Source organism: Aquila chrysaetos, chromosome 17 (assembly GCF_900496995.4).
Source record: "Aquila chrysaetos chrysaetos chromosome 17, bAquChr1.4, whole genome shotgun sequence".
NCBI lineage: Eukaryota > Metazoa > Chordata > Aves > Accipitriformes > Accipitridae > Aquila > Aquila chrysaetos.
Window position 1 is genome coordinate 28505694 of NC_044020.1, and position 60948 is coordinate 28566641.

At 41.0% G+C, this 60948-nt stretch overlaps 1 protein-coding gene and 1 long non-coding RNA gene across 7 annotated transcripts; one reads left to right on the top strand and one right to left on the bottom strand.

Moving 5' to 3' along the window:
- Positions 1–9212: 9212 nt before the first annotated feature.
- LOC115352624 lies at positions 9213–29322 on the bottom strand. Of its 4 annotated transcripts, XR_003927205.1 has the most exons (5): positions 28467–28547; positions 28100–28195; positions 12788–12930; positions 11639–11678; positions 9213–10638 (listed from the first exon to the last, which is right to left on the bottom strand). It is a non-coding gene; the product is annotated as an uncharacterized LOC115352624 (long non-coding RNA). The 4 variants fall into 4 exon arrangements; XR_003927206.1 differs by lacking the exons at positions 28100–28195; positions 28467–28547 and adding an exon at positions 29164–29322 and having other exon boundaries at positions 9213–10587; XR_003927203.1 differs by lacking the exons at positions 28100–28195; positions 28467–28547 and adding an exon at positions 29164–29322.
- A 35-nt stretch (positions 29323–29357) lies between these two features.
- SULT4A1 (sulfotransferase family 4A member 1) lies at positions 29358–60155 on the top strand. 3 transcript variants are annotated; one of them, XM_041129628.1, is made up of 7 exons: positions 29358–29766; positions 46942–47072; positions 48494–48574; positions 48697–48823; positions 52163–52257; positions 53737–53875; positions 56683–56812. In XM_041129628.1, exons 1-7 carry the CDS (start codon positions 29484–29486, stop codon positions 56688–56690), a joined length of 864 nt encoding a protein of 287 aa, XP_040985562.1. In that variant the 5' UTR covers positions 29358–29483; the 3' UTR covers positions 56691–56812. The 3 variants fall into 3 exon arrangements, with proteins under 3 accessions (XP_040985562.1, XP_029896949.1, XP_029896950.1); XM_030041089.2 differs by lacking the exon at positions 56683–56812 and adding an exon at positions 58464–60155 and having other exon boundaries at positions 29362–29766; XM_030041090.2 differs by lacking the exon at positions 56683–56812 and adding an exon at positions 58464–60155 and having other exon boundaries at positions 29556–29809.
- The last annotated feature ends 793 nt before the right edge of the window (positions 60156–60948 follow it).

Sequence of the window (60948 nt, forward strand, 5' to 3'; positions counted from 1 at the left end):
CCACCCGTGGCCTCGCCATGGACAAGCTTCCTTGCTGCTTGCGACCAGTAAGCCAGGTGACCTGGGGAAAGGCACTCACTGGCACGTAACAGAGGGTGAGGGGAGCTGAGAGGGCAGGCAGCCTGGATAGGGGTGATGTACACTGCATGCTGCACAGTGTTTAGGGACCTTTCTCTTCAGATCAGCTATACTGGAGATTTGAGGGACTTAATGAAAGTTATCCCTGTGTTGTGAAGATGTTGGACAACCGGCTGGTGCCCGTTGTGGCCGGTCACACTAAATTAATTCTGTAGCCTCTAGGCTTCCTGAAGATCGGGAGGAAAGAAAGAGGAGACAATTTAGGGATTCTGCCTTTTCCCAAAAGGTCTCCGAGGACCCTGTTTGTGGAGCTGGAAGTTTGGAGCAGCTATTCCAGAACATGGCTAGAGAAGAGTGGCTGAAACCATCAGAGCTGGCTACAGCTTCATCTATGGGCCAAGCAGCTATGTTATAGAAGTTGTCGTAAGTGACCTTCCTCAGCCTGGACCTCTGTTTTAATCGTTAAATTATAGTGCAAGGAGGAGGACTTGGAGAAGGCTCTTTGTCCTATAGCTCTGCTTTAACAGGAATAGAGAGCTTTTTTGTTTGTTTATAGAGGAAGGATGTAATTTAAGGTCAGTGAGGAAGGCATCTAAGCTATGCATCACTCATTGGCTTAAACACCTGTCCTCATCATCCTCCTGTCAGTTTTTTTAAGCAGCTAACTGTGCAAGGCCCTGGCTGTTGTGAGTCCCATTTTGAAGAATTCACCATTCTTCCCAAGTGTTGCACAGGGTTATGTAGGCACAGCCTTAACTCTAGGCTGTAAATTTTATCCCAGGGGATCAAGTGTTTCAAGAGAGCCGATGAAATGGCGAATATAACAATACCTAATTCCTTTTGTTGGTCTAATTACCATTTCATTTTCATCTAGATGGCACTAGATACGATCTAATTGTTTAGTAGGCCAATAATCTATACAGCAGAAAATGAGAACCTGCTACGCTCCCAACTTAATCAGGAATCCTACAGAAGTTCACAATCAGCAAGAATATTACTGTAGACTTCCAGTGTCACCAGTTGTTTAAATGCCATTACAAATCAACAACTCCCTATCCATTGGTATTAGGATTTAAAAATAAATGCCAGGTCCAGATCTTCAATTGCTGCAAATCGTTGTATTCACATTTCAAATCTGCTGGTGAATTTGCATTTACTTTTAGAAAACAGTAAACTGCTCTGCTTGAATAACACTTTCACTCTGAGTAGTTCCTCTTACTTCAGTGATGCTTTTCAGTGAGAAAAATAGTATAAAATTTGTACCAGAAAGACAAAGTATTGTTCTATACCCATAAAATAGGACAGCAGTGATGACCTGAAAGGAGACATGCCACCTATGTGGTATGGCTGCTTGAACTTCAGTTGAGGAGCAGGTATAACTAGAAGAGAGGCTGCATGTAGTTGTGGTATGCTTTGAGGTGAGGAGGGAGCTATGATCCTGAGTAAACATGCTACCCTGGGTGGTGAATGACAGTATGGGGACCGCTGCGATTCTCTTCTCCTGCTAAAGCATGTCCAGAGAAGGGAGCTCTAACTCCACCTTCAATTGAAGAAAACAGCAAAGAGGAGGAACAAAGGTAGGGGCAGACAGCAAGCACAGAAATTAAGCACCTCTATGCAGTCACATTAGTTGTCTTCTACACGTACAACCCTGAGAAGCTGCCCAGTGTCCCCAGTCAATGATTAGTATGCTCAGACCAATGCAACTCCTTCTCAGTTTTGAAACAGTTGTATGAAAAGGAATTTCTTATAGAACAACCATCTCTCTACAAAAGTAAGCATTTGTCAGGACTTACCACTTCTCTTACTATTGTGCAACAATCTTATAAGCAACTCAGCAGAACAAATTAATGAGGGATTTGAGGACACATAAGATGACAATTGAAAGATAGATTCCCCACCCCGCTCCAGCCATTAATGTTTATAATTAAAATGTACCTAGGGTTACTTCTTCAGCTAGAGACAATTTGCATAAGCAACATTAACATCACAGTCTGCATCCTTCAAGAAACTTCTATTGGCCTCCACAGGAAGAGATTGAAGGCATTTAAAACACTGTGGTGACCAGAGTTGTCTAAATTGCAGCGCATCCCAAGATTCATCTTCTAAAATACAAGCATCTCATTTCCCTGTTATAATTGAATTATTCTGAAACTAACTCATGTAGCTCATCCAGGAATTTGACGTTTTAAGTAGAGTGAGTTCATTTTAGAGTTATTTTTATAGGTCAGTGCTGACTGCTACAGAGTTTTTTGTTGTGGTTTCTCAAGAAAAAATTCCATGCACGTTCTCATTGTACATTTCCTGTTTTTCTACTTCTGAGTCAATCAGTTCAGTCAAATTCATACTACAGGGCTCATTGTCTAGTGTTAAATGAATAGCCCATAGCATTACACATTTTATAATACAGATTTTACTTTGATAAGCATATATGTTCAGAATTTGTCATTAGAGAAATAAACTAATACAAAGAGTTTTGACCAAATTGTTGAAGACTGAAGCAGATCTCCCAAACAAGCACTGTCAGTTCATACACTGTGCTGATGCTCTGCTAAATTTTTGTTTCACTGCAGCATCTGGTCTTCATTTAAATATTTGCTACAATTTGATAGGAACATTTCCCTAGCATGTTTTTCCTCTTGACCTGATATTCATATCTGATAAATCCTATTCTTGCATCAGCAAAAAAGAAGCTGAAAAACAAGAACAGAATCAATACATCCTCTTGTAGCTGTTTTGCGCTCCATTTTTTATGATTTTACAGCTCGCTTCCTCTGAGAAAGTCTAGTATTTTCAACTCTTATTACATTCTGATTTAGAATTTAAATCCAGACTACTTTTCTTTTGCTATGAAGAAGAAAATAAATGGTTATTTGGAAATATTTCAGTGTGAAAATTCAAATATTTCCTTTGAACAAGTGGTTTTGGTAATGTTAAATTATATAAACCAAATTAATATTAATATGGATCTAAACCAAAATGAGTTTAAATATTTTACCTTACTGGAAGTAAATTGGTTATTAAACTTAAATATAAGAGTTGAAGCAGTTCTTTTATCATTGAAAATTGCTGAAACTGTCACATTGCTGTGGTTTATTATTTCCAAGAGATTGAGTTTTCTGAAGGAAGAATCTGTTCTATGTTGTTTGTCTGTAATTGAGTTGGAACTGATATAAAACTCTATTTTTACCTATTCATCCTTTGGCCAAACTTTAAATCACAAAAGTTTGAATAATCCTCCTCTTTGATCTTCACTTGTGCTTATAGACAAGGCCAGTGACAATTAAACTGAGGGCCACATCTAGGACATGACAGCCTCAATTCACCTTAAACCAACTGTCCTTTCCTCACTCTAATAATAGCTGTTGGCATCTACAGACGCCCATTGTTTTCACAATAGAAATACGTGAATGTATTCTTAGGACATATAGGTGGTTGCTTATCACTTCTTGGTCCCTTTTCTGTAATAGTTACTTTGTCTATTTTCTCAGTCAGATTTGCTCAAACCCCTCATGTAGAAGCACACCCTGTGCTCTGGGACCTTCCTTGCTCTTTTATCCTTATTTGTAAGATTTCTTCTCCTGAAATACGTAATTATGCAGCTTATGGTGGGTGTTTCTTTGGACCAGGAGTACTGACATCTTTCCCAGCTCTGCTCTACTGCAAGACCAAGGACTCTTCACGTCCCGATACTTCCATATTTCACCCTTTGCCCCTTGTCCGCTCCCGATTTCTCTGTTCCTTCCTCCTCTGCTTCCATGTTTGTATGCCCTCATCTTCCTTTCCTTCTCCTGCCACTTCTCTGATCCTAGGCTTAGCCAAGTCAATTAGGTAAATTCAAAAAGACAAAAGCGAATAGTTTGCTGGGTTAGAAAGCTGAATTGGCTTAGCAAGGAGCAGCTAAGCAAGTACCGGGGGCAGTCCTCCCCTCCTTGGCAGGAGCCAGCTGGTGGATCGGCTCTGCCCGTAGCATAACTTCACCGTAAGGTGGGGGTCGGCGCAGCGAGGCTGCGGGTGCTGAGGCACATTTCTAATCATCTCCTGACTTGTGGGCAGACCCTGCTTCCCTCCCTCGGCTGCGTGAGGGAGAGGGCACAGCGCGGTGCCAGCCAAAGCTGGTTAGCGCGTCAGTCAGCTGCCGCTGGCGTGGGGAGAGACGGACCTTCATCTCTTCTGCCCTCTGCCATTCCCCCCAAAAAACATGCCGTGGAAACCAGACTGCTGCTGTATCTGCCTTTAGTTCTTTCAGAAGTCTAGTCTTTCGCAGTTTCTGTCTCTGCTGTGACAAAAGTGTGACAAAAGGGTGGGGGTTTTTTTGGTCTGTCCTCACCCCCGCCCGCCCAAATCTGCTCTCTGTATACCCCAGGCACATACAGATGCCCCCCAATGTACTTCTGATGTCTGTAGGTGTGCCTTCTGAGAAATGCTGCAGTAGACCACGCTGTTTACATTTTTAACCACCTTGAGTTGTGTACAAAACAGTAATTGTCACCTTCTCGTGCCTTAAGTTCTTGTCCACTTACTGGGAAGGCACAAAATCCCTTTCTTCCCTTCCCTAATCCATTCTAATTTACTAATCTAGGCCACTGTGTCACACCACCACCCCATGCTCACCACTCCCCCCCGCCCTTCTTTCACAGCTGCCAAATGTTGGCTTGCTGTAGGGAATTTGGCTGTGGAGCGATATGTCAGTTATGTTGTGAAACAACCAGACTGATCTTAATTCCCAGCTGGTACATTCAGAGAAAGTCTTAATTTCAACTTTACCCACAGTGATAGATCTGGCCCTGACTTGTCATGTGGAATGAATTATATTACTCCAAAAATACGGAGGAAATACAACGATTTTCCTTTCCCTAACTAAATATTGACTTTGGTCAACCCAAGAAACAAGGTTTGTTTCCTCCAGTCAATTTCAAAAGCAAAGAATGAAGTTTAATCTCACTAGAGTCAAGTTCTGAATAAGAAAATTCCCTATTTCTATCCACCCCTCTTCCAGGGAACGCTGTCACTCTCTGCCCACTGATTTCCCACTCAGCCCCCCCTCGGTACGTACACACACCTAGGCAAAGCGCAGTCCCAAACCCATTACATCTAGCTGAACTGTGTTCCTCATTTCAGCAAAAGATGATGTTCGGAATAAGACACTGCAGTCCTGATAGCCACAGACCAACCCCTTCTCTGCCACCTCTAGAAGGGGAAAATACATACCTCACTGCACAAGAGATGAGGCTAATACTGATTATTCCCAGGAAATACAGCAAGGCCACAGGAAGCTCATAAGGACTGCAACACGTGCCAGGCAGAGGATTCACTCTTCTATAGCAAGCTCTTACTTTTTTTTTTTTCTCTGAACACAACAACAGGTTTTTTCCTACCACAGCAAAAGTGTTCCATCATTTCTGGATGCTCCATGGAAGGGGGGAGGTAATTCTGGACTAGCTCAGAAGAAACACCACTGCTTTTTTTCTCCCGCCCCAGGCATGCAGCAGCGTAAGTGAAGATTAACTGGGAGACTAGGAGGAAGAAAGAGTACAGGTAGTTGGGATAAGCAATCTTATCTTTAGATGACCTCTTTTAATCTCATTCGTTGCCCAGATCAACATAAGCACAAGTTCTGCATATTCAGAAAACAAAAAGACAATGCACTTAGTAGCTTCAATCTTTATCTTGCATTAAATTCGCCAAGTGGAACTAGAGGCTTAGCATAATTTCACATGCGCGTTTCAAAGTTCAGCTAGATAATCATGCCTTATGCACAGTGTATAATCGGGGTAAGCTGTTTTTCTGGCATAATTTAAGGCACATATTTTGATATCTCTACTCAGAGAAGACTTCGATGTGGCTTTGCCTACCTCCACTGTACCACGAAAAATAATACATAGATCTACAAAACAACTAACAGCATAAGCACTGAAATACAATTTTATGTCTTTCGCTGCATCATAGGTTTATAAACTGAGGTGTTATTCTATCACAAACTATTAGCATAAATGGTTTAACTACATAGACACATATATGCTTATAGACACACTTTCTAACCTTGGTGTCTGCTTGCATTTTTCCGCCTTTTTATGAGTACCAAGAAAATGCTGTTCTTTGTGGGGCCATGGAAACCCTGGCTCCAAAGAGCAGGGTGCAGTCTCTGGAAAAACCAAGATTCAGTCATGATTACCTGCCACAAAGGTGGATACAACTTGTCTCAGTCTGTGCCCATTGGCTGTTACTGGGCTGTTCATTCCATTTTGGCAAGTCTCAGACCACAGCCTTGCTATAAACAGCATATAGACCATACTGCAGCCTACAGCAAGTGTTTCCATATCCAAAGCTCTCCAGGCATCTGTTTAATGGCTGCATTTGACATCTAACAGTTACTGAGATTGAGGTATGTCTAGTAACATAATTAAGATTATAATAGGGAACAGTGGAGGTAGAGGTTCCCCTTTCTATTTGCTATCCAGACATGATGAAAGGTTATTTCTTAAAGAGGCACTTGACAGCTGTGTGCTCTAAAGTCAGAGAGGTAAGGCATATAGTGGTGCAGTAGGGAGCAAGGAAGCTGGCCTAGGGGCATGTCTAGCTAGACAAAGCTAGACAAGGGACAGGGTGAAGGTCAGAAAGACAAAAAGATCAGTCTTGGGAGCACTTTTTATGTAGACGCTTGGCTCTGCCCTCTAGGCGTAGGAAGCCTGTTCCTGTAAAGCAGGGTGACTCCTCATGACCCCAGGTAGCTGTACAAGCTGCAGCACCTGCTCAGGAGTCATCAGCTGCTCTTTTCGGTGACTCATTACAATAACTGCTAGAAGAGAAGGTGACACCAGCTGGGTTTACATTACCAGAACTACCATCTTCCTGGCATTAGGACTGCTACCTCTTGTGCTTCTGCCTGTCCTTGAATGTCCTTCTTCCTTGCTCTTTTCCTTTGCCTTTTAGCCTTTGTAGGCAGCAGATTCCTTGCTCTGTTGTCGTAACACTGGGCAGCACTCCAGCCTTCCTCCGGCACGTGCTGCAGCTCTGTCCCCATTAATCCAGCCAAAACACTTTTCAAAGTGGAAACATTGATAAACAAGAGACTTTCTCCTGTTGTCAGGTGCAAGCAATCTGTTCTCTTCATAGAAAATATCTATTAGCAGTGGGTAAGCTGTGAAAGCCAGCCCTTGACAACAATACTTCGAGGGCTGTCTGCCCGATGGGAAGTTAAAAATCCAGAAAAAAAAACTTTTCATGGATGCCATCTTAAAGAGGCATTAAGAGGTTTATTGAGTCTACAGCTAAAAATATTTTCATGTAGGTCACGCCTGATGGGTCAATTGAGATTAGTTATAATTCTCTAATTCTTTCAAGGAGCATGTAGAGACAAACCAGCCTTCCCAGATCAGTTTCTAAATTGGTGGGGTAGGGGTGTAGCTAGTTTGAAAGGGTCTTTAGACAAGTCTAAAGTTACCAGTCACTTTGTAAAATGCAGTTTCGTATAATCTACATTCAAATCCAATGTCCAACAGAAAGAGCATGTGGGAATTTTATTTCCCCCATAGTTTGATGGGAAGGTCCAGCTAGAAGCTCTTGGCTGTCCAGCTGTTAATTACTCACCAATGAATCCTAGAAGTACAAAGGGTCCGATGTCAGATGGAGGCCTATTGTACACAGCTTGCCCTGTACATATCCCAAACTGCTCACGAGCACTTTATTCATCCTGAGTTGTAGACACCTCAGTCAGCTCTCAGCTCAAGACCTCAAAAAGCATTTCAAAATGCAACCAACACTGATAAAACACATTTCTTCAACTCCTGATCTTGTGCGTTGGCTGCGATGTCCCCTACTGAGGGGATGCATCCATTCCCTTCCTTGTTATCTGTTGCTAGCTTTAGTGAATCCAGAACTTCAGCTCCAGTCTTCTGCTTAAACCAACACCATTATTCCTTTTCCCTTCCTGAGAAATCAAACCCGACCAAAGCTGTCCTCAAAATATACCAAGTCTCCTGAATGAAGCCATAACATACTGCTTCCTAGCTCTGAAGAAAGTGTGCATAATTCCAATTTAGTTGCCTAAGAAACTCCCAGAGAAAATGTGGAAAAAAGAAAGTTTTCCCCACATCTCATTGTGATCTTCCAGTTGCAGCTAAGTGACTAATTCCTCAGATCCCCACATCACCTTTTAAAAGAGCAAGAGATAACTCAATGACCACTTAACTGTTTTCCAAATAAACCTAAGGAAATTTGCTCAGTATTGCCATCCTGGTCACCATGTACTACCAATTAAATACTAGATTATAAAATCTTTTTATTTTCCCAGAATGGAGTGGGATTGTTTCCATTTCTGCCAAGATTTCTCTGTTCTCTTTCATGTACTGTGGCCCGTCAGTAGGGCACAGACTCTAGGTCAAAGAAACAGTGCCCTGCAGTACCAATAGGGAATAGTTCTATGTTGTATTGTTCCTAATACGTATATATTTCTGGTTTTCTTCTAAAGAAAAATCTTACTCTGTATAAATTCTGTATTTCATTCACTGATATTCTGCCAACCAGAAGCCCGACTCCCTAATGGAAAATCATTTGCAGTTAAGTACTTACTGTCAACACCCTCACACCTTTTATTTCCTCCTCCCAATAAAAACTCTGAACTTACAGAAGACTGCAGCTTATCCTCTCTCATCATGGTCTGTTTTGCAAGGTGAATGAGCAGCCACAGCAGCAGTCAAAATAATGCAACTGAGAAGCTGGCACAGAAGCAAATAAGCAAGAATGAACAGCTGAGGCTGGGGAAAAGGAGGAGATGGGGAAGTAACTGATCAAGAGAAAGTGTGGTAGAACAGCAGCCTGAAACTGTTCTTTAATATGCCAAGCTTTTTGTGGGATCAGGGATATGTGCTGTCATTGCTTCACAACAGGAATGGTTAAGTTTAATGCACACAAAATAGCTGCTTTAATTCAGTTTAAGACGCAGTTCTAATTCTATTTAAAGATTTTATCTTTTGTTAAAAAACATTCCTGATGTCAAGTAGGCTTGATTAATTTGTAGTTTCCTGGAATGACAAAATAAATTAGATCCTCAAAGCAATGCTGCAAAGAATGACAATGCAACCAAGCTTGTCAAATGTTTATTTCACAATTAGAAAAGAGTACAATATAGAGAAAGAAAAACTTTTAAATCTTGAAACAACTCTTAAACATATCATAAAGGAGATTATAGAGCAGAGGAAAATATTGCATTGCAGAAATGTAATTTTCATAAGTTCTTTGAGGCATATATATCAAGCATATATGAAACTGCAAGTAAAATCTACATAGTAATAAAAAAAACCAAAACCTTGCTGCAGCTCATAAGATCCAGTTAAAATCTCTGAATGTTGTTTGACTTACAGTCCATTTTCTGTATTTCAGTAGTTTGATTTCTCTATGTAACAGCAGATTCAAAGGACCACAGAATGTTACCTCTGTATTCATTATTATTAGTGCAACACCATGTGTAGAAGATATAACTTCTATTTTTCTCATTCTAACTCTTCTGCCCTCCTTGACAGAGAAGGAACAAAAACCAGATCTAAGACCTAACTGCTCACCCACTTCTTGCAAACCACAGGGAATCATATATAAAAACCAGACCTTTTTTGGTTGAGGCTTTGCACTTAAAACTAAGATTTGTTATGACCTAATGGGCAATGTATCACTAGACATTTACAGGAGGAAAAACATAGCACTCAAGTATTTAGCTGATATAAATTGTCAAAGAGCAAAAAGTGAGTGGTGTTACAGTATTTACAAGTAAATATGCGACCAGTAGTCCAGTAACTATTATTTTGCTTAATCCTATGGCTTTTCCTTTGTAATGCCAACAGCAGTAATCTAGAAAGATTAATGCAGTCCTATTCCCAACACGGAGTTTACAGTCTCAGTAGCTGGAAGGCACATACACAGGCAATGGGGGTTCTGGTTTCTCAACTCCAAAGCCAGACCTATTAAGCCAAATTTTTCTTTCTTATTAATTTTCTCCAGTTTCATTTGTGTGTAACAGCATGGAATGTAATATAAATCAAGTGAGGGAAAAGCTAGGTACAAGAGAACTAGAAATTGATTTAGTTTGTTGTGCAAGAAAGAACACTTCCCTTCAAGTCAGATTTTCAAAATCTGGCAGGCTGAATTTCTTGCTAAATTCTGGCAGCCCCATTCGACACGTGCCTGGCTTTTGCAAATGCAACAGTATAATTAAAGGATAGTTTAACCAAGAGTTACAAAGGTTAGGTCATGCAGTACCTAGAACTGGGGAGGAAAACAGACTCCTTATTACAGCTAAAGTGCCATTTGCTTTCTCCTTGCATATATTGTTTACTTAGGCTATGAGGTGTCCTTTTTTAACCAAAATCCATTTAAATCCATATTTAAATCCAAGACTGCTTCATCCCTGTGACAGAGGAGTGATGAAAAGCAATGCAGTTTATGCTCAATATGTCCCTAGTGTTGAGGGATGACATCTGGTAGTCACAGCTGTAGCCCTCAGTTGGAAACCACCCCCTTGAAAGAGAAAGAAGCATCTGAAGCTGCATCAGTCACTGCAGTTTCAGTCTGTGAATGCAAATTGCATTGTCTGAAATTGCAGTGTAGGAAATTGTACACTTTTTTTGAAATTGCCTGGAATTATACTGCTGTTAAGTGTATTCTCTAGCACTGGAAATATTGCCAGATGAAACATGAGTAGTGGATACTTCCTCCTTATTTTTCATAATAAAAAAAGTATTCATTTCGAAACACAGCAATTCTGACTCAGCTAATGACTATTGCAGTACAAACCAAAAGCAACAGAATCACTGAAGACCAAGGATGCTCTATTTAATTTGTCAAACATGAGCTTGGCCACAAGTTCATGCTGTATATCTATGGAGCAGTTGTGTCTTGTTTGTCTCTCTGCTACTCCTTCCTAGAGATCGCTGGTTCCCACAGCAATGTTGGTAAAAGCCATGGAGCATACATTATTTGCTTCAATGCAAAGTCATTCCTTTTAGTTTTATTTGCTATAGAAATGCAAGAGTGACTGAGCTAGCCTGGACGACCTAGTAGTAAAGCAGATCAGAGGAGCGCTCACACAATGAGTGTACATTGCTAGTGCAGGACTCTGGCTGGGGGAGCAGGGACACCCATCCAAAACACAGCAACTTCCCATCACTTGAAAACGATGGCCCTTTCTTCAGGTGAAGGTCACATCAGGAATGAGTAAACAGTGATTCTGGTCAAAGATAGTGCTCCATTTGAAAACCAAATTTGACAAGAACAATGCAGGCTACTTGTTCAGCACAGCCTGTAGCGAACGTATAGTGGTGCTTTGGAGAACCTCTACAGGCTATCTCCAGTTTCAGTGCAATTCACAATGTAAATACCCAAGTAGTTTAGGAAACATTAATGTTTTTTGAACATATGGCCCTCCATTATGAATAAGAAGTTGAAGCTCGATAATGGATTTGGGTCTATGTGTGAAAGGCAGAGCAGACCTACCCAAAGAGCATTTCCTGCCCAAATGTACCACCACAGCTGAAGCCTTTACATCCCTTGTTATAAAGGAAAGCCTTACCTTCAGCAGCAATCCAGCGTATCACCCTCAGCTTGAGCTTCTGAGAAAAAAAAAAAAAAAAAATCAAGCTGTGCTTTGGAAGACTATAGGCAAGCAAGACAATAGTAAGGACTTGAACAATTTCACTGTTGTTAAAGTTTAGAGAGTGCCCCTGTACATTTTCCTTTTCCTAGTGACTCTTTCAAAAATCAAACTTAACTGTTGTAAAGCATAAGATGTTTGGCACATCACTGCCAGTTGTACCTCACTACCTAATAGCAATGTGAATATCACAGCTGCACCATGAAAAGTTAAGGCACTCTGGCATGGTATTTAGAGACTTATAGGACAGATTTCTCCACAGCATGCTAGCTTGAGTAACTGGGATTTAGAAGCTCTTTTCATATTCTCCTGTTTCTCTGCTTCTGACAGACTCCTAAGTACATAGGACCCTTGGAATTGCTTTTGCCATTGAAGTAAACCTCTCTCCAAATCACCTCCATGATGAAAGTACTTTTCTTGCCACAGCCTTTCAGAACACCCATCACTGATTTAGTAGCTACTGGCTTGGAGTTAAATTGTCCAGGAGGCTTTTATCTGTACTAACAGCGGTTGAAAACCTTTCATGCTCATCTGCACATAGCTCCTTTAGGATTGGCTTCTGTCTTCATGTTGATTTCTCATCTGCATCCAAAGAAATCTCCTTTACTACCCATTTCAAAGTAGTGGCAAAGATTCAGTAACAGATAAACCTATCCTGATTTCTGTCTGCTATTTAGTACTTTGCTGAGTACAGCATCTTCAGTTGTGTAGAATATTTTCAGTTATGGCCTGAGCTGTATTTATTATGACTAATCAGTTCAATTCAAGACAGTCAGTTTGAGGAACTCTCTACCATGATTGTTAAGAACAAAGAGGAGAATGAAAAAAATAATACAAATTTAATAAAAGCATTACCTGTAGGGCCCTAGAGCTGCGTACTAAATCCCAGCCTGATCACAACTGCATCACTAAGCCAGCCAATGGCCCCAGCACTCAGTTTGCCCAGTACCAGGGGAAAGAAGCCAAAGACTCCTGGGAAGCACTTCTGAAGTTTTCCCTCCTCCTGGCCCCAAGACTTTTCCAGTCCACAGCATCCACAGGAAGCATGGGGGGGGGCTTTATTCTCACCCAGTGTATAACCTGATGACTAGGCCACAGTCCAGGGAGATGGGATGATGGGGATTTGAAGCTTTCTCACAAATGTGTTTTTCATCTTTGTTTGCCTAGGCCCTCATTCAGGGTCCTTCAGTGTAAACACAAGAAAGGCTCATCTGCGAGAAAACAAGACTTATTTCAGAAAATTAATGTAGTTGGTTCAGATGGCATCTTAACACAGGCAGACTCGGACACTTTGCCTTCTGCTCCTGGAATGGCTTCCTGCACAAGCCACACAAGGTACTGAACATAACCAGAATAGCTTGCAGCACTAGGTCAGAAACTTCCAAGCCTGTCAATGCAGAACTTACTGGGCAGTTGCTTCTTTTTAACAGCCTCTTTCCCCAGCAATTGTCCTCTCCGTACCAGTGCTTGATACAGACAAATTTCATTTCCTCTAAATCATTCCCACAGAAGATTTTTATTATGTGCTCATTGCAGCTGCCTCTCAACTAAAAATAAGTTTTTGCTCAGTTTTCCTAAGTCATAAAAGTAGCTCTGTGCCTTAACTTCTATTACCCCTTCCTGTCTTATACATACTATACTAAATGTGTGGGCATCGGGTGTTCCCTGAGTGGATTTGTACTGTTCATCTCACTAGGTGGTCACACATACATGTCCTGGTGCCAGAGTTACTAAACTTGTGACAGAAGACAAGTAAGAGGATTAAGTTATAACAGTCTTGCAAAGCAATTGTTGCTCTGCTGTGTAACTGAAGGTTGAACAAGTATGAAGTATTGGGAGTTGGAGTTTGTGCTAGGAAGAACACAGCACTGGACATGTGGTAAACACTCACATTTAGCTCAGAAGAGGCTGCTATAAGGGAGGAGGCTTTATAAATCCATCATAAAGACTCCAAGACACTAAGACAAAGACATTTGCTGCATTTTGTAAGTACAGAAAGAGGAGGTTTAAGAACTTGAGTGGGGACGTCAAGTAAATTAGAGCAAAACTGGGATTAGAAACTAAGACTTCTATTTCCCATCCACATGCTTAAACTTCAGAACAATATATCTCTCCTGGACTACATCTGATTTGTATTGTTTCTCTTTTTAGAGACTAAGCCTACATCCCTAATTCATATGATCAGTCCCATAGAAACTGGTGAGAAAAGAGTCGGGATCGGGCATTTAAATTGCAGTCTTATGGTTTTGTTGGCTTTTTTTTTTTTAAAGCCAGCACCTATGCTTTCTTAGCACTCAGTACCTAAACTATGATAAAGGTTATTAGGAATAATAGCAGGTTACTGTATTCCAAAGCCTCCAAATTATATTTTGCAAACAAGTAGGCTTGCTACTGAGGGTGTAACATACAGTGTAAGGAAAACATACAGAGCTATTTGCCAGCATAATTAATGAGTCTGGTTAAGATAAGTCATATTACACCTGAACATATGACATACTCTTTAAAGATTGTGACCTCTATCCTCATTACAGGTCCGCCCACAGGAGATGACTGCAGCCATTTGCAGAAGACACGTTACATCATCACAGGTGCTTTCATCATGCAGCTGATGATACATCCAGAATCACCATGATAACACCACATGCCAGCAGATAATGTACCATAGCCCTTCTGACTGACTGTCTGAAGAACCGTACTGTTGGCTATAAGTGTTAGGATCAGGATGGAGCTGGAGGTGGTCTGGAACCAAAAAAATCTCTTAACTTTGCAATAGTCAACACGTGAATTTGGCAGCTGAAAGATGAACCGCTTCATTTCCAAATACAGCAAGTGCCACTAAAAGAGCCTGCTTTTCCACTTGCATATCACTTCAGAACTTGCAGGGCAGAGTGGCCTTGAAGCCTGGAATATAGTAATGCACAGTAGTAATGTGGGTTTTTAATCTCCGTTACAGACACCTAGGCATGATCAGGCCACTATGAATTAACACAGCTGTTCTCACAGAACCAGTCATGGAGTCTTACACACAGGGAAGGTTCAGTCAGTTTTGTGTAGTCACTCTTGGGTACCGGAGGGTTGTTCTCCCTGCGCCTTATGCAATCCATGCAGACAATGCTGAAGGCATTGCTCATCTCTCTTCCTGATCCTTGCTGACAGACTTTGTGGTAAGAAGAGAGGAAGAGCTTGGCTTCTCCCTTCCCGCACCACACCAGCCTTCAGGGAGCGCACTTTGCACAAGGAGCAACAGGCAGGATTGGAAAGAAGACATGTCCTGAAGAATATTACAGTGGCTGCCACCACCCACACAACAAGCCTCAGCAAAACACAGGGAAAGTCTAGGCTGCAGTTTCTCAAGTGCTAACAGCTATTCTGTCTGCACTCCATTCACATAATAAGAAATGTTATTCAAACACTTGTATGAGAAAATATCTCCTTCCCTTTCAGCAGTGTAAGCCTGCTACTGCACGGTGTCTGGAATAATTGTGAGGGGGGTTTACTTTGCTCTGTGTTCACCAAGCAGCAAGATCATGGTCCACACCTGCAACTCGTACTCTCTATACTGTGAGCTGTAGGAATGATATTTTGATGCTTTGAGTAACTATCCACCTCGAGGCATCTATCATGACACTTCCTTCCACCTTTTCAAGTTCTTTCCAACCACTGTGCTTTCCCACTGCTGAGTATTCTGGTAGAATCTAACAGCCACTTTTCCTCAGAACAGCTGCAGCAGCAGCAATCAGTAGGTGTCCAGGGTATTTACCCCACAGAGGCTGTCATCCTGGACTGCCTACGATTACAGAAAAGGAAAGTCCCTTAAAACTCCTCTTTCTCCACTGCACACCTAGGAATCAAATGAGTGACTAGGAAACAGCTCGAGACAAACTTCAGACTCAGACAACAAAAAACCCAAAGCTTCCTCTGAAGATTGAAAAGAAGCACTCTAGTTGTATGATAAATCATATGTGGTACTACCTACTTTGACCTGAGAACGTGAGACATGTTCAGCTGAGGACAGTGTTGGACGGCAGTACTGTTGTAGCTCAAGTTCGCAGGTAACGTACCAGGCACCACCTGCTCCAAAGACACCGACCAAAGAGAAGGAAGGAGGATTTTGCATTGATTCTAGTCTATAAGCATTATGTTCTTACAAACAGACTGTTCACGATAGGCATTTTGTTGCTATTTAGTGTCTCACATAGAATGAAGGTAGTGCTTACCACAGGATTGTCTCAGGAGTTAAAAATAAGCAGCAAGCATATTTGTAAGACCCATGTGAGCCAGCTGCTTAGTGTCCCAGATAAAGGTTTTCTCATCACACCTCCCAAGCTGTATGTTTCGAGGCTCAGGTGATACAACTTACAATACCAGACTCTCTGAGAATGCCTTTGAGAATGAGTCTAACCTTGAGAACTGTCATGGGTGTGTGCTCACATGCAGACAGAATATAAAGTAGAACAACTTGACAGAGGAACTGTCAGGACTGAGCTCAACAGCAGCTATTTTCTTGATCATCATAATTAGCTTGACTCAAATCTGTTCTGAAGCAGTAGATGACTAGTTAAATGCATATGTATGTGACACATACATGCATGAACATACAGAACATTATGCCAGTTGTGTCACTAATGACATTACTACTATCAGTTCCTGCTCAAAGTTTGCACATCTTAACACCTTTATTATTGACACATCAATGCAATAAAGTATTAAAGCACATGGTCATTTTAAGTATGTGAATAGCCACATTCATGCTGATGGGCTCATGTGGACACATGTTTAGCTAACATCGGTCGCAAGAGCATTCCAGAGGCCTTTAGAAGACCTTGAACAGAATAAACAAGAAGACTAAAAAAGAAAGATGCCAATTAGAAGAACACAGGTGCGCATTCCACGATAAAGGGAACTTGGCACAAAGAACCTCAATTCGGCAGTTTATCTTGACCAATTAGACTGAGACAAGTTTCGCGTGTTTTAATTGGTGTAACCAATTATGTCCTATGATTATGCGCGTGTGCAGAGTCGATATGACCAATCATATTTTGTGCTTGTGCGCGTGTGCAGTGACTTTGCAGAGTGTGTGACTGTAAGTATGTGTGTGTTTTAGCAATAAAGGGTCGTCTGTTGTCTGCTCTCAAGATTACAGGCGTCCGTCTACTTCAATCTCCTCAAATGGTGACCCCGACGTGATAGCGGGCCGAGAGAACGCTGGAATTGCTGGAAGTGCGTCCGGAGGAGACTCTAGCCGAACGATCGTCTAGCCAGCTGGACTGAGCGGACAACTTTCTCCCGGGAGATCAATCACCTGCTCGTTTGGAAGTAAAGTGAGCGGCTAGAAGGATTAAAATGGGTGCCCAGATGTCTGTGGAAGAAGGGGCAATTGTACAAATGCTTTCGCATATCCTCTCCGTGAGAGGAGTTAAATATGATTCAAATACTTTACGTATGATGCTGAAGTGGCTTAAGGACTATGGTGCCCCCACTTCGAATATAGAAGTCTTTGAAATTAAAAATTGGAAAGAAATGGGAAAAGTAATTTGGGACTTTATATCGCATGGGGACGTGAAGGCTCAGAAAATCTCCGCTACGTGGAGACTGGTGCTGGAAACGTTGAAAGCCCTTAAGGAAGAAAAGGAGGTGGCTACTGCTGTAAAAATTTCAATTGAAAATACCCCGGAAAAAGAGAAAAGTGTGTGTGGCGAGATGGTAAATAATTCGGACAGTGATGAGCAATTAAACACCAAGGGAGATGTCATTAATGGAGGCAACGATCAATTTTTAAGTAACCTACCTCTCGAGCAGAGACCTATCCCCTCTGCACCTCCCTATGAGGCAGATACATCCCCAGGAGAAGCTATAAAAAAAGTGATGGAAGGACATAAATGATAAAATGTTAACTGAAGGTCTAAATCCTGTGGCTTTTCCAGTTACAGTCAGGCAGAAAGCCCCAAACGTGTGGCAACCTTTCAATTGGGATTTAATAAAAGAAGAACAGAAAACAGTAATGGCTAATAGACTGTCTGCTCCGTTTAGTCAGGCGTTATTGGAGAATATATTTTCTGGTCAAATTTTAACAGGCTTCACCTGATCACATTGGTCTGTGTGTGATGTCCTGAGCCTCCGCAACTGGTGCCTGAACAAGGGACCCTCAGATCGGTGTTGAATTTTTCGACGGGAGCCGACGGAGAGAGGGAGCGGAGAGGCCGGCCGAAATTATTCCTGCTGCCCCGGCAGGATGACCAGCTGAGCTGCGGAAGACAAGGAAGCGCGCGCAAGTGAATAGAAAAACGGAATCTCGCCCTAATCAGGTGAGCGGTCGGCGAAGGAGATGGGGTTGGACAAAGAGCAAGAAGCGGTCCTAAATCTCCTTCAACATATTCTCTCTAAGAGAGGCATAAAATATGATGAAGCTTGTTTAAAGTGGCTTTTACAATAAAGCAAGGACAGAAACCTTTTAATTAGTGTGGGTACAGCTTTTGAGCTTAGTACCTGGGAAGCTATCGGAACCTCCCTATGGGATGAAATTAGTGACGGGTCTAAAGAAGTTAAAAGTCTTGCAACTTTATGGAAGTAAATTAAGACAACTCTGCAAGAAATGAAAACAGATCGTAAAGCGTCTGCGTCTGCTTTTGCTGCTCTCTCTCCAATCGCATGTGAAGGGGAAACGCAGGGAGAAAAACATAACGCAGCGAGAGAAACTTTTGGCTTCTCCGGAGCTTGTCCGCCTGCTCCTGTGCCCTTGACTTCTGCTCCACTCCCTGGGACTGCCGATATTAATCAGCCATCTGACAGTTCCCAAGCCTCCCTAACCATACATTTTAAAGGAAACCCTACAGAATCAGGAAGCGAGTAAAAATCTACCTAGGAAAAAACAGCCCCCAGATATCGCCGCTCAACATGAACAAATTATACCTAGCATATACCCTCCGTTGCCTTTGTTTACGCCCGGGTCGCCTCAAGAACACGAAGAGGGGCCGGAGCTCACTTCGCAGCAGTTGCACTCAGTAATAGAAAAGCTGGCACAGCTGGAGGCTGCTGTGAAGCGAGAAAAACCGCCAGCCGTATCCTTTGATACACCCCTTTCCCCCCCCCCCCCACCCTTCCTCCTACCTCTGCCCCTTCCTTGTCCCAGAGAACCGATCCCCACCTTTTCAGAAACAATGGACCCCCGGAATAGATGGCGAGGAATTATTCACGATGCCTTAATTGAGGGAGAAATCATAGCAGTTCCCACAGCATTTCTGGTTATTGCTGGGGCTGGGGGTAGACCTAATCAATGGGTTCCATTTGATTGGAAAATCATAAAAGAAGGTTGCAATTGCTCAGTATGGTTTAAAATTGCCTTTTACACAGACAGTTTTGTCCCATACATTTTCTGGGTCAACCTTAACTCCACATGACTCGCAAATGCTTGCTAAAACCTTGTTGTTAACATGGAAATTTATTTATACTACGCTGGTGCATTTACAGCTGACAGAGAAAATCATATCAATACAACCATCTCCTTCTCGCTACATTTAACCTGTTATGAATAACACACATAGGTGAAGAATGGATGATCCAAAAACCAAAACAGAATGTATGAGTAACTTTTACAAACATGATGCATCAAGAAGCTATATGTCTTTCTGTCACTACCCCTGAAAACCCTTTTTCTACCTGTTTGGTGGGGTTACCTCTAGACACCTGGCCAGATCCAATGCCTGAATTTTCCCTTTGTACTAACCTACAATCCTGTATCGATAATTGAGACGGTGTGTATGCACACCTGCCTCAAGAAATGCAAGAACCTCAAGAGTTAGAGTTGTTAAGATCAGTCATCATGAATCCTTGTGTGATGTTTAATTACATCTGTAACACCACTCGAAAGGGTCAGAATGTAAATGCTATTTTGCCTGTATATAGAAATGCTACAGCTTGGTGTAACTATATCTATTCCAGAATATCACACTCTTTTTTTTTTTTATTCCAGCTGCTTTACCTATGGGGATACGAAACTTAACGAGAGGCCATGTAGCCTCGGACAACTTACGTTACTAACACCCGATATCAATATGATTCACAGTAAAAGGCTCACGATAACTGACACACGGTTAAGTAGACGGCTAACAAGTTTTGGAATTACGAGATAGTTGAAAGATTTGCTTATGCATGGCTTAGTTATTTTAATTGTAATATTAACAGTTGTAATGATTGTACCACGTATCATAAAAATAGTTGAATGCATGATTGCAAAAGCGTTTCTTGTAACTTGGCTTGCAAAAAAAAAAAAAAAGGGAAAATTGTGGGAGATTTCATGGAAAATTGGTAAATAGGGGAACATTTCTTTGAACCTGATTATTTAAAGTTAGCATAAGTAGGCTGCAGTCAACATGAGTGGACTGGAGTACGTGACAGCTGCAGTATGAATGGACTTTGAACCACCAGAGAAACAACGGACATGAGGAACTTGGACAGTGGAGCAATTAATAAACAAGGTAACAGAACTGCAGAGGCAAGAAGGAGCTGCAAGAGTTTTATCGCAATTAAGAAAGCTGTCATTTTGGCTTAGAGCATTTAGCTGCGGTATGGGGACTTAGGAGTTGGTTTGTATCTTTGTTAAAAATCGGGGTTTCTTTTATTCTTGTGTATTTTATTAGGTATAATGTTGCTTTTACTGTGTTTAATTAATTGTGTTCATAGATCTTGTAGGTCACCTTGGCCAACATAACAGGTCAAGATTCTCTGTGCATTGCAACCGCATCACAAAGCCCATGAACCAATTAGACAGGATGGCTATGACTCGTGCAGCGCGCCTGGCCAACGAGCACATGCGTCATAGACTCCCCATGTTGCAACCGAGGCGAATTTTGGCACCCGCTGGCCACGTGTGCTGAAATCCGTTCCTCTACAAATGTACAAATACCGGGATTTTCCAAAGAGCATCGGGTTGGTGTACAGCAAGGCCATCGTTGCCTCTGTGGGGACGCCCACATAAAGCTGGCACCTACAGATTGCTGGGCTGAGTTCGCGGAACAAGACAACACAAGAATGTACGGATGGTCCATCTTCTTCACAGTCCTCGGAGGGACGTAGTCATGGATACCACCGCAAGCCAAAGAAAACAGCTGGATGACCCTGGCTGACATGACCAGACAAGATTGCTTATGCCTCCGTACAGCAACACTAAGCAATCCTTTTTTCACAGGTTTAATAGGGGGTTCCACTGACATCAACAAAGTTTAAGAACTTATTGATGGAGACCCCTGTACAGCAGGTCATGGACTCAATGGATGGGAATGCCTCGTTTCCACGGATCAGGCATTCACCCTCATTGCCACCCCAGGAATCACAAATTCTGGGATCCCTGAATACAGATTGGTGTAGTATTATCTGATTTACTGTTAGATGTATATAGTATTAGACACACAACCTTGCAAAATAGAGCTGCTCTTAAATCATGAGTTAAGATAGTTTTGATTTATCTCGTATTGGGTTTTTTTGTATTTTAATTTGTGTGCCTTGTATGTTGCAATGTGTTTAGGAATTAATTGATGAATCAAGTAAGGCTGTGTTAATTGACAAAAAACAAAAAAGGGGGAATAGTGGACACATGTTTAGCTAACATCGGTCGCAAGAGCATTCCAGAGGCCTTTAGAAGACCTTGAACAGAATAAACAAGAAGACTAAAAAAGAAAGATGCCAATTAGAAGAACACAGGTGCGCATTCCACGATAAAGGGAACTTGGCACAAAGAACCTCAATTCGGCAGTTTATCTTGACCAATTAGACTGAGACAAGTTTCGCGTGTTTTAATTGGTATAACCAATTATGTCCTATGTTTATGCGCGTGTACAGAGTTAGTATAACCAATTATATCTTATGTTTATGCGCGTGTACAGTGTTGATATGACCAATCATATTTTGTGCTTGTGCGCATGTGCAGTGACTTTGCAGAGTGTGTGACTATAAGTATGTGTGTGTTTTAGCAATAAAGGGTCGTCTGTTGTCTGCTCTCAAGATTACAGGCGTCCGTCTACTTCAATCTCCTCAGGCTCATGTAATTCAAGTCAGGTATTCTTCAGTGTCTGCATCTTAAGTCCTAGTCAACATTTATAGTAGTTTAGTATGGATCATATTACTACATAAATCTGCTCTTACCTTTTTTTAGGCCCCTTGTGTGGTCTTCCATTTCCCACCCCCCTCAATTTCTGTGACTTATGTTTCTGGGACCTTTAATGCTCCTGACTGCAGCAGGCTCAGTGCCAAGCCATCACCCACTCTTGCAAGCAACCTGGCACATTCATTTCAGCATCCAGATCCTTCCACCTCTATCTGGTAAGCACTTCCACTCTTCCTAGACTGACCACATTTACACCGCCTTTCTGTGATCATCCTGTCTCTTCCCTGACATTCTAACTTGCTCTCCTCAGTAGCAGAGATATGTTTCTCTTTTTTAATGCTTTCCCCTCAATCTCTTTAATCCCTTCCTTCTGGCCTTTCCTCTCCCAGAAATTCATTAGTAAATGAGGCAGAAAGCTGCCTCACAGCTGTGCGTATCCAGTCAGTTTTCTGTGTTGATGCGAGGCAATTTTTGTAATGAATGTGTAGCAGAGACTGTTGTTCCGTACCCTTCTGAAATCATGTAAGAAATAGATTGTCTAGGATGGCATATTTACTGCCTTCTGAGCTAAGTAGTCTAGAACCATGATCAGCACCGGTTGATGATTAAAACAATTCTAGACACTCCTCAGAAGCCCAGCTGAGCAGCTCCTTTCTTTGCTGTGACCTTTTATTGCTATCTATATCCTCAGTGTAAAAATGACTGCACAGCTATAGTAGCTAATTTAACACATTTGTTCCCAAATTTCAAGCCTGGAGGCCAGATTTATAAAGCTGTAATTGCTAGGAGATGCTGATCAGGTATCTGAGCAGTTTTATGAAAGTACCTTAAAAGTAGGCATTGCAAAGCACAGCACAGAGTCCCTAGTGCAATGCCATCCCAAGCCTTTAAATCCACACAGTTGCTCAGCTGCACACGGAAGGCTGAGCTGCTGTCCAGAAGCAGTGAAGCCTCCCTACATCGCTACACAAACCTGGCTATACCACAGCCTGACTTGTGCAGAGTCAGCTCAGAGTTGTCTTTTCATGTACACATGCCCCCAGTTAACCAGGCGTGACATGACATTCTGCAGCTGTTTGAACAGCAGAAATCTGGTACAAAAGCATGCACTTTAAAGTCCATTCAGGAACTCACAGGGTCTTGTGTGGTTGTCCTTGTTTCAGCTGGGATAGAGTTAATTGTCTTCCTAATAGCTGATACAGTGCAATGTTTTGAGTTCAGTATGAGAAGAATGTTGATAACGCTGATGTTTTCAGTTGTTGCTAAGTAGTGTTTAGTCTAAAGTCAAGGATTTTTCAGCTTCTCCTGCTGGCGGGGCACAAGAAGTTGGGACAGGTGGTGAGCAATTGCACCATGCATCATTTGTATATTCCAATCCTTTTATTATTACTGCTGTCATTTTATTAGTGTTACCATTATTAGTTTCTTCTTTTCTGTTCTATTAAACCGTTCTCATCTCAACCCACGAGTTTTACTTCTTTTCCCAATTTTCTCCCCCATCCCACTGGTGATGTGAGTGAGCGGCTGCGTGGTGCTTAGTTGCTGGCTGGGGTTAAACCACGACAGTGGTTTAAGGCCCATGACTTGAAGATTATCCATCCTTGTACCTCTATGCCCATGTTTAGATTAAAAAAAAAATAATACACTTTTAGAAGCATAATACAAATGAAAATTTTCTCACTGATTCTTACCAGGGATAACTGTATCTGTGCCATTTCTACAGCAGCTTGCTTTGAGATAGATAAATTCAGAGGCATTTAGAAGGGAAAATAACTCTTGCCTATAGCACTAAAGCAGCCACATCCAGTTCACCTCCTATTAGGCTTCAGTTTCTGTGGTGTTGCAACCGTAACAATCACAAAAACTCCTGTAGAACCGATTTGTTTTTGTGTTATTGAATCACTGAGATGTTCAAATCAGGTCCCTCAAAAATAAAGCAGTTTTATATGAGAGAGCTGCATAACCTTTATTATGCACAGATAATGAAACTAGCACATCCAAAGGCCACTCAGTTGTCTGCCTCTCCTAACACAGTGAAAACTAACAAATAGTTACTGTAAGAATACAGTGAAAGCCACATTAACTACTGCCTTGAAATGACCATTTGCCTTCAGTGCCCTAGTCTTACTTAAGTGACCATTTAAGTTACCCCCAGTTTGTCTTCAACTTTAATGACACAGATAATGAACATAAGACTAATAATTAATAAGCATAATTAATTGATAGCATTGTTATAGATCAGTATTGAATTGGACTTTCTCCCACAAACACATAAATACGATCAACTGTCTCTGTCCCCCTTTAAAATGAAGGGTGACTGAAGTGAAGGGTTGCAAATTCACCTATGGAAGTGGCAAGAGTTTGCAATGGAATCCAGATACTTGACATCCCAGGCCAGCACTGTGCCTACAAGGCCACATTGTGAACATTTCCAGTGAAACCTAGGGCGGATTAAGTTAGAAATTTTCTTTCCTTATGGCTCAGTCCCAGGCATAAACAGTTACGCTACAAAAATTATCCCCAACCAAAAAAACCAGCCCTTTTTTTGAACAGAAGTAGCTGTTAAAAATAGCCAAAAATTGAAAACTGTGGGAGGATGGAACAGAGATAGAAACGTGCAGATAGCTAAAGCCATCTACAAGCCACTACGGAAATATTTATAGGGTGGCTAGCCAAGTTATCCAAGGTATCCCATACTGTCTTTTCTGGTGGAATTATCATTGCACAATTTGTCGTGGCTGTTTACAAAACTGCAATTCTGACCTTTCAGGAAAGCAAAGCTGTTAATTCACAGTGGTGACTTATTTGCTGCTCATCTTCCTCACATGTGATCTTTGCTTTGACTCACCAAAAATACTGGTGCACCTCTTGCATTTTTCCTTTGAAGTGATACCACAGCTTGCTGATTATTTTTGGTTACTTGCCTTTTTGTGTTCCTGCCCTCATTTAATGCGTAATGTATATGACGCATCAGCAAAGTGACCACACGTTTCCTTATACTGTTTAGGCTGGTAGTAAGGCAAGCTCATCTTGTCTGAAAGTCTTGCCCTACACAGCCTGCTGGGAAGTGTAGTGCTAAGAATAAAGATGATACATGACATCTACTTGCACTCATGATCCAAGTCTGCTGAATTTGAAGTGCTGTAGGGTATAATTTTAGAAGCACTGTAAATTTGTGAAAAGTATTATATGGTAAGGACCTGCCTCAGAGTTGGCACATTGAGTGATTTGCATTGCTACTGAATTTAACACTGAGTGGTCTTCTGCAGCTCGGGACACTGAGCAACTGGCTCTTTTAAGTACCAGTTATGACCACTTCAGAAAGAAATACAAACCCTTGCATTCTGACAGCATTGATCAGGATCACATCACAGAAATCATGATTTGCATCAATCTTGCCTCCTAGAAAGACCATGAATCTTGTGCTTGTGTAATGAGAGGCAAGAGATTTATCTTCAGATAGCCTTGTGAGGTGGATTACAGTACTTGCACTGTTTTGAGAGGTGGAAATTAAAGCACAGGGAGACTGAATTAGTTGAGGTTACATAGAAATACTAGCAGAAAAGGGATCAGATTCCTTAACATCCTGGCTACGAGGCCAGAACACTCATTCCTGGTCACAGGTACCAGAAACAAACAAAAAAAAAAGATGGTGAGTGCCAATTAACAGTTTGATCTTCAGCCACATTCAGTAGAAGGATTAAATGCTGTGTTAGGATCATGTGCTCAAACCTCACACAGCTATGGCTCATACTTTGCCTGAGTCAGTAAGAAACATTCCTGAAAGTTCATGTGTACTCACTGAACAAATGTAAGCAACTAGCAGACAGCAATGTATTATAATCACCAATCTATTGCACAGCTGTTTACAGCATTAATGCAATACCACATGCTGTTATTAGGGTATCACTACATTGGCTTCATGTAATAGTTATGGTAGCATTTACAGATTTCATGTCTAAAACTAAACTGCAGTTGACACCCCAACAGGTGCAGTTTATCTTCCTCTGAACATGCCACTCCAACCTTGATGCAGATTGCTGTTACAATGATTTAATAAAAAAGTAAGACAAAACATTGCCAGATTTATCTTTTTTCATCAGATAGATTTTGAAAGCCGAAACTCCATTTTTGTATGTGCAACAGTACGCACACATCTCAAGACAGGGACATTCTTTACTGTATCTTCAGCTAATAAGCAGGCACATCTGACAGCAAAGACAAGGAGACACTTTCTGATTCTTCAGGAGTATAAAGGTACAGGAGTGCTTTTTGTAGTGACAGACCACAGAAATACAGACATACCAAAACAGCATAGGAACAGACAGTCTGTTTCCAGGGTTAAATCCTACTTTTGCAGATCTTAAAATGACAACATTTTCCTAAGGTAAGCATTTAATTCTTTTTCTAAGATCATCTTCTTTTCCCAAGCTGCTTCTTACCCAAGTTTTATACAGAGGGGAGTCTAGCGACTTCTGTGAAGTTGGTCCCAGTTTACATCATTGTGAGAGAATCCGAACTTTTTCACCTACATTTCTCCTGCTGCTTCACGGGGACACTGAATAAGCTATACATTCTGGGATCAGTTACATTACAGAATGGTCTAAGTGTTACAGAAAAGGCTGGGAACACAGTCAAGTAGACTGATACTGTTAAAATTTTTCTTTTAAACAGAAAAAAGCAATCTACAGAAATTACTTTGCAGACTACATATTCTGATTCCCTCCACAACTCCTCTCTAGTTTGAGGGTGAAACACTCCAGTGTGGTTCACCTGTTACAGCATATTTGATTTTTATTTAGCTTTAATACTGGATCATCCTCAGGTCATTTGCATATACCCTTAGGTAACTGAATGATGGTTTACAGCTTCACCATTTCTGTTGTAGACTACCCTGTTTGTGAATGACACACTGCCTCTGAGCACAATGTACTGACTGTAGTCTTTTTTTACAGGGAATTCCTAAACAAATGGCTTTCATGCATTTTGTACTTCAGCTGTCTTTGAATTCCCAGCAAATCTGATGCATCTCCAATATGTCAGATCTGAGTAAGCACTGGGCCAGTGATCTGCATGCATGCAGTAAATCCTCTACTCTTAGTATCCACACACATACATCATCTGTGCAATTTGTGCACTATAGGTCCAACATCCCTACATTAGGATTTACTTCACCTGTAACATAGGAATGATCCTTCCAAGTGCAGTTAATCCAGGGTACCTGGATTCTCAGGGCTCTCACATTGGGCTCCAATTGCTCTTTCATTTGAAACATTGTCAGGTAAGTGAAAGCATCCATTGCTAAAGACATAGCTCCAATTATTGTTGCATCCCTTGTGGTAATGCCTGCCTGGCTTTTTGCTCTACATAAGCCAATATTCCACCCTGAGAAATTTGTACAACTCCTGTGAACTTAAAGAGAAAATAGAAACAGTTTTTTCTACTGTCAGTATGGCTCCCTCCACTTGATATATTGAGCAAAGACCACATCCATGCCTGAAGACTACGTCAGGAATTTAAAAAACTAAATTAAAATTTAAAAAAATAGTAATAGAGACTGGAATTGAAGTCTGTCTGTTTTGTTGGACTTTAAAATTACTTATTACTAGTATAACTCAATGGTTTTAATCATCAGAAAAGACTAATAAATAAATTTTGCCTCAAAGGTTTGCTAGAAGACCCCACAACTCCAGTTTCCATAGAAAATTGCAATTTTGAATTATTTTGTTAAGCAAGGAAAAGAAGAAATCAGACCATTTAAAACACCATAGGAAAGAACAGGCACCAGTGCCAGAATGCCCTGAGTTTACAATATTATCTCAAAATACAGAATACCAGCTGCCCGTTATTCTTGTCAACCCACTTTTTATCAAAAACTTGTTTTTTAAAAATTGGAAAAGTTCTTTTAGATGTCAATAGATAATTCTCATTTCAGTGTCTTGAAGAAGCAGGCTCAAAACTAAACTTAATATCACAGGGACTTGAACTTGCATTATCAACTTCTAGGGCAAGTCTTACTAGTCAACCACTGAATCTGGGATGAATCTTTTTAAGTTTTTTTTTGTTTTGTTTTACCTAACACATTCCTGCAAATCATTTTCATTGAATGTGATAATACTTTTGGTGTTAGTTTTTTGGTGGACTTTTCCTACCTGCTCTAACCATAGTTTTAATGTTTGCAGTTTATTATTAATATGAACAAATATAAGTAAACTACAGTAAAAGTATTGATTTATGCATGCTGGTAGATGAAGCTATAAAAGCTGAAAGTAGTTACTGACCTCAGCTGTTTTCACTATTGCTTTTCCTGAGGTTGCTCCTTTAGAAGGGACAGTCTGACAGGACACACAACCTCCAGTTAGCTACTGTTCAGTAGACTCAATTGAAATTAACTATAGTTTACTCTCTAGTACTTAGAAACATGTATTTTCCAAGTCACTGTACCCTCTTCCCTTACTTTATTACTTCTTTATATGCTTATTTTATTTCTTTCAAATGCACATCTGCTACAGATGCTTTGTATCTGAAGCTTTCAAAGAACTTCTATTATGTTTTAGCACTGTTACAGAAACATACGTAATTAAACACAAAATAAAACAGCTGTTACAAGGCTAATAAACGTAAACTAAACCAGAACTCTTCACTAACCTTTCTGGAAGTAACAGAATTCTTACTTTGGTTGAACTACTGCTAAGCTTTTCATTCAAGCCAGACCAAACTGCCTTCATTTCTGTAATACAAACAGATCTTAAGGGAGGTTAGAGTTTTTATACCTTCCCAGCAGGCACCAATAGGCCTTAAATACTCTGAACAGCAGTACCTGGGCTATCTTGCCCTTAAGCCCAATTGGGAGTGCTAGCTGAGTTCTGCTACAGGCCTCACTTATACTGCCAGGAGCAGACAGGTTGGAGCTGTTGTAATGGGAAGGATGAGGGATAAGCAGGCAGAAGCAATGGTGCAGGTGGGGCTGTGTCCTCATTAACCAGCCCCCAGCAGTGTTGGCACAGGGGTGGTTTCTGCTGCCTAATGACCACCGAACAAGGTAAGTTAATGAGTCGGCTCCAATGCCAGCCTGGGAAGTCCAGGGAGCAAGTCAGAATTGGCAGGGGCTGTGCTGGGTACCTGTGCAGGCAGGGGCTGGGTGCTCAGGCCTGCGCCCACCTGCAAGATGCCTCATGCTGTATGTAACGAAAACTGTTACCCCACGGGATACAAAGAGGTGGCATCCAAGAGATTGGGAAAAGGGAACCAGGATGAAGAGCTTATTGTGTAACAAAAAAAAAGAAAAAAAAATCAAAAAAACAAACCAAACAACCCCACACCCCCGCCGTGCCCCCTTCCTCACCCTTTTACCCCCTCCTCCCTGCTGCACGTTGTGCCTGGGCTCAGCGCAGGGATGGGGGCGAGTCCCTGTTGCTGCTGCCGCCGCTCACCCCCCTCCTCCGCGCGTCCCCAGCCCGCCAGCTCCCCTCTCTGAGACCGGGCCGCCTCCGCCTCCTCCTCTACCGCAGCAGCGCGCAGCCTTCCGCCGCGGAGCTGAGGCAAAAGCGGGGGAAGGCAGGTCCGCCCTCCGTCCCCTGCCCCTCTGCCCCAGCCGGCTGCGGCCGCCGGACCGTCTGCGTGAGGCGGACGGCTGGCCCGGCGCGGGGCTGAGAGGAGCGGGCTATGAGGGAGAGCAGCCACGCGCTTCCCGCCCGGCGGGCGCTGCGGCTGCCGCGCGTGACGTCACCGCGCGTGCGTGCGTGGGTGGGTGGGGGCGTGCCGGGGGCAGGGGCTGCCGCGCCGCGCCCGCCGCTCGCCCGCCCGCCTGTCAGGGAAGAGGATGGCGGAGAGCGAGGCCGAGACCCCCAGCACGCCCGGCGAGTTCGAGAGCAAGTACTTCGAGTACAATGGGGTGCGGCTGCCGCCCTTCTGCCGGGGCAAGATGGAGGAGATCGCCAATTTCCCGGTGAGGGACAGCGACGTCTGGATTGTCACCTACCCCAAATCAGGTAGGCGGGCGGGCCCCCCGCCCGGGCTGGGGCTGCCCCCGAGGCGGGGTGGGCTGGCTGGCGGGAGCGGCTTCTCCTCTCCCCTCACCCGTCCTCGCAGGGTCGTCGGCCCCGGGGCCGCGGCGGCCGACCCCGCCCGGCGGGCGGTGCGCGGCGGCGGCGGCGGCGTGCCCCCCGCCGGAGGCCGGGGCGAGGCCTGCGCCCTGCCGCCGGCCGCTCGTGCGGCGAGGGGCCGCCCTGAGGACCCTCGGGGTTGAGGGGACTGCCCGCCACGGGGGGGGGCGTCCCCGCCGGCGTGAGGGAGAAGCCGGCGGTCCCGGCCTCGGCGGTCCCGGCCTCGGCGGTCCCGGCCTCGGCGGCGCCGGCGCCCGCCAGCCGAACCGCTCGGGGACAAAGATGCTGCTCCCGGCAAGGGAAATCTCGCCCGGCGTAGGTGTGGAAAAAGCAGGAACGTATGTGGCGTGCGGACAGGTGCCTGATGCGGCGTTACAGGTTTGCTGCCTCCTCTACAGCCTTCCCGACCGCGCTCCCGAGGCGGCCGCCCAGGTCGCTCGGGGAGAACATGTGCGCAAAGTACGTTCTCGCTGCGCTGCCTGAATCGCCAGAAATATCTCCCGTTAGCAGTAAAAGTGTGCGTGCCCCCAGTAAACGCATCCTTCGGCTGTTTTAGGCCATTCGGGCGTCTGCTTTTAATATCGTATTTCTTGATTTCTCAGCCTCTGCGTTTCTAAGCAAAAATGTTTAAACAGAACTAACGCGGATGTAGTGCTGCCTGCAAAGAGGCAGACAACATGGTAGCTTTGTAACCCACCTGATAGAACCGGATAGACTCTCTCTCAAGTGCATTCTTGAGTGACTTTTTTCCTGACAATAAGATCTCCTTCTAGAAAAGACAAAGCCCACTAGAGATGACGGATGCTAGCTCTGTAAATACCCTTGTAAAATGACATTTCAGTATCATAGGTTTCTGACTTATTTGTTTGTGGCGTGAATGGATGATGCTTTTCAATTTCTTGGTGTGCTGCTTCAAACATATACACGTTTTCTACAATGCGGCATCTATTATGTTATCATTTCTTAAGCAGTTTCAAATATTTGTCTTCATATTTTTTTGATATTTCATTACTAGTGATGCTGTTAAAGACTGGGTAGAGCTTGATGGAAGCATGCATTAGATAAGGGATAGTATGTAGAAGGATGGCCCCCAAAATGCTAGGATTAGGAGTAGACAGCCACATCTTTATTGTTCTTCTAAAGATTTATAGCATGCAGCAAGAACACTGTTTAATTCTTTCAGTTTTAAGATTTCAGTTTTGCAAATCTGTGTTTACAATGTTCCTGTGTTAATATTGCACCCCCCCCCCCCTTCATATTGATGGATCGTTAAATATCCTCAGCTAACCTCGGTTTCCAGCAGCCGGGTACAATATAGCTAATATATCAGCTGGCAACAGCCTAGTTTTGATGGCTATACAGTGGGCCATGGAAAGCCAGCTTGCGTAATCATATTTAATTTGCTATTGTTTTGTGAATATAGCAGCATCATATTAGGTCTCTTGGGGTCCCAGCTGAGGCTAGTGACAGGGAACTGTCCACTTACAAAGGTAGTGGCAGTGCTTACTACAAGAGGATTTACTAACAGTCACTGTGGAAGAAGGAAAAGGAAGATCGAGAACTGGGGCACCAAAACTGAAGGTACGGTGTTGTGTGAAGGAGGTGGGGGAATAGCCTTGGAATCAAAATAGGTGCCATAGTATTTTACTTGCCAGGAAAGACAATACTTAGGTCTTGAGGAATCTGATGCCTTTGTCATGGGAATAGGCTCCAGACAATAATAATGTCTGCAAGTTCTACCTTTAGGTAGCCTGAAGTCTACTGAGACCCTTGGAACTTGTTTTGTCAGCTGATCCTATGTGGCTTACAGCTCAGTGCCTTATTTAGGGCTTCTGAATCAATTATCAAAGGGTCTGCTGGCTAGGGACAAGCATGTCAGTAGAAATTAGGCTGCCCTAATATGGTTCCCATCGATCTAGCCAAGGTCATGCAGGAAGGCTACAGCAAAGCCAGAAATTAAATCCAGAACCCCAAGCTCTTCTGCATTACCTTAACTACAACTTCATCTTCCTGTCTCTCAGTAGCATTGACAAAGATTCTTCTGTTTACTGGAGCTAATCAGAATATTCATAATGTTGCCGTAATCAGAAAAGTAGGTTTACAAAACATTACAGATTTCATGCACAAAATAAAATTTTGTGGGGTGAAATACTTCAGCTTTTTTGGTAATCTTTAAAGGTAAAACATGGTTGGGACCACTTATCTAGCTCCTGTTAATAGATTACATTTGAACAAAATTTCAATAATATTTTTGACAACAGAATTTTAGGAAAAGAAAAATGCACCAATGTCAGATAGGTTCAGTAGAAAACTTTTTTTGTTGTTCTTAAGGAAATCAGTTTTGTTCAGTGTTTCACCAGCTCTCCATCTGCTCAAACTGTGGAAAATACACAAACAAGTCTGTCTGATAGATGTGTGAGAGGCCAGAGCTTCTAGCTCTTACTGAGCCCTGTGCTACAATCTAGTAGCAGAAGGCTCCATCAGTAGCTGTTGACCGTATGTTGGTTTATCTGGCAAAGAAAATGAACAAGTGGCTTACAGGGTCAGGACTACTTCAGTAATCCTAGGGACTGATGAAGTAGTACGTATGCCATTTTAAAGACATTATGCTCTGCAAGACTAGACAATACAACTCTAAACATGTGAAATGGAGATAGTGCTTGGAAATAGTTACAGATATTGGTAAATTGGGAGTGACCCAGGAAAAAGCTGGTCCAATAATGGTAGAAAATTGAATGTACCAGTGGCCTTACTAGGAATAATGTAATAAGCCTAATGGAAGATGACTCTGCGTTAATGTGAATTCCACTGATGGATGGCTAAATAATAATATTCCTTATATCTTTAATTATTCTTAACACCTGTGTCCAATCAATGTTAATAGCTTTTGGGAGGTGCTGGACTAGGAGAAGCTTATGCCTAAAACCCAGAGACTCATTCAGACATGTAAATATGTGAATGTGCGTATATGCTTATACATATGCATATGGTAGAACTGTAATTACAGAAAACCTTTTTATCATGATGCGTAATTTAAAATCAGGTGCGCTACTGCTCTTGAAGAAATGAAGTCACAAGTTTCATCTTTCGTATAACTTTGTAGTATAGAATGGGCAGGCTGAATGGGATGCACTGAGATTTGCAGTAGCTGCAAATGTAAAATGGAATACCATTCTCTTCAGCATTAAATAATTGGAGCTCGCGTGACAGATTGCTTCACAGATAAGATACAGATGCAATGTTCGTAGGAAACACTGTGCCTCTGTCACAGCTTTTCTTGAACCCTCTCGTACTGTGGGCTTTTTGTACCCTACTTGAAAATTAAAATTCTCCTCTACGAGCTTAAACTACAGAATTAATGAATAAGCAAATTCTTTTGTGGTATTCCCTCAGTCACCATGCTAAGAGCTAGATTAGCCTATCCCTGTCTGTTAAGGTCGATTATTTCAGTGGAATTAAATCAGTTCCTACAGATAGTATTGAGTCCAGGTTCACCTGGTATTTTGCTGTGTCTTAACAATGCTAACCCCTGACTGTACACGATCTGTCCATTTGCTTTACACACAAATGGTGTAAAACAGCTCTCAATACCATCTTGTATCTGTTCTGAACGAATATGCATTTTGCATTCTTGGGTCAAAGCCCACAAATTAATGCCTTTTGCAAAACTGGTAATTTGAGAAAGTGAGCTATTTACATTAATAATGAAGCTGTCTCTCCCATGTTGATTATTTTGCCAAATAATTTTCTGGAGTTCTGTGTGGGAAAATGTCAGTTGTTGGCTGGACTTGAAGCTGATACTTGCCCAGTTCATGAGAACGTTTTCGTTTAGTGCCAGACAGAAGAGCAAATTCTGGATATGGCCTTTACCTGTCTGGAGGTGGTTTTTTTTATAGATAGCATTTTGAACTTTCCTTGCAGCACTGCATTTTTATAACCACCTATTAGCTTGTAGGGAATATGATGGCTGACTCTAGGCATTTGGCTTGATGAAGTGCCAGCAGTGAATTTGCGGATCAGTTCAAGGACAGCTTTCTTGTGTGTATGTTCATTGAGTTCTCTTTCAGATTCTTTAACACTTACCTCCAGTGTTATATGAAATCAACCAGAGAAAGTTAAATTGAATTGTCCATTATTTTATTTGCTTAAAAGATTCTGTATGTACAGAAGAAGGTCATGCTTCTCGTTGCATCTGTTGGTAACGTGCATTGCACGCATTGTGGGTTTTCTGTCTCCTTCTCTGCATGCCTTTCCCACTGCATGCATACCACTCTTTTATCCTCTTCTATTTCCAGCGCTCCTGAATCCAACACCACCTCTTGCTGGGACACCGGTGTGCCTCAGTCCCTTCCTTGGCTGATGGGAGGAGCTCTGTTCGTCACTCTGTCCTTCCCCTTTCTCTGCCACATGTCGGGGGCTCTGTCTGCATTCTTCCATGGCCCATTTCCCTTGTACTGTAATCCCTGTTAATCTTTCCATGCCAGGGACACTGTGACCCCCAGGGTTTTCTTCTGTTATGGGGAAACAGTTGTTCGATCCATTGACCATTACAGCAGTGACAGTCACAGCTGCTGGGCTGTGAACCAGATAAAGAGGATACAATGTAAACCTCACTTTTCTTGTTTGTCTGATTCTCCACTAAAATTAATAAGACTTCTGCTCATCAGCATGTAGAATATTCTTTGATCAGACTCAGCGCTCAAAACTCAAGAGTTAGGCAAAGGGAGGCTTGAACCATTGGGCATGTAGACACATGTAGCTTTTCTCTGGCTGCGAAATTGCTTTAAGGATTTCTTATCTCTGGCCTCATGTTTCTTCCCCTTCACCTTCCAATCAGTCTTAGCTGTCTGTGGGACCGTGTTATAAAAACATACCGGCAAAATGTCTTGATTTAAGAAATACACCATAAAGAAAATGTACCAAATGACTATGCCTTGTGTGAAATCTTGCTTTGTTTGTCTTGTGCAATCCTACCCTTCATGTTTTCTGCAGGCTATAAAAATCTCTTGGCAGTGAGGTTATATTTACTGGTAAGATTTGGTTTCTGGTTCTTTAAGCATTATTGTACTGCACAATAATACTCTTATTATTAAATTTAAAGAGGATTATTGCTTGACTAAGGTTATGTGGCTACATATGATCTATGCTCGCAGGGGTGTCCTGCAGTCTGTGGACATCTAACCAGCTAACATATCTGCACTTACATGCCATAGCAATCGGTGAGTAGGTGACAGGTCTGCACAGAGCTATGTCATTTGAGTATTATGTCAGGAATCACTGTGCCTATGTCCTCTGTTACCTGCCTGTAAGCATACCTCCATTATGGCTTGGTAAGTTGTAATTTCTCAGTGCCCTGGCTTGCTGCCTAACTAGCTAACATGTACTGGTGGCCTCTGCATGATGTGATGGACTGATAAGCCTAAGCACAAGGAATCCAGTTCTTCCCACCTACCCAGATATGCATAGGTCCAACACTTCTGACAGCCCGTCCTGATTTGTGGAGTCATAAATGAAAGGAGAATCAGACTGAAAGGTTGCCCAAGGATGTGCCCAAACTCTGGGAGTTTCTAGGCTGGGAGCTGTCAGACACAGTGACAGGAGGAAGCCGAGGTGGATTGCAGAGGTTTACCCTGGTAATAGCAAGTCTGAGGTGGCCTTATGCCATTGTAGCTAAGGCTCTTCAGGGAACACGAGCATCCACATGGATGTTTGTGTGTTATCTCAGTTGACTTGCCTTAATTTCCGGTGTTCTCGTATGGAACTCCTCCCAAGAGTTTTGTTGCCATTTTTTTGTAACAACAGTTTTGCAGTTGCAAAAGAGCTAGATTCTGCTCTTCTGGATTTATAGTCCTATTCTCTATGCGGTATTTTGGTGCCTTGAGCTTAATCCATTTTCATTTAAAGAATGAATGGAAATGTTACTGGCCCAGAAGCATGCCTCAAGAAATCATGAGGTTGGCTTAAAAATAGAGATTTTTACACAAAATACATTTGGGATTCTTTTCCTTTGACCTCTGTTTTTTTGAGGCAATGTTATGCACGCTTACAAGCTCTTCCCTGTGACATGGAATGATAGGAAACATCTGTTAGTTTCATGAATGTGGATGAACAAGTTAATGTCTTTCAAATCAGAATATGGTATTTAACTTTTTCTCTTTTACAATAATATCACAGTTACTTGGTTTCTCTTTTACAATAACATCACAGTTACTTGGTTCCTCTATCTTAAGTAATTATTAAAGCTCAGATATTGTTCCATTTTAATGCGATATGAATGTGCATCAGTTCTCATACCAACTGGCCAGAAAGAATGGACTTCTTACGGAAACAGAAAGGGAACAGCAAACTGCATTGGGTGATGGAGATATGTTTTGTGAGCTGTCCTTTTAGGGACTGACGTACAGGCTCCATATTTGAATCTGATTTCATGCTCTTGGTGACTGAAGTCATGGACCTTCCACCAATTAGAAGAGTAAATACTCTGCTGCCTAAACTTGCTCTGTTGAGGACCACTCAGGTGCAGAAAGTAACACCTGTAGACAAGTGTTTCTGGTGGTTAGGGCCACTCATTTCCTGTGCTTTGAAAGTCCTTTTGAGATGGATCCATCTTGTTTTATTTATGTATAGCTCAAAATACCTTCTGGTATTGACTCAGTCTTAAATACTGCTAGGCAAAGAAATGATAAATAAAAACATCAAATAATAAGTAATTGAAGGCAATGTTAAGTTTGCCACTAATGCATTTGACTTGATTTCAGTGGTAGTAGGATTGAATAGGTCCTTACATGCCTTGAACAGGAAATAAAGGTGGAGAAGAAAAATCTGTTAAGGAGAACTTGTTTGTTATCTAGCTAGCAGTGTTTCTCTCATGAGCCTTTTATCAAACTAGTGGAGAGATCTTACTAGAGACAGAACACATGCTTCAGAAGAGGAAGAATTCTCCAGCTACCTAATAGGCTTCGCTGGGTCTTTTGCAAATGTAGCATAATTGCTTCCCTGCTGTGAAGTAGTGCAAAACTCAAGCAACTTGCTTTTTGAAAGCAGGCTCAGGGAAAAAAAAAGAAAAAAGTTTTACCCTGTGTAAAAAGTGTAATCTGGACATGTGAAATCACTGTTAACTGGATTAGATGATAATGACCTCGAAGACTAAAGAATTAGAAGATGATGTAAATCAGCCAAACCCAACAGCCAGTCATTCTCATTTCGTGTTAATGTTCATCTTTCATAGTGAAGATATTAATGAAAGGAAGCAAAATGCTTGAATGTTGGACTGAATTAGATTAAGCACACATAATTTTTCATTCTTATTATGCAGTCTTTTATTAAATGAAGACTTTTCTCTTGTTGGGTACAGTAGGGATTCATACATCCTATGCTGGGGGGAAGGAACTACCCCTGTATTGTCCCATCAGTGCTGCTTTTTTTCATGTGCTTTTACCCACCTGCTGCTTATAGTGCAGGATGTGAAGGCCATCATCCTTTATAAGGCTGGAATTTCTAGATGAAATATAATGACATTAGATCACTGTATGGGATATAGACAATGGTGCTGAATTAGCCATTCACTGCACGAGTAATAAATTCATCTAAGGCAACAAAATGAGACAAGTGTGAAGCAGGTGAGATGAGAATCATGTTCAGAAGACACACACTGACTATACGTGCAGCAGTCCAGATTTGGCAGTACGTTGGCTGCTTTGCAGTGTCCTGTTGATGCAGGGCAGTCATAAACCTAGGTTAACCATCCAGTTAAAAGCCTGTTTACTGCTGATCAGGATTGCCAAAGTAGCACAGAACAGCTACAGGCATTGCGAAAATGGGATTGCTCTATGCATATATAGCTGAAGTGCACATTAATAATGATCAATGTCAGTCCTTCTATTGAACACCAGTGTTTTCTATGAGAAATAGTGTGTTCTCTTCAAGGATTTTGCTGCAATACTGAGGAAACCCATGGTGATACAGATTGGCTGATCCTCTTTTGTACTCCCAATTAGATCTATTTCCATTTCTAATTCTGAAGAGCAGCAATAGGAATAGAATAGAAATGGCTGTAGTTTGCATTCAACAGACAGAGGGAATGACTGTGTGCTAAATATGAGTGGGGGCATAGGTACCTTGCAGGAATGGTTTTGCTTAGGGTAGCTATAATATGAGGAGGATTCTGTTTGAGATAAAATGCTTTACTCCCTGACCTTAGACAACCAATAGCTGACTAAACAGGCTGTGTAGTTTCATGAATAAATGGTAAACAATATTTCTTGAAATTCTGAAACAAAAATGTGCTGCTTTTTTTTTTTTTTTTACATGTGTAACTCTTATCTGCAATGGTTTCACATTATACTATTGGTGTACTGCCTTCTTGCAATTTAACCACCTAATATATGCAAATACACATTAATGTGTAGGCAGGTTTTGCCTAACAAATTTCCTGGAAGGGTTTGAAACTGAGGCATAAAATTGCATTTTAAGTAGTGACAGATGTCTTCTGAAATGCACTTGCCATATGAGGAGAGGAACATGTTCACAGCAAAGGGTATGAGAACTACCTCCACACAAGTTTCTAATATGGATGCCCTATTGTCTGATCCTATTTCAGTCGCCAGAGCTCACTATGAGGCTCTGCATTTAGCCACAGACCATATTACAACTCTGTAGAACAGAACACAGAAAGTGATATAGTTACCCTTAGCGCCACTGATTTCTAGGACAACTATGCACTTCTTTTCAACATAATGAAGTCCTTGAGAGTGATTTTAAAAAACAATGACTTGTCATTACAGCAGAGTTCTCTTCTGCATTGTTCTCCTTGGTATAGTGTTGTGTGACCTGTATGAAAATGAAGGGAAATTATACACGGTGGGGGGACTTTGTTGGAGATTGTGAGCTCCTGCTGGGGTAACGTATGATGCAATTTAGGCATGTTTTTGATACAGGCTCTAAAAGGTTGGGAGAATAGGACTGCCAGAGGAAGCAGAAGGGCAGGATACAACTGAGGTAAGATTGGGGTAAGCGCATGTACCTTCTTATGTGTGCTCCAGAGAGGAGGTAAGATTTGAAAATTTGCTAATATACCTTTTGCCTATCACTGTGAGGAGATACTGTTGTTAGTTTACATGGCCAAAATTTGCCAGATAATTTTCAGATGTTTGAGACAGAAGCTGCCCTGTAGCATAGATGAGCCAATAAAAGTACTCTTCCGCTGTGAATTACTGTCCTGTCGGCCAATGCTTTGGTATGACTGCACGATCCTACATGCTTGCGCTATTATCATGAAAGGCATGGTGTCTCTTAATTGGGTCGTGAGGATGCCCATCAAAGGGAGGAGCCTGGGGAAAGAAGGTAAGAACTGAATGTACTGGGTTGATTTCAGACCTGGTCAACCTTGAATAGGTTGAAAAGGTTGAAGGGTGAAAAGGGATGTGATTCTGCCAGACAGTTGGTAAGGGAGCAAGCAGGCTTATCTGTTATTTTCATGTTCCTGACATGTTATACTATACATTTTTTTCTTTCTGTTTTAGGATGATAGGTGTTGTGCTTTCTTATACCATGGGAGCATGTTTGGCGAGTAAAAACTGAAAGAGAGAAATAATCTAAGGGTGTGGGTAGATGTCCTCTTTTAGAAGCATCTGTGCTAGTGCAGGATGTTGGTGTCCTTAGCCTGCTGTTTGTCGTTTCTCTTGAAGAACCACCCGCAGAGTATTTTGTGTGGATGCATTCTAGTTTGTCCCAGGCAAAAATTGCTAGGTGAGTTGATGCCAAAATAGAAACTCCTTAAGCTAATTTGGCTGATTTAATTTTAAGTGAATTGGAGTAACTTCACACAAACTGCCCCATTGGTGATGACAGCAGGTGCAGACATGATGAGCATCCACAGACATGAACAGATTTTACCAGCCCAGCTAAAGCCTGAAGGGAAGAGTAAAATACTTTTCCCTTTGAATATCTGATACCAAGAAATATCAGTTACCAACCAATATCAGCTCTCAGTGAAGGACCTGTAACAAAATCTGGGACACCTAGATATGATGAAATCATGGATGTGGAGACAAGCATGAAGACACAAATTATGACTCATCAATCAGAAGGCAAATAAAGACAAACGTGTGATTTCTTGTTGTTTTTGATCCCTAGATTTTGAGCAATCTGTGGACCTGACTCCTAGTTCTTAGAGCTGTTAGTACACTACTTGCCTAGTCCTTGCTGCAGTGCATGTGAGGATATTGTAGCTTATTAAGAGGGACAGAAGAGAAACACTTTTTGCCCCAGCTGTCCTCAAGAGGTTTTTGCCTTGTGGACCTCTGCCTGCTGGGACAGATGGGGGTAGCCATTGGTTAGATGCAATGGTTAGGGAGTATGTGACTCTTGAGCTATTTTTCTTCTGGTTTTATAAAGTCTAAGGTACGCAACATAGACAATCCAGTTATCTGCTTCACTGTGGCTACACTAGTACACTAAACAGAGGCTCCAACAGGCTGTCATCCATGCTATTTTCTTGCTAGCATATTCCCTGACAGTTTTGCTCTCTCCCAGACAGCATGCTCCCCAGCATGGTGTGGGAGGTAGCTGGAGCCAGGGACTGTTCCCAGGAGGCTATGGACGAGGCTGCCTTGTTTTGGGAAATCAGTCTCTGTGGATGTGGGTTCGCCTGTCCCACATGTCCTCCCAGAGAACAGGCCCTGGTGTGTTTTATTTACTAGTGTTGCTCCAGCTTTAGGATCCAGCATGCATAAGAGCATCACTAGGCCTTTTTCTCCAAGCTGCTTCTGTTGGTGTTATGTGTGAAACATACTGCATTGCCTGCCTTGCTGTATGGAAATGGAGATGCCTCAACAGTCGGTGCCTGGTCTGAGATGCACTGTGGTCGATTCTACACTTTTCATCCTGTCCTCTATTGAGTAGTTAGTGTGCTAATGTAAGGGAGAATTAGGACTCAGGCCATTTTTTAAAAATAGTACTAATGCATTAGCTGAAAATAACACTGTTTTGTAACCAGTTCATTAAAGCAGTGCTTTAGGATACTATATTATGCAATATATATTAGTAGCAATAATTCTATGGATAATATATGTATGTAAACAGTTCAGTGACAGCTTTTCTACCAAACAGAAAGTACATTTTAGTCCTAAATAGAATACGGTTTTCATAGTTTGCTGTTTACAGCCTCTGGTGAAACACATTTGAAACACAAGTCAGACCTAATGGACCTGTGTCTGCATTCTATGATGTAAGTCTAGTGAAAGACAAGCAGAATTTAGCCTGTTGGTTTTCTTTTAAAAGTCAGTAGCTGCAAGTGGAAAAATAAACTGATTAGTAAGTCTAAAAATCCAAGACTCTGCTTACTGAATGTTACTGGAAGCTGTGCAGTTAACACTTGTTTTAAATCCAATCTTATTTAAGCTGTTGCCATCAGTTTCAGAAGATCTGAATTCAGTTTCCTCATGTTCCACAGAGTCCCTTGACAGGTCACTATTAAACTTAGGGGCATGTAGGCCACATAAAAGGGGCATTAATCTTAGAGGATGAGTGTTCAGGCCTTTCTGAAAATTAGGCCCTCTAATATATATTTAATTCGTCAGTCAAAAATATTGGCAATATAACATCAAAATTTCAGCCTTTATTCTGAATCCTGAGTCATCTAGCAACAGAAGAATTGGAAAATACACTATCAAGGTGTATACATTATTTTTATTTTTAAACTGATATGATTTGATATCACTATCTGATAATGAAAATGCCTATTCTTAAGCCAGTTGGAATTCCAAGATGTAGGAGAACTTGAAAATACAGACCTCAAAAGGAGATATTTTTATGGTTTGGAAATTGTTTTCTTCTAATGGAAAAATCTAATTTTCCCTCCACTATTCTAGCATGAAGATGAATCTGTCATGCTTACCTGGAGATATACACTGAAATTGGTGAAAGGGGAATGAGCTTGCAGGCAATTAGAACAACTATGTGGGGAATCGCTTTACAGCACTTGCTAGGCCAATCTGACAGCTTTAGCAGCCCTCATTTTTAATGAGCACTTACATCTACCAAAGTTATAAAAAAATTATGAGTCGTAATGGGTCCATTGCATTGTATTAGCTGAAACTTGATCAAGCATTGGTAGATCAAATGAAGTGCAACTAATTGAGAGTGCTAGAAGACTGTTAGTATTAACATGAGTATTTCTTTATTTTATTTTTCCATGTGGTTTCCAAACAAGGGGTGAATAACAGGAACATACCAAAGACCTTTGCATCCTTGAGCTGCAGGTTTGTCCCATGTTAGCTGATACGGAGGGCAGAAAACTGAAATAAACTACATTAGACACCATGTAGGGTAGCAAAATTTCACAGGAAATTTTATGGTTTTATATCTGCCACTTCACTTTGAACAAATCTGAGGTTTGGTGGCTGCATGGGAATGTGCCAGTGGCCAGAAAGTAGTGCAAGGAGCCAGAGAACAGCTGCACTAAAGAGTATTTCTCCCTCCTACAGAGACCAAGTTTGACGTTAAAAGTCATCTAACGCTTAGAAGGAGAAAGGAGTAGCTGTGGTGTAGCAGAGTTTTGGCTGTCTTGCTATGCTGTTTGGTTACTGCTGCAGCAGTTACATTTACTGATAAGCTGAAGCAGTGTGGCTGTGAACTGACTTTGCTGTTGTTGCTGAGGCATTGGCCATGAAAAAGGGTACAAACGAAGAGTTTCCAATCATCATAGCAGATGCTGTAAGCATGGTAGGATTCTTAATGAGTCCTGATTTCTGTGCATGATTAGGCATCACAGAAAAGGACAGTGCAGCTCAACTAGCAGACTTTCAAACTGCTGTGACTGGGCTGCTTTTGTAGATGCTGTTACGCAGAGCAGAAATGCAAAATGCAGGTTCACAGATAATTTAAAAGGCTCTCCTAAGCTACTGCTAGAATTTGCAGGTTTTTATCACAGCTGTTTCCTATCCTATCTCTTGCCAGATTTTGTGAGATAAACTGGAACACACTGTTTTCTCCTGAGGTATTGACATAACAGAAGAGCTTGTCAGGGAAGAGCGTTTCTCAGGTACAGTGCACTGAAGTTCCTCAGATGGTGACTGGCTCCTTTTTAGTTGGAACTGGATAAATGTAAATGAATTCCACGACTCTTTTGGCAATATGACCTCAGAGGTAGCAGGGCCAGCAGTATTCCTCCAGGATGAGATGTGGATCTGCCGCAGCTGGAAGAAGGAAGGGTAGAATTGCTGGGTACTTATGAATGTTGCATCTGGTCCCTCATGCCCAAGGCTGACAGATTAATCCTGTTTGTCAGTGACTGTTTACTCTTTCTGTACCATCCCAAGCGAGGCATGCATGTACATGCATATACATTGAGCAACACAAGGAGAAAATGATGGAAAATACTTGAGATGCACAAGATCCACTGATTGTCTCCAAGAAAAACCTTGGCTTCATATGCCTACATGCTAGCTTTTCCACTTAGTGACCTAATCCTTTAATTTCACTTAAAAAGTGAGTAACCCTCACGTGACAATAAATCATTGTTGGCAGCCAGGCCAGAAATCTAGGGAGTATAAAGATAAGCTCTGCATCTTTTTTTTTTTCCTTAGGCTTCCTTCATCTTTTTCTTCTCTCCAACAAGTATCATCATTTTCCCTTTTATTAAGAAAGTTTCTGTGACATTTAGATCTGGCCAAGTTTTGTGATAGAGTACGATTATCAGAGGTTATTCCCATAATCTCCTTTGAAAATCTCGGTTTCAGCAATTCACTCTACCTTCCACCTGTAAAATAGTGGTTCTTGCACATCCCCACAGACATCAGTTTAAGTCAGTTTGTTTAAATGGCCAATTTCTGTATGCCTTATACACAGATGAGGAATCAGGGACTACACCAGAAGACTCGCATTCACCTCCCACAGTGGCAAATTTAATAAATTCTGCTAGCCCCAGTCTAGGCTTGGGCCTCTCATCACAGGCATGGGTACAATACCCCAGTTTGTTTGGCTTTCCAGCCAGCTGGTGTTCTCAGGGGCTAGAAAACCTTGCCCTAGCAGCTAGGTCTGGAATTTGGGCTGCCATTTGTCTGTTTCTAGGTTAATCGACCATTTCTAAACCAAAAGAACATTCAGCTCTGATGTCTGTAATTTAATTTGAGTTGTCTTTAACCCTAATAGAGATGTGAGGAGGTTGTATATATCTAATTATATATATATATATATAAAGGCTTTTAGTTTGTTGGCTTTCTGGGGTTTTTTGTTGGTTTTTTTTTAAACAAATAAGCATGTGGTGTTTCAGGTTTTTTTAAAACAGGATATCAGGTTGATGATAATTTTGGAGGGCTCTTGGGAATGTGTGTGGGGGATAAATGATAATTGATTAAGGGTAACAAGTTAAAAACCCTTAAAAGTTCCCTCAAAAGTTAAATCTCTGGTTTTCATTTGCATTAAGACTCTGAAAATCCTAAGCAGAATAACTTGAGTGCTAATGTGGAAAAAAAATCAGGCTAATGTAGTGAGTGACAAAAGTGAAAACTAGCACAGAGTTCATGGGTGGGAGAAATCAGGATCAGTGGCCCTACTGCAGGTATAGGGAGGAGAAATTCTAACCTGCTGGATGAGTAGAAGCCAGACGTCTGTCAGCTTGCAATCTTCCCCTTTGTAGAAGAAATACTGCAGAAATACTGTTTGCTGTGTGAATTGGAATATGATGCTGGAAGATGTGCAGCACTACATACACAACTACAGTAATTTGTGTATGCGCATGCTACTAATTAGCACCGAGGTTCACAGATTTAAATCAGTGTTCTAGAGAACCTGTACTTGATGGAGATTTTTATTTTTCGGCTTTGAGTACCTGCCATGTGCACAGCATTACTCTTTCAATGAATCACTGTTTTTGATGGAAGCACATTTAAAGACTTCTAAGCTTTCAAAGGCCTACTTCCTTCTGAATCAGAACCCTTCTTCCCCATGCCTCCTACATCAATATGTAATTTCCTATCTCTGCAGTGCTCCATGGATCTGCTAGTAATCAAGCCAAGTCTAGTGCATGGCCAAGGGTCTGAAAAAGAACTAGGTAAGGCCATGGGGGCTGTGCTCCCTGCCCGTCGCCTCCCACTTATCTGGTGGACTTGGTGGAGAGCTGGTAGGGAACGTGCTGCTCTCCTGAAGTTTCAGCATAGTTCTGCCTTAAAACCCTGTGGTGCTTTGGTATTCAGAGGCACCATGGAGATGGCTTCTTTTTGCCTAGAGAGCAGCTGAGTAACGAAAAATTAGAAAGTCCTGGTTGTGTTGTTTATCCCCATACAGCTATTCCTTTTCCTTTCATGGAACAAGGTTGCTGTAATAGCATTTTTCTTTGCAGGCGGAATTGGAAATACAGAAATAAGTTATGGAGAACCACGGTGTCTCCTGTCAGAATAAATATTTAATGAGAACAAGGGTTGTGCTCATTCAGAGTCACAAGGACACATACTGAAGTACTGTATGTATGTTAATTTTAATGTATAAAATATATGCTTGGACTTAAAAATGCAGAGTGAACAGCCTCAGGGGCAAGTGTGTATTAAGTTTGTGACAGCTGTCTCTGTGGGTGATGATAATGTAAAAGTTTCTTTTTTTTCCAAGCCATTTTAATTTACCCACCAATCAGTCAGAAAAGAGAGGAATCTTAAAGTACTTACTCTCCAAAGCAGTTCTTGGAGGCGTGTGTTCTTTCATGTTGTATCCAGACGGTGTTCATTCTAACCAGCCTCTAAAGCACATCAGCTGTTTGTAACTCTTCCTAGCTCAGATTAAAAAAAAAACCTGAATAGTGATACACTAGTTTTCGTTGTGTTGGAGCAACATACAGAATTTGTACAAAATGTGCCTGTTAGTGTGTACAGTCATGCTAGTTAACATGAATTAACCTAGTGACTGTTACAAGTTACTTGCAACTTGCAAGTTATTTTCAAGTTAAAATGAGAATGAAAGGCACGATCTCAGAGTTTGCAGCTCATCTTTCCAAGGATATGGGATGTTGAGGTGGACTGGGGCTTTGTAAAGAGTTCTGGAACAACTACTTGTTCCTTTAGGCAACACGGGAGAGAGAATAAATCCTGGTCTCATTTTCCTTACCACTCACAACTCTTAAATAATCGGTCTATCTATTGCAGTATCCAGGATGTCCCATGCCCGTGTGACTTGTCATCTAAACTGTGGAGTCCCTTCCCTGCTAGCTTGCTTTGATCTCTCCTCATTCTGTTCCTCCATCTCGCTAAAAGCCCATGCCTTTCTCTTCACAAGCATCTGTCAAATATCTCTGAACCTTTGTTTGCCTGTTTTGAGGGTTTCGTACCTGCCTGAAGGTGAAATCATTTGAAATAGTTTCCTTGTTCAAACTTCTATTTGGAATACCTATTAATTTTCCAAAGTGCAGTCGTTAAGACTATAATATCTAATGGTTGCTTTGTAAATGTCCTTGGACTGGAGAGAGGGACGTAACTGGGGCCACTAAAGCTTATGACGAACTTGCTATGCATTTATGCCTTCAGTGGTTTATCCAGTCCATAACGTGGAGGTATAAATAGACTCTCAAATCATTGTATAATAGTAGAATTGCCTACAATTTAGCATAGAGGACACTGGCAGTCTCCCAGTATGGCCGCTAATGCATTTTTTGAACTTGGATGATCTCTGCTTCGTTTTTTTTCATTTCTAAAATGGAAATAGTAGTATTTTGCCTAGCTGACATTCACAGGGGAAAAACTTTTTTAAAATGCTTTGCAATTCACAGGTAAAATGATTGGGAGATAGAAACGTATTTACATTATTACTGAAGAAAAATCTCAGGTCTTCTACGTGAAAGGAGATCTTCATGTGTTTAAAATAAAACTAAGGGAGCAGACAGACTGTGTTAAAACAGTAGTTACAGACTTAGTTCACAGCAGACTGTTAAGGACGGAAGTTATTATTTCTATGTCTAGGTCTCCCTTCATATGCTTCTGTTTAGATAAGAACTGTAATACAATCTGTTCTCTTTCATTGTTTGGTTTGTGCAGGCACAGGCTTGCTACAGGAAGTGGTATATCTAGTGAGTCAGGGAGCTGATCCAGATGAGATTGGACTAATGAATATAGATGAACAACTTCCAGTCCTAGAGTACCCTCAGCCTGGTCTGGACATCATCAAGGTACAATTTATTGCAAAGAAAGTCTTTCAGCGTTTGGATATCTTTTTCCTCAGTTCCATATTTATCACTTCATTTCATCCTGTGTCCTTGTCCTTTTCACCACTGGACTTGCTCAGTTTGTTGGAATGATTCAGAGTATTATTAGGTTATTTTAAAGTTGCTTATATTAAGCTTTATTATACTCTATTTAATGCTTTAGATGTTTCTCCATGTCCTAAATATCTTGGCAGTGGGTTTTCTGAATAAAAGTTCTAGGCCTCCCTTGCTTACGTAAAGAGAAGCTGCCCAAATGAGGCAAATTTGCTTTGATTCCTTCCCTGGGTCTGCAAAAGAAGAACTACAAATACAGAGATCTATGGATCTGTAGACCCACTGTTCTGAATTTACATCTAAATCCTTAGAGACCCAGGATCTCTGGATCTACAGACTCTGTAGGTGTAGTTTGAGGAGTTTGGAATATTCTGCATGAAATGACTTCCACACTGTTAAGAATCACTCAGAGACTGGTGGCATGGCATACAAGTGTGATCCTGTCATTGCTGTAACTACTTCTGATATAGGCGTATCTTGGAATGATTAGGCAAAATACTGGGCTCCATCCTATAACAGCTACAGTGCTTGTTGAATTGAGCTACCTAAGGCTGGCATGGATAGATTTAAGCTGCTTCTGCAGCATCAGCCTGCTTTAGGCTGAGAGTATTTAGGGGTCAGAGGCTGGTTTTTTTTTTTCATCTGTGTGATGCCTAATCCAATGAGACCTCAGTGCTACCTTGATGCAAATAAGCGGTGGCAATAGTGAAAAGTTTAGTTTGAGATTACACATTGTTGCCTATACTATGTGCTAGCAACTTGATCCAATATGGATTTATGCAGTTTTTAACTACTAGAAGATTTGTGTCATAAGACAATTTTCTCTCAAATTATAGAAAAAATACTCTGTTTGAAAGATGTTCACACACTCAAATAAACCTTTGGACTGTCTGGGCCTAATTCTGAGGATAAAATAAATTGCAAGAGTAAAATTTTGAAGTGAAGAGGTTAGGGGTAGGGTTTTCAGAGCTTCTAGTATTTCTCAAGGAACTTCAGTGGAAGCATCACTGGAAACAAAGTTAGTTTGATACTAAGAATCTTAAACTACTACTCTCTCTTCCTGAGAAGGTCCTACAAATGGAAGTACTTTGAAAACAAAAGAAGGAGAAAAACCCAACAAAAAACCCCCAACACATTATCCAGCCTTTTAATATTTAAACACCAGATGTAATTCCCTGACATAATTTCTTGTCCCAGACCCCTATTAATTTAAGAAGTGAATTTGTGAATGTGTCTCAGTATAGTAAAGGGCTTCAAGACAGTTCAGGACAGCTCAGGATGTGCCAAAAACTAATGCACAATAAGAAATGTTTCTGTCTGCTTTATTTTAGGAACTGACGTCTCCTCGTCTCATAAAAAGCCACCTACCATATCGCTTTTTGCCTTCGGACCTCCATAATGGCAATTCAAAGGTAAAAATGAAATTAAATCGTGTTTGTTTAACTATATTGGGAGCAGTTGTTTAAGTGCTTTGGGAGAGGGGTGGGGAAAAAGCTTTCAATAAGATGATTTTTTTTTCACCCCCCTGTCATAGGTAATATACATGGCTCGCAACCCCAAAGACCTGGTGGTGTCTTATTACCAGTTTCACCGCTCCCTAAGGACCATGAGCTACAGAGGAACGTTTCAGGAGTTCTGCAGAAGGTTTATGAATGACAAGTGTAAGGAGCTGTTCTCTCTGCACACGCTGTTACACATTTATTTTCATCTCTGCATTCCTTCTGCAAGTACAGAAATGAACTGGATAAAGGTGCATTTGTTTTGCATATACAGCAAGGAGGTTGCTATGGATAGTGCTGCGTGGACTTAGATTTGTCCATGCAAACTATGGCCATGCCTTGTAAATAATTGCCTTTACAATATTTGACCCCATGGGCTCAGCAGTGTTTCACTTAGCTCAGGCAAAACTCTGGTCTACTCTTCTAAAATTTAGTTTGCAAGGTACCAGGTACCTTGTGAAAAGCGGTGAATACTCCAAGCATCATTTGATTTCAGTTGTACCTCACTGTTAGCTACTTCTCATGAGTCTTTCTCTTCCACAGGGTTTGGGTTTTTTTCCTGGTAATTCCCTTAATATTTTTATTTAATCCAGAAATTCAAGGTTTGTCCCTTGCAAGATACCAGTTAGCACACAAAAACCTCTAGTTTGCATGAGACTGATCTGGAGTACATCAGTCAGTTGAAGTGAGCCCCTGTAAGAAGGCAGTTGCAGGCTACTACTGCCTGAAAAATACACCTCTATAATGAGAATACAATAACCTGCTTCACAGCAACTCATCAGCTGCTCACCCAGTAACCCCTTTGAGCAAGGGCTGTTTCATGACACACCCACCCACGGTGTTCCCACTCAGGCTGCACTGCCTTAAGTAGCTCCATTGCACTCGCTCAGTAAACTTACAGGGAGGGCAGGCCCTATGTTCTCACATAACTGGCTGCCGCTGGGCTTTTTGCCAATGGATTGCCACACATTCTAGCTAGGAAGAGAAGAATTTTTTACTGCCTTCTATTTCTCTACAAAATCTTCTCTATGATACCTTAATGTGACACTAAGAATTCACCAGGTACCTTGTGCTCTGAGAGCAGCATCTCCTCTAGACCCAGTGCAGCAAACTTTCCTTCAGCCTCGAATTTGGAGGAGTTGATGATAAAGGAGCTATATAAGGGGAAGAAAAAAGTAAAAGTAAAAGCCTACCAGTGGAGGTTATTTAACAGGCCTTAAAAACCTTTGCTACTTTCTCCTGCAAGTTTGCGCAGGGAGGGTAAATGCTCTCCTTCCATTCCAGCCCACCTTCAGCTTTTTCTTTTGCATTCCCTGAGAATGGGATGTTTGTCTGTAGCCCATGATCAGGAACTTCTAGACCGGAGACATATGAAAGACACATTAGAAGGTCATCTAAAATAGGAAGAAGGTTCTGTATTCTTTTTCATGTAAGTATTGCAAGAGTTATTTATATCTTCATCTAGTAGCAGCTAGCTGATTTATTATAACCTTCCAGAGTCAATAAAACATCACAGCGTGTTCTGTGTCCATAATTGTGCAAATGGAGTGTTTCGTAATACAGTAAATTTAGCATTTAGCTAAATGTTTGCATCTCATGGAAGCAATGCAGCAGCAAAAAAAACCTTCGTAAGAAGTCAAAGTACTGCTAGAGGGAGAAGTACTGAGCCCAAATGACACAATCCCACTCTTTTTACCCCTCCTTACCTGACCATCTTGAAACAAATTCAGTGCATGTTAGCTGTGTTGTTTGAAAGCATACGGTTAGGTAGGGATTAGTCTTGAATGTGCTAATTCTTTGGCATTATCCTCTATAGCTTAAGGGAGTTTCTTACATAAAGCATAGGTAAACTCTGCTAACATAATCTTAGTGGATTCTTGCCCTGTACCATCAAGAGCAGCTAGAAGCACTTTTTGCTTGACTGATGTGTTAGCTTTATGTGTGAATTTCTTTAGCAGTGTGTGGAATGGGATTAACAAAAATGGAATTTTTCCAATACCTTTATAGAAATTGAAAATGAGTCAGCTGATTAAAATAATTTTCCTATGATACTGACCTCTTTGTCCATTGAAAATGTTTCAGTTACCAAAATTCAACAATTATTTTTCAAAGGGAAAAGGTGGCTTCAAAATACAAACCTAAAAAGTTTAATATTTCTCTATAGCTGCTTTGCTGAAAAGATGAAATTGACCAAAAAAATATTGGGAAAGAATGTGAAAAACTGCTCACTATATTTGCTTAATTCCTTCCTTGATTATCTGAAGTACTTTGGGGGAATTTATTACAGGTAACAAAGAAATATGCAGAATGCATTTCTCTTTGGGTTGTCTTTCCAGTAATATTGCCAGCAAAAGACATTCTCTAGATGATAAATACCAGTGTCTGAACCTCTACTAGGCACATGTAAATTGACTGAAATCAGTGCAAATGTGGACTTTATCAGAGAAGTGAAAAACAAAGGAGGAAAGTTTTGGGGGAAGGGTTGAGGCTTCCAGTAACCACTGCCTCAGCAGTGCTGGGAGCACAAGCCCTCCCAGCATAGCACCTCAACTTCTCTTCAAGTCCTAAACCCCACACAGCAGATATGGGGAACTGAAGACAAGCTGCTGGTGGCAAGCAGGAGGTAGGAGGCATAAGCTTTTAATCATTAACCCCGCACACTGGGCCTGCTCACAACTTGTGATATATGGGAAGTACCTCATCACATCACTCTAAGATTTTGGGAGCACTCAACGCCTCATGGGCATCTAGTTGTCTGGATTTATTGTGTAACTGAGATAACTGATAACGGTATAACTGAAACTGTGTTGTGGCATGTCCACAGAAGTTGTGTGGCAGTGTTCAGAAAATAACAATGGAAGGAAATAGGTCTGAGATTTTAGCGGGGAGGCAAAAGATGTAGTGATAAATAGAATATTCTGTCAGTACATCCTACATTTTTGGGAATGACCATGAAGCATTTCTATAGGTCTGTTTCCTCAATACTTCTTTAATTAAGAAAGGACAATGGTTGTTGGCAATTCTTTGTCCATAGTAGAGGGTGCTCTATGGAACTTTCCACAAATGATATATCTAGCTGCTAAGTGAAGGCAGCTGCAGTGTGGTATGTTAATTGCAGGAATTCACACAGGTTGGAGCCACTGGAAATTTGCCTTCTGCAAAGCTATCTGTGTAATTTTTATTTTGGCTCAGTTTCCGTTCAATAGTCAGGAGTTATTAATACTGCGCTCTGAGAGGTCCATCATGAAATGTGGTGGCATTTTCAGTTGAACATTTTATCTTTATGATAAGTTAGTTCTTTTGAATATTCCAAACTGATAGAAAAACTCTTTTTTAATTAAGTTCCTTGCTGTGCATGGCAATGGGTGAAAACCAGACAGTATTCTCCTGGGGCTATGAACCACTCCAGTTAATTTATTTTTCTCCTTTTTTTTCCTTTCTGAAAAGGGCTTAATAACAAAAGTGTTCGTTTTCCTTATGCCAATCATAATGTCTTTGTAGTAGGATATGGTTCGTGGTTTGAACATGTGCAAGAGTTTTGGGAACATCACATGGATGCCAATGTACTTTTTCTCAAGTATGAAGATATGCATAAGGTATGTTAGATGTAGCAAAAAGGTACTTTAATTGTTTTAATATTTTAATATGTTTAGTATCGTAGTGTTTAAAATACATAAAGCACAAAATCTGCTGCTTATGTCCATGTTTGGGCTCCCTAATGTCTGATACCATTTTTAAAGCACTGGCATTCAATAGCTTCTATGGACTTTCAGCACTTTGATAAACCTAGTAATTTACTCAGGAATGTGCCTGCATCCATAGGCACTAAACTACTTGCAGAGAAGGCAGAGATGTGTAACTGTTCAGTGCTTGCTACACTCAGCCCTGGGCATTCATTTAAAAGAAATGTCTTGCTTTGTGTGCTGTATCAATGAGAATAAAAAAAAGCACATCATCAGTATTTTGTCCTATATATTTGGTATTTATTCTGATTATTTGGGTGTTCATATTGTCTTCTGTGAAACAATGTTGAAAACAGGGATGATCATGTAGCATAAGGTGAATGTAATTATTGGGTCCTTATAGTATGCTGGCTAATAAATCCACTTTATTTTTAATCAGAAATTTAGTGGAAATACTACATAGAACATTGGTTTCCATTTCCTATTGCACTAATATATTTTGGAGAATTAATGAAAATGCTTCAAAATGTTTACTTGACTGGAACATTAATGCAAACATAGGAAAAACCCAGCTCCTATCTCTAAACCTACAAAAAGGCAAAATCGGCGTGGAACTCAATAAAGCTGGGTAAATTATAATTTCAGCCTTACTGAGCCTTCTGATGGAGTGGGATGCTAAAAGATGATGTAATACAATCAGAATAATTAAAAAAGTTTAGTAGAAATTATTTCAAACCCGTGGTTTTGAATAGTGATTTATTCCTAGCTGTGCTCACTGATGGATGCTCTTGAAAGCTGGTGGCATCACAGTATCTTCTGCTTCCTGATAAACATTGCTATTTTGTCCTTGCAACTCCAGAAGTCTTACTCATACTGAGGAACCCTGAAGTTCTGGATATGTAAATTAATGACTGCTTATTCTGAGAGGCCACCTCACTAGATCCCTTTCCATCTACATGAATGCAGTCCCAGAAGCTAACAATGAAGGAAGGCTCTAACAGTTGTAGTAATTTGTTTTACCATGATCAAAATCAAAGTAACTTTTAATTCCTCCAAAATACACTGGTATTGCAAGGTGATCAGTTAAGGGCCTGGTGTTGTCTGAAGTGGGAAGCATCACAATTACTTTGCAGTTCCCTGTTCTAATATTTGAAGAGGCGAGCTTACATGACTGTTCTCTGCTGACCTGTCTTACCCTAATTACTTGCAATGTGTGTTTATTTTCAGCAAATGGGAAGGTGGCAAAATTTTAAGATGGTGGTGTTTCTACAACTTCTGCATTTGTATTTTTCACACTGATCAGGATATCACTTATTTTGAAATACTGAAACTCATTAAAAAGGTCATTTTAAATATTGTAAAATAAACTATTTTTTAAATACTCTTTTACAGGACCTAGCAACGATGGTTGAGCAGCTGGTGAGGTTCTTAGGAGTTTCTTATGACAAAGCACAGTTGGAATCCATGGTGGAACATTGCCATCAACTCATTGATCAGTGCTGTAATGCAGAAGCACTTCCCGTTGGCAGGGGTATGTTTAAAACCCACAGTAAAACTCTTATTGTGGAAGTTGCAAGAAGCAACTGACAACTTAGTAACCTCCAGGATGTGTTAAGATGTTGGCACAATACTGCTATGTAAATGATGGGAGGTCACTGACTGTTGGTGCAATTTAGGGCTTGGTTTGTTTTGAAATAAGGTTAGGTAGAAGTGACTAAAAAAGGATGGAAACATCCAAGATCAACAGGGTATATTCAACACCATGCAAACTACTCTGTTAGAGAGTCTTTGGCTTACTTCAACAGATTGAGCTATTCATGCTGAGAAGACTGCACCGCTCCCTCTGACCTTTGGAATGTCAAAGCCCACACAATTTCATACATTTTATCCTGGCCTAAGCCCTTGGTTTTAAGTATATCAGATTTTCTAGAATAGCAGATAATTCTAGTTTGAAGGCATGAAATGACAGGGACCTGTAGCTTTCCTTATGAGCTCTTTTCTTTTCATTGTTTACCTCAGCTATTCAAAATGTGTTTAGCTTCTAGATGTTTATTCTGGTGAGGTCTTTCTCTAGGAACCTGAAGTGCCCTTTGATCTGTTGATAGATCTGTCCTTTGATAATGTCGAGAAATCAAGTCCTTTCTCAGTTGTCTTTCTGATCAGCATAAAAGAGCGAACTCACTAAGTCTCCCTCAAATTATTTTCTGTAGGCTGCTTTACAGCACTTATTGGCTCTTTTTAAAAATGAGGGAATAAGATCAAGATGGACAATTCCTATGTCAGCCTCACAAATGCCTTACCCAGACATAAAGTCACTTTATCTACTAATTGAATCCAGTTTTAATTGGAACTTTCTCTCTCCCTCTCCCTTGTTTGTCCATCCATAGCCATGTCGGCACTTGTTGATACAGCATCATACATGAAGCATGCATTTGTCATGACCACAAAGTCCTTTCAGAGGAATTGATTTACAGGTTATTGTCCCTTACTCAGGGATCATGACCTGAATACTTTGTTCTTCAGTTTCTCTGTAGGAGCCTTTTCCATACTACCTCTCTCAGCCAACCTTCATGTGATCTGCAAATTATATCAGTATAATTTTTATAATTATTTTCAAATCTCTGGTAAAAAGATCAAATATTTGACTACTGATTCTGACTTAGCCAGTTGTTTATTCATTTATCATGCATTTTGTTGACATTGTATAGTTCTATTAAAAACCACTAAAATCACATGCCTTACAAAAGTCTATTGATCACCGTTAATCAGTCAAACTGTAACCTTACCAACACTCAGTCAGGTTTGTTTGAGAGCAAGTTTGCTTTCCCATGAAAGCAGGTTCACTGGTATTCTATACTACCTTTGCGTCTGTCTTGGCAGACCCTTGTGCCAGTTTTCCATTACTCAGCTCAGGCTATTGTCAGACTAACTGACCCAGGATAACTTGCCCTGTTTGTATGCTGGCACAAACATTTCAGAATGTCATTCTTGGTAAAAAGCCATTGCTCACACCTCCTTGCTTTTATCTGTGACTTTGCATACCTGGTACGGAAAGGCTCTTCATACGTTCTGTAGGGGCTATATGCTCAGTTATTACAGTAAGGCCTGGAAACCAGATTCCTATGGGCAGTTCTCTGTCATAACTGTGATATGGCACCTCTTTTTGCCCCAGTTCACTGATGTTACGGTAACGATCCGTTCTTGAAATAAGTATCTCAAGTTTGCTGGCTTGAGGTAAAATTACAGTGAAGACAAAGGAGTTTGTCATTTCACTGAAAGACATAATATATTCCCTATAGTTTCTGGTAGAGTCTCCACTGGATGGTGTGTTTTCCTGCTCTTAGTTATCTTGCTTTCAACTCCCATCCTATCCTTCCCTTACATGATGAATTTTCAGTTTGAAGTAGTAACACAACTTGTATCTTGTGTGAAAACAACAGACTATTTCATTTGCCAGTAGGATTTTACGGCACGTTGCCTAACTGATTACCAACCCGCTTCTCTGCTATGAAGACAAGATCACAAAATAATGAGTCTGGTAAGACATCCTGAGGGCCTTGGATAGTGTTCCATGTCAGTGCAAGATTTTACAAACAACAGAGCCATGTTCTCCTCTGTTGACTTGCACGTAACACAAAAACCTAGGTTTGTTCCTAACCTCCACGACCTGGAGATCTGTGGAGCAGCAGCACTGCCGCATGCTATGCACAGTCTAAATCCCCACTCCTTATCCAGTGAAAGCCAGAAAGGTGGTTGCGAAAGAAAGGTGAGGTTGTAGCCCAAGAGAAGAGAGAACAGAGCTGCTGATGACACCTTTCACAGGCAGAAAGGTCAACTACTGTCTCTGCTGGCCAGTTCATCTGCATCCAGATAAACAGGGCAATGCCCACTTTTGCTGCGTGCACTGTTCTGTACATGGTGTTAGTGTTCATTGTTCTGTAGTGGAGCCTGCAAACCCCCAGTCAAGGGGCAGAGCCTCTTATTTATACTGTCTACAAATCTTCCAAAAAGAAGCCTCCATTTTGTGATAGAGAAGGAAGGGAGCTACAGCACTTAATGTAATATTTTGTCATTTGTTCACTGTGTGCTTTTTATTAAAAATATCCTTATTTTGAATTTCTTTTGTTTGCTGTCTCTGGCTTTTACAGTATTTTGTTACTTCAGAATGCAGCTTCATTAACAGTGCTTTGTTCCTTCTCTGTTCGTTTCTGTGACAAAGAATGGTGGCAATAACATGACAGCTTATTGTAATTTGTTTCAAATATTTTTAATTTGTCATTAGTTACATTTACTTTATTATTTTGCTTTATTTTAGTTCTTCATTTTTTTTTCTTTTAGCACATTGATCTTTACTCTGAAGATAATCCTGAGCTGCTGTGAAAGCAGAACAATGATTAGATATGTTACTTATATTTGACTCTTATCACACCATAATTTACACAGTTGCATGATTCAAATCATAAACCAGGTGGGTGACTTTTTGACAAGCTATCAATTCATATGGTAAAAAAAAAAAAAAAGATGTTACAAATAATCCACTGCGTATGTCCTTTATAAAACTTGTCATTTGTCCATACATGTTATTAGGGAGATTGAGAAATAAAAGGCTTATCTTTCCCAAGCAGAGGAAGAAAATGTTTTATTATCATTATTGAAAGGGAAATACAGGCTTTTATGTTTCATGCTATACTTTATGCAATTATAGTTGCCAGAGCAAAATTGAAATCCGTATCAGATGTTTATGATTGCAAGCGTTTTCTTAATGTGTTTTTTGATACAGGAGAAATTTGGTGAAAACAATAAACGATGCATTTTCAGTCAGTTTCAGGTTCTTTTGATTTAGGATCCTGAAAACAAACCAGAACACTATCATACCTTCAAGAGTTATAGGAAAATCCCGATTTCACAAAACAGCCCTTGCCACACATACTGCACCATCATGTTAATATGTAATTTGTAGATGTTTCAGACAGTTTTGTCTTTGGACTCAATTATAGAGTTGCTGCATAAAAGCAATGGTAATTAAATTAAATGGGTATTCTTCTTATGCATCAAATGCATAATTAAGCTCCCTGCATGTAGTTTTTTTCTTGCTGTTATGATTAAACTCTCTGGTAGCACTGTCCCAATTCTCCTTTCATTTATTCCAGTTGAACAAGCCTGAATTTTGTCTTTATTTATAGCCAACATAAATGAGAAGAGATTTGGGCCTCTCAGTCTGGTTACTCCATGGGGATTATTCACCAAGTAACCCTGGCTGACTTTGAGTTAAATAAATTTTGGACTGCAGTGAAACAGTGGTTGGGGGCCGCAGCTTTTGACTGGCGGGTTCAGCAGTGTCATCAGGTTATGTTACTAGTTGGGTTCAGTAGAGTAGAAGAATACTCCATACAAGGAAAAAGTGTTCAGTGTCCATATTGCATCCACCAAAAGCTTCCTATTCCTCATGTACAAAATTGAAATTTAAATGGCATAAACTGGGTGCATGGCACTTGTTCTCTTCCATACATATAATCTAGGTACTTATATTTAACAAATAATTCTCTCCATATTGAGGAATGTAAATTAATCTGTTGAACTTATCTTTAAACATAAAATAATAGAAATTAGTAATGATAATATTACATCTCAATAATTGGAATTCAGTGATCAGTTTAATACTCTGCATTCCATGTACCTTTTGGATAGTTCTCTAACCAGTGTATGCTAAAGGCACAGTAATTTTGAAATTTATTATTGCTAGCTGTTGGAATTATTAAACAGCCATAGTTTACACTGAGACCAGAAATCCACTTTTAAATGAATACCCAAACCAAAATCTGTATTCACTTCTGATTAAGGCTAGAGCAAAATCTCACAAAAATCTGCATTCTTCCTGTATAATACTTGGCTGGTGCAGATGACAAGGTGTATGGTACTTATTTTAAGGCTTTGCAAGGGTTGTAGCAGAGCAACTGGGTAAGACAATGAACAGCCTTAGGTCTCATTGAGCTTTCAATGAAAGCTAAGACTGATTAGCATCTCACAGATGATACTTGGTGCCCTGCACAGTTAGACTGTAGATATTTGGTGTCCTGTTATGTCTGCTGTCTGACTTCTGTTCCTTCTCTGTGTTTCAGGACGAGTTGGGCTATGGAAAGACATCTTCACTGTTTCAATGAATGAGAAATTTGATTTAGTTTATAAACAGAAGATGGGAAAATGTGACCTCACATTTGATTTTTATTTATAAAAAATGCATGCATATGATATCAAATATAGCTAGAAGTGCTTTATGCATTCATTTATTACCTGCTGGACAAACTACTGTAGCTATTATGTGTAACAAGATTTAAAGAAAGAAAAACAATCTAAGTAAACCATATCAGATACAATTATCTTTGATCCTAAACAGCTGTTTTTCTTCTAGTATTGTAATCCTTTGTCCACATGCAAGAACTTCCTAGACAATACTAGAATATTCAGCTGTTACGGAATGTGTTATATATGTATAAGCTATGTATCATATATGCAACTAGAATGTACACCTTTTCAGCCCCACATTGATTATTTAATGTGTTTTATAAAAGCTTTTCACTAGAAGCTAAATAAACGTCCATAAACCAAATAAAAAATTATTTCAGAGGGAAACAAGTAACAGGCCAAAACTGTATGCTAGAATGATCTCAGGGGTTAATCGTCACATTTATTTTTATAGCAGGTATATCAAGTATAAATAAATCCCATTCCAAAATAGTAACTGATCAAAGTGGGGTTCACATTAGGTTCTGCACACCCTTACCTGTATAATCTGAGTAGGTTTTGTGCACTGGCATACTCTGCAAGACAGGCCTTGTTATGAAACATAGCTGTGATTGTCAGTCTAATCCCAAAACCCACCCATGCTTTCATGGATGACAGCACACAGCTGTCTTCCTGATGGATGAAGTTCAGCTCCATGCCGAAGGTCAGCAAACAGAAGCTTCTTAAGCCCCCAACTCTAATTCAGTCCCTCAAAATGGGGCTTAAAAGCAAGACATCTGGTGCAGGGTCTTTCTTGAGGAATTAGAGTCTCTGACCTGCGTTGCTTTCCTGTGTAGATGTGAATTTCACCCATTAGATACAGAAAGAGAAGAGAAGGTGCTGGATATCCTCTAGTTCCACTAAAAGTTAAGGGCACCTAAGACTGTTTACAGTTTGTGCTGCTGGACTCCACCAGACCTAAGTGGAAGATGAATATACATGCCAGTGTAAGCAGGCAGAGGAAACAGCAGCACTGAAGGAAGAGAGTTTGAAAACGTGCCACCAGGTGGGAGTATTGCACAAAAATTCATGCAGAATACAGTTGCAGTAATTGTTAGCCATGACTGGTCTGGATTATAATCAGGATTCAAGTTTATTTCTGTATCTTTTTTTATTCTCTACGACAGGTACACATACACAAACAGCCTGAACCAGGCTACTATCACTATAAAACTCTCCAGGATTATTTTATTCTTCTGTTAGGTAATGACATATATGCTTTTTAGGTTCTCGGTTGCAGGAGGCCCATTTTTGCTAGTCAAATATTCAGGCTCACCAAAAGCCATGAGGAAGGACTAGCAGATTTTTAGTGTTTCAGTTCTGTTGGGAAACTAACTGTCAGTTCAGCAACTGGCAAGTGGTGTAGCATGATGTGGCTTGACAGCACTTTTCCTTGTATATTTGTGAGTGAAAATGCTTTCAGTGAAATTTTATTTCTATTTTTATATTTTTAGTACTGTATGAATATTAAGCACTACACATTATACTTCTGTGCTTGCTTGCTTATTGAATAAAAGATGTGTTCCATGCATTGTGGTTTGCTCATTTTCTAGACCTCCTACTCAGGCCAGGTAGTCTTTGTACAAGCCACAGATCCTCTCCCCTACCCACGCCTCCTAACTTAAGACAGAAGAACCACAGAAAGATGGCATCAACTCAGACAACCATCTGACCTAATGAGCTATCTCTGACAGCAGCCCATAATGAATGCCTGTGCGAGAGTACAATAGAGAGCACAGGACTCTGTGAGCATCTTTGTGTTTAATAGCCCTCCACAGGGTTTTCTTCCCCTCAGGCCGGTATTGACACCATCCCATGGCAATGAGTTCTTCATCTAAATGCACACTGTATGAAAAAGGACTCGTTTGCTTAGAGACTGCCAGCAGATAGTGTAATTTGGTGTTCTTGCATTATGACATGATACACAGTCACTGTTCAATCCACACAAGATTTTACACACTTTTACACCTCTCGGGCAGCTCCATGCTGAGGAGTCCTACTAGTCTCTGTCCTACAGGAGACCAAAACCCACAAACTACAACAAGCTGGAATAAGGCAGGAGTAGGAGAATTCCTTCTTGCTACAGAGGAAGACAAAATCTCCCCACGGTTCCTGCAGATTAGAGTCAGAAGAAAATTTCATTAGCACCAAAAATCTTCTTAAATCACTTAATCCCGAGGATGTATGAACAATACATCCTTACTGGCTGCCTAAAAGGCTTCTTGCATTTCTGAATACACCAGGGAAGCCTATTCCAGTTCCTAGGCACAGCCTGTCTCCTTTGCTACAGCAGATGACCAGCCCTCAAAGCCAAAAATGTTG

Coding starts and splice junctions, on each gene's coding strand:
- SULT4A1 (XM_030041089.2), top strand. CDS start 29,484: ATGAGGGAGAGCAGCCACGCGCTTCCCGCCCGGCGGGCGCTGCGGCTG. Junction 29,767..46,941: donor AGGAGATCGCCAATTTCCCG/GTGAGGGACAGC, acceptor TGGTTTGTGCAG/GCACAGGCTTGCTACAGGAA. Junction 52,258..53,736: donor AGTATGAAGATATGCATAAG/GTATGTTAGATG, acceptor ACTCTTTTACAG/GACCTAGCAACGATGGTTGA.